At 42.0% G+C, this 68656-nt stretch overlaps 2 protein-coding genes and 1 long non-coding RNA gene across 3 annotated transcripts in view; 2 read left to right on the forward strand and 1 right to left on the reverse strand.

Annotated features, from left to right (window-relative positions):
* The window catches only part of SNRNP70 (small nuclear ribonucleoprotein U1 subunit 70), a 17043-nt gene extending 14814 nt beyond the window's left edge, over positions 1-2229 (reverse strand). Inside the window, exon 1 of the mRNA XM_089531544.1 lies at positions 2109-2229. The gene's annotated coding sequence lies outside the window, so the exon portion shown is untranslated. The remainder of the gene's footprint in view (positions 1-2108) is intronic.
* A 1647-nt stretch (positions 2230-3876) lies between these two features.
* Positions 3877-7026, forward strand: LOC149308977 (uncharacterized). The gene is made up of 3 exons (XR_016281867.1): positions 3877-3933; positions 5834-5918; positions 6945-7026. It is a non-coding gene; the product is annotated as an uncharacterized LOC149308977 (long non-coding RNA).
* Positions 7027-17402: 10376 nt separating this feature from the next.
* Positions 17403-47391, forward strand: LOC149308978 (potassium voltage-gated channel subfamily A member 7-like). Its single transcript, XM_089531545.1, has 2 exons — positions 17403-18484; positions 40151-47391. Exons 1-2 carry the CDS (start codon positions 17909-17911, stop codon positions 41015-41017), a joined length of 1443 nt encoding a protein of 480 aa, XP_089387671.1. The 5' UTR covers positions 17403-17908; the 3' UTR covers positions 41018-47391.
* Positions 47392-68656: the final 21265 nt, after the last annotated feature.

Consider the following 68656-nt stretch of genomic DNA (forward strand, 5'->3'; position numbering starts at 1 on the left):
CCACACAGTTCTTGTTGTGTGTCAAGTCATTTCTGACTTATGACAACCCTGCAACCCTAAGGCAAACCGAGTCAGTGTGGTGTAGTGGTTTGGGCTTTGGACTACAACTCTGAAGACCAGGGCTCAATTTCCGTTCAGCCATGAAACCCACTGGGTGACCTTGGGCAAGTCACACTCTCTGACTCTGGGAAAGGGTGAAAGGGCTCTGGGGAAAATGAATGTCAGTTTCTCACGCCAGATAGCTCCAGAAGCAGTGTTTTAAATACCCACTGAGTGACCTTGGGCAAGTCACACTCTCTCAGCCTCAGAGAAAGGTGATGTCAAATTTCCTCTGAACAAATTCTGCTAAGAAAACCCATGGTAAACCTTTTAAGTAAGAAATGACTCGAAGGGACACAACACAAGGCAATCACTGGTGGCACAGCGGTTACATACCTGTACTGCTGCCACTCACTCACAAACCAGAAGGATGCGAGTTCAATACCAGTGAAAGGGCTCAAGCTTGTATCCTTCGGAGGAGGTCGCTAAAAAGAGTACCCAGATTGTTGGGGGCAATTAGCTTACAGTTGTAAACTGCTTAGAGACTGCTTAGGTGGTATGAAGTGGTATACAATGGGACCCTGTTATCTGCTGGGGTTTGGTTCCAGGATCCCCTGTGGATAACAAAATCCGTGGATGCTCGAGTCCCATTAAATACAATGGCAGAGCAAAACAGGGCTCTGCTGCAAAACACCCCAGCAGAGAGAATGGGAGGACCACAGTGATTATTTGGGGCCATGGGGAAGAAGCAGCTGCTGGTTCTACTGCTACTTGGACCTCTGCCTTCCAAGTGCCTTCTAAGAAGCAGAGCCCTCCCTCCAGTTCCTCTGGTGCCATCCGGCCATGGAGGGAAAGATGTAGGCCTAGCTCTATTGGGCCTGGCCTAGATTAAGAAGCTGAGCCTTCCCTCCAGTCCATCTTGGTCCAGGCCTCAGAGGGAGAGAAGAATGCTGGACCTGATCCCCTTCCCCACCGCCATTCCCTTCTCCTTCTGTGTCGTGTCTTTTAGATTGTAAGCCTGAGGGCCGGGAATCGTCTTAATAATAACTGTAAGCTGCTCTGAGAGCCTTTAGGGCTGAAGGGTGGGGTATAAATACCGTAAATAAGCAAAATAATAAAATAAATAAAACGGTGTCCCTTACATAAAATGGAAAATCAAGGTTTGCTATCAGGAATTCATACTTTGTTTGGAATATTTTCAGGCTGTGGATGCTTGAATCTGTGGATAAATAAAAACCGTGTATAAGGAGGGCTGACTGTATAAATGAAGCTGCTATTGCTACCAAGGGGTTTTCTTGGTTGGTTTCTTCAGAGGGTTTGCCACTGCCATCCTCTGAGGCTGAGAGAGTGTGACTGACCCAAGGGGGGTTTTGTGGCTGAGCGGGAATCGAACTCTCCAGAGTGGCAGCCCAATGCTGAAACCACTATGAAGCCACGCTGACTCTGCTCTCTCTTTCCATTCGGTTTCAGGTCCTCTTTCGCCTGATGGAGGTTCGTGATACGGTCACGCCTGCCTTGTGAGGTTGCTGTAAGGAAATCAGGCACGTTCATTAACACACCATTAACACACCGCTAGTATCCCAGCAGCCTCTGGGGTTGCTCACCCTCCGCTGCAGCCTCAAGGCTCACTTCCCTCCTCTTTCCTATGGACAACTTCCCCTCCCCCCCTTTGTTGTTGTTGTTGTTGTTGTTGTTGTGTGCCTTCAAGCCATTTCCCACTGAGGGAGACCCTAAGGTCATGGGGTTTTCTTGGCAAGCTTTGTTCAGAGGAGGTTTGCCTTTGCCTTCCTCTGAGGCTGAGAGAGTGTGACCTGCCTAAGGTCACTCAGAGGGGGGTATTGTGCCAGAGTTTGAACCCAGAGCCGTAGCCCAGCACTCAAACCACTAAACCGCCTCAGGCCCCATATAAGCCCCCCACAGACCCCCTCCGCTGTTCCCAAGCCCCTCCTCCCCCCAGACACGCGCCTCCGGAAAGGAGAGACAAAACCCGCGTCTTCTCTTCCCCTTCGGATACACACAACACAACGCCCTCCGTCCCTCGGCGTTCCCCTCAAGCAACCGCCTCTCACCCTCCGCTCCCTCTCGCTTTGGGAGCAAGGGTTCCTCGGCCTCGCTGCTCTCCTCCTTCTCCTTCTCCCTTCGTTAGGCGCCTTCCTACCCCGCCGCCGCCTGGGCCTAGTCAGCGATCCTTCTGCGCATGCTCTGAAGGAGCTGCCTACCCCCCCCCGGATCCCTCCGCGACGGGACTCTTTTGGGTCTCTGTTGAATGATCCCTCCGCGGGAGCTTTTTTCCTTTAAGACACCCCCCTCCTCAGATGGAGGGATAAATATAAGCGATGGGGGACTATGGAGCTTGTCATGAATCATAAAGGCAGCATCCACAGGGCAGAAATAATCCTGTTTGGCCCCGCTTTAACAGTCAATGCTATGGCATTCTGGGAACTGCAGTTTGTTGCAACACAGCAGTTCCCACCACCCCATAGCATTCATCCATGGTTGTTGTGGGCCCGAAACCAACTGCTGTTCCCAGAATTCCATAGCACTGACCCATGGTTGTGGATCCGAAACGAACTGTATTTCCCAGAATTCCACAACATTGATCTGTGGCTATTGTAGATCCAAAACAAACTGCACTTCCCAGAATTCCACAGCATTGACCCCTGGCTATTGTAGATCCAAAACAAACTGCACTTCCCAGAATTCCACAGCATTGACCCCTGGCTATTGTAGATCCAAAACAAACTGCACTTCCCAGAATTCCACAGTATTGACCCCTGGCTAGTGTAGATCCAAAGCAAACTGTATTTCCCAGAATTCCACAGCATTGACCCCTGGCTATTGTAGATCCAAAACAAACTGCACTTCCCAGAATTCCACAGTATTGACCCCTGGCTAGTGTAGATCCAAAACAAACTGCACTTCCCAGAATTCCACAGTATTGACCCCTGGCTAGTGTAGATCCAAAGCAAACTGCACTTCCCAGAATTCCACAGCATTGACCCCTGGCTATTGTAGATCCAAAACAAACTGCACTTCCCAGAATTCCACAGTATTGACCCCTGGCTATTGTAGATCCAAAACAAACTGCACTTCCCAGAATTCCACAGTATTGACCCCTGGCTAGTGTAGATCCAAAGCAAACTGTACTTCCCAGAATTCCACAGCAATAATAATAATAATAATAATAAATTTATACCCCACCTCTCCAATGAGATCAAGGTGGCTTGCAACAATATTACAAACGTTAAAATACAATGATTTCCTTAGGCTGAGAAAGTGTGACTTGCCCAGGGTCACTCAGTGGGTTTCATGGCTCAGCTGGTAACCGAACTCTGGTCTCCAGAGTCATAGTCGAACACTCAAACCACTACGCCACTATGCCTAGTGTGCATCGACACTGTAGAAATAAGGCAGTTTGACCCCACTTTAACTGCCATGGCTCTACAGAATCCTGGGATTTGTAGTTTGTTCATTGGACTATGACTCTGGAGACCAGGGTTCAAATTCCAGCTTGGCCATGAAAAAAACACTGGGTAGCAAGTCACACTCTCTCAGTGTCAGAGGATGGTAGTGGCAAACCACCTTTGAAGAAACTTGCCAAGAAAACCCTGTGATAGGGTCACCATAAGTGAGAAACAACTTGAAGACTAACAATACACACACACACACACACACACACACAACAGATGCACCCAGGGAAGAGTGTTAGCAAGTACATTACTATACTGCTTACTCATGTACTAAGCGGTTTACACAGTGTAAGCTAATTGCCCCCAACAAGCTAGGTATTCATTTTAGTGACCTACGAAAGGATGCCAGGCTGAGTCAACCTGGAGCCCCTGGATGGTACTGGACTCTCAACCTTGTGGTTTGTGAGTGAGCGGCTGCACCAAGGTTCATGTGTGTTATAAATAGTTGATGTGAGAGGTTTTGTTGTTGAATGACTCTTTTACAAGACGATCAAAGTGTCTTGCACTGTTTGAAAGCCCTATACCCTTTTTCCTGATGCAGCAGATCTAGATGCATGGAGAAGCCTTTAAAAATAAAAACCCTAGCACATTCAAAGGTGCAGCTACCCTGCAGAAATAACATACTTTGACACCAATTTAAATGCTGTAGCTCCATCCTATGGAATCCTAGGAGTTGTAGTTTTACAAGGTCTTTAACCTTCTCTTCCAAGGAGTGCTGGTTCCTTACAAAACTACAAATCCCAGGATTCTATAGGATGGAGCCAAGGCAGTCAAAATGGTATCAGACTGTATTATTTCTACAGTGTAGATGCACTATTCTCCTTCCACCTGCATCCTGAAGTGGCAAAGCCCAGAGTAGGATTTTACCACTTGATTTTAGTAGCCTGTACACATTGGTCTCATGATGGCTGGCCTGTCATGTCATGGCACTTCTTGGCAGCTTTCACCAAAAGGAAAACCAAAGTGGTTTCAGCTGAAACAGTAGATTTTCCATGCATGTTTACTATGGCGAGGGCAAGGAATATCTATGCTTTTTCTGTCATATTTATTCTGAGAAAAAAGATGGTTTCTGTGATAAGGACTGGAGAGCAAATTGCTTGCCATTCTCAACCCCACTAAAGAGACAAGGAGTGGAGATGGTTAAAACTTTAGGCTGCAGTCTCATAATGCCATAACATCATAGACCAACCATCATGAAGCCAATGTGTATAAAGCACCAGATGATAACGTGAAGTAAAACCCTAAAGAACATCATTGGATTAGCTTTGAAGTGAAATCTGCATTTTACTGATGAGAGCTTACTGACCACATTAATAATAATAATACTGTTATTAAGCTTTCAGGTAGTCCATTTTCCACCTTACCCCTAAATATGCTTATTTAAAATCATAAATGCTATAAGGACAGTGTGCTTGGTATTCCAAACAATCAGAAGCTGGTTGCAAGCAATTGTTTAATGAGCATGTGAGGTTGGCATCTCCATGCCAGAGATGATCAGGAGCAGTTGTGATATTCTACTGCTGTCCACTGTGCCAAGTAAGGTCCAAAACACATTGCAGAAATAATCCAGTTTGAGGTGGCTTTAACTGCCATGGCTCAATTCTGGGAACTGTAGTTTTGTGAGACATTTAGCCTTCTCTCTCAGAGAGCTCTGGTGCTGCAACAAATTACAGTTTCAAGATTCCCTAACACTAAACCAAGGCAGTTAAAGCAGTCTTGAACCAGATTATTTCTGCAATGTGCTTTGGACCTAACCTTGTTCCATTTGCATTATATATAGAAAATGTAGCTCACAGACTTAATAACCAACATAATCATAATCCTTACAACATAGCAATCATCGCGTAAGATACTAGATTTGTAGGTATACCAAATGGGGACACACATGTACACAGAAATCCAATTTAGGAAAAAGGACAATGGACACCTTGTCAATAACTGCAATAGCTGGGCAACAATAAGCCTAGAAAAGTTTATTGGCTGAAGCTCCCATGATCCCTCATCACTGGCTTTATTGGTTGGGCTGCTGGAACTTGCAATCTAACAGGATCTGGAGTTTCAGATTTGCCTACCCTTGACCCAAAGAAGAGGATCAAACGATAAACCATTAGCTTGTCTATTAGAAATAGCTTTTAGTACCACAGAACAGCCTAGAGATATTCCTTAACTGAAGTGCCAGACAGTAGGTGGCACTATCAGACAGTAAATCCTTTAGAAATAGCTGTCCAAAGATGATTTGTTTGGGTAGGGTGAAGAGGGGAAAATAATAATAGTAATACTGTATATATAAGGCTTATGATAAACCTGTTCTCCTTGCTTTTTAGATGGAGAGGAACAAGCAGTCAAAGAAACAAATTGGAATTAAACAATGGTCTACATCAACCCCACGCGCCTTCCCCATACCTACAAGTAAGCATTGGGACAGCAATGTGCCAACTCTGAGTACATTACCAGTAGCAAAAAAGTGGTGCATTAAGGATTGACAGTACATAACAACCACAGTTTTGACTCCGTTCAGAATGCAAGGATGCTATGTATGTGATGCCATTCAAAAGAATCTGAAGGTGAACACTAGCGGTGGCAGTGTGCTCACACAACCTCAACAGTGTTGCGATCGTGTGTATGATTGTATTGAAAAGTCTCTTTTGCAGTGTTGGAGGTGATGATAAGAAAGATACAAATGATATGAAAGAATTGAAAGCAGAAGCATACTATCCATGAATATTACCACTGTTGCAGTGGAGAGGGAATATGGAAGAATGCATCCCTCTATTTTTCTTTCCAGAAGAAGAGGAGTGATGGCATCTCTTATGGCAATAGTATAAATAATTAACTCCTTTTGCACTGGCAAGTAAATGAAATGCTAATGAGGCTTTAATGTTTTTATTATTTGTGACTGACTAGTTTAGAGCAAGTCAGAGAACAAGGAAAATAATCAATCAGAGGCTGGATACTTCTTTACTTTTTTGACAGGTTCCTGTATCATGCTAGGAATTTAAATCGTAATACGGCTTTGCAAGATAATTTGGCTGCTTTGTGCAATAGATCTCTAAGCTATCATGAAAGGCCAGCCAATTGATATTCAATGTTCTGCTTTACTGGTGGAGATGGGAATAGGTGCTTGTGGATTTTCATGGACTAGATAGAAGCTAGCTTTCTTGAGCTCAACTCCAGCCTTTTGATTAGAAATGCACACAAGTGTGCAGGGCCATAAATCCACATTTTAAAATCTTTTTTACCTTCTGAGATAATGGGAAATGAGAATAAAATGTAACTCTACTCCTGTTATTCAGCAGTGCAAAGGCACTGGGATGAAAAACTTCTTCAAATGGATTTTTTTTCATTAAACGAATAAATTAAATTATTCCAGTTTGAACGTATTAACCAATGCATATTTGATTGTGCTATTTTGCATTATCATTCAACATTTTGCAGATGAAAACCAGAACACACGTGGACAAGCAATATCAGAGTGATCAAGATGGAAAACTTATTAATGAGAAAGAACACACAAGGTAGGAGAGGCTGCAGCAGTTTGCTTTTGCCTGAATCTACAAGTAAGGGCAAGATAATACCCCCCTTCTCCTTTCCTGAGTTAAGTGCAAACTACTTTTGCATTCTGAACTCAATTTGTAGCAAAAGACGGCTGCCCGTATCGCCGGGCAAGCCGATTTGCCGACGCGGCGGCAAAGAACTACAGGCCCCAGAGTGCTCTGGGGCCTGCCCCGGCTCCCTATTGGTGCGCGGGGCGGAAGGGGCAGTCCTTCCTCCCCGCGACGCTCTGGGAGCCGGGCTCTGTGGTTGGAGCTCCCGGTCCTCCAGGGCAACCCATTGGCCGGGTTGCCTTGGAGGAGGAGCTCCATAGCCACACGTTGGAGGGGCGGGGCTTAGGCCTATTTCAGGCCGCGTTGTCGGCCCTGTCCCTCAGTTGGCGCTTGGCTCTGCACGGTGCAGAGCCAAGATAGGAAGGGAGGAAGACCGGGAATCTTCCTCCCAGGCCTGGCCTCCCTTCCTTTGGAGCCAGCCAGGGCCGGGGTAAGTGGGGCGGTGTGGTGGGGGGCAGTTGTCTTCCCCCCATCCCCGTTCCACTGGGGCTTTTTTGCCCCGGTCCGCGGCTCCACAGCCAACGGACCCGCGGGGGTCCATGCGGCCCTGTTTAGGGCCTTGCCAGAGGGCGCGGCAGCCATTTTGCCTCCTTTTTAGGAGGCCTTTGGGGTGCGCCCGCCATCCTGTTTCCCTGAGCGGGAAAATTTGGTGCGCCCGCCATTTTGTTTTGGCGGGAAGACGCCATTTTGTTTTGGCGGGAAGCCTCCAGTATGCAAGTCACATCTATTAGCCTCATGTGAGGTTTTATTGTGGGCTCCTTTTCATGAACCTGGTATATTTGTCCATTAGTTTGCTTTTTATCATGCCTCCCAAGAAGTCCAACAAGAGTGGGGGCCAGAGCTCTGGAGCTGCACAGCAGCTCAGACTTTCGGTTGCTCCCAGTGAGATTCCAGGTCCTAGAGACATCTCTCCCAGTTCTGGCAGTGAGATAGACGAAGGGCTTTCGCTTGCTGCTGGTCAGTCTGATAGTACCTTGCCATTGCCGGCTGGGGCCTTTGGGCTGACTGAGGACTCTTTGGCTGATCTGTTCGGATCCATTGCAAAACTCATCCAGAAAGCTACTACATCTGGTCAACCCGGTCCTTCAGCATCTGCTGCACCCGAGCCTCGAGCGTCCGATCGACAACTCCCCAGATCGTCGGTTCCAGTTTCGACATCTTCTGGTGGTCAAGGCTCCAGTTCTGCAGCTCCTGCATCTCGTCATCGAAATCGGTGGGGGTTAAGTTCCTCCAGCTCGTCGGGCTCGAGTTCGTCGTCGACTTCATCGGCTGAGCGTCGAAAGGAGAAGAAAAGAAAACGCAAGGCCAAGAGGAGACGTCGCAGAGCGCGCCGCGAGGGAGTTCTTCAGCCTGCCGCAGGAGGTCGAGATCTTCGTGGGGTGCCTGTTGGGAGGGATGGTTTTTGGGTGGAACATGCCTTGGTTCCAGGTCTGCCTACGTGGGCCATCAAGAAAAGGGCTTGGCGCCCGGGCCTTCAAGGTGTGTGGATGGATCTGCTTGCGGCGGATTTTCCTGTTTGTTCGCCAGGTGAGCGTCCACCTGGTGCTCATCTATCCAAGAAGGTGCGCAAAAACATCTTAAGGGGTTGCTACGTTGATGTTTTTACCCTGCTGCAGCCTAAAGGAAGTGATGCGGTTGCTGTCACTTCAGCTAAGAAGAGCAAGCGTGAGCCACAGGTGGTTCCGGTTGAGCCCACTTTTTCCAATTGGTTGGAAGGTTTTGCCATCTTTAAGGCTGTGGTTTCTATGGCCTTCCCTGAACGTGCTTGGCATTTGGACAGCCATTGTTTAAATGTTTTGCGGGCAAGGGACTTCTCGGGAGATGCAGCTGCCATCGCTTACGATGCGGCCTTTCGGCAACATGCATCCCAGAATTCCAGGGAGCGTTGGGATTTGCTCCATCACGAAATTTGGTTGTTGGAGGTTGGCACACCTGCTGCCCTCAAGGAACAACAGAAGGGACTTGTCAAGAAGGACTCTAAATTCTTACCATGTTGGGACTTTAATTCTGGTCATTGTGCTCGTATCCAATGTAATTTTGAACATAGTTGCACTGGCTGTAGAGGGGCTCATCCTAGATCTTCCTGTTTTCGTCCGGCTCAAACAAATCAGACTTTTCGTGGAGGGCGCACTGCTCCTGCCACCATTGGCAAGCGTGCTGGTGACGGGGGCCTAGTTGCTGGTTCCTTGGGGCCGTAATTAACCAATTTTCCCTGCTTTTATAAAACTATATTGGCTTTGGTCTGATTCCTGGTGCTCCTTCACCTGGGGCTTGTAGCATTCCCCAACCTTTAGCTGCCTCAGCTGGGCTTCAGTTTCCCTTCCAGATTCAGGCTCTAGTCCCAGATTTTGTTAATTTCTAGCCCAGCTGTGTGTCTGGCCAATTTTGTTTTTTCCTCCTCTTCACTTCTTCCTTTGGTTTTCTATTTGGCTTGAAGGGTGTTATGGGTCAGTTTCATAAAAAATTTTGTCCATTTGGAGCTGTTTCATTCTTTCTAGCAGCCTATTTGGGCTGAGTTCCTCAGTAACAGGTTCGTCCCCCCCCCCCCCCTTGTTCAATTGGTTATGGTAGTTTGAGCCATGCAAAAATTTGATTCAAGGAATTAGGAATATGGTCTATTATGTGTTATGTTTTTATCGGTAATTTCTTTCACAGCTCTCAGTTTGTCCAGAAGGGGTGTTTCTATGTTGCCTTTTATAGCCTTTTGGGGGTTTGTTGTTATGGCTATGTGCTGAGTTCCTTTCCACCTTGATACCTGCCATTCATCATGCTTTATATTTTCTTTGTTATTTCATAATTCTGCATTGCTGCTGTGTCTGGCTCGAGAATCACAGGTGTGGTTTGTGCTTTTGTTGGTTTTACACTATATATTTGCTCCTAATATTTTTGGTCAATTAGATGATGTTCTTTCATTTACAGGCCAAGGTTCTAGTGACCATGGTGCTCCTGTCTAAGAAAAATAAGGGGCTATGGGATGGTTGGAGCTTAGGCTTCGGCCAAGGTTGCCAGGTGTTCTATATGTTTTATTTGACATCCATTGTCTATCCCCCCCTTTTTTCCTGTTGTTATTGCATCAGTTATGAATCTGTTCTACATCCGGTGGTCTTCTTTGAGGGCTCTTGTGGGGGAGAGCTGGTGGTTGGGTCCAAGAGCGATGTGCCGGGGGGCTGTGGTGCCTATGGCATTTGCTCATGTAACATGGTGTTACTTTACCTTTATGGTCCAAGTGCAACCTTCGGTCTGGGTCTGGCAGTATGGTTCATTTGCTTTGTGGTTCAATTATTTCTAGGCTGCTCAGGCTTTTCCAATTTGTTAGGTTTGGCCTGGGGTTGTTCATTTGTGTTCATGTCTATTTACTGCAATAATATGCTATTTGATTACACTGTTTGTTTTGTCCGTTGTTGTTCTGGGCTCTCACCTGGGGACAGCCAGGCCCCCCCCCCCATTTGTTGCTGTTGTCGATTTGCTGCTGCCTGCAGGATTGCCTTCACAGCACGTTGCCTCTCGTTGGGAAGAATTGGCCTATGCTGGTTGTTCTTCTGCACTTGGACCTATGCAATGAATGTTAGCATCGCTCTTGGCAGGGTTGGCGGTAGGCCTGCTCGCAGGCCTTTTGTGGCGGCAGCATAGGCCAGGATCTGCACGGTGTGATACCAGGGATAGGGAGCTCTGGTTTGGGAGTCACAAGGTACCCGGGGGCGAATAGGGCAGGCTTATGGCCATTGCGGGGGCCATACGTGGGAGCGCCTCCCGGTGACTAGGGGCTTAGTGAATATGTGAACGCATGACATGGTTTGCGGTCAAGGTTGTGTTCCTTAGCCCCTAGGTCATCCCATGCGCCTGGTGGGTGCCAGGTTTTGAATCAGACAACATCGGGTTGTTCGATTCCGCAGATCCTGACCTCATGCTTTGTGCCAACCCTTACCAATTGCTTGCTAATAAAGTTGTGGCCTTTCTTCCAATATGTTGTTGTGTGGTTATTTGCTGGAGCCTCTGAGGCAAAAGACGGCTGCCCGTATCGCCGGGCAAGCCGATTTGCCGACGCGGCGGCAAAGAACTACAGGCCCCAGAGTGCTCTGGGGCCTGCCCCGGCTCCCTATTGGTGCGCGGGGCGGAAGGGGCAGTCCTTCCTCCCCGCGACGCTCTGGGAGCCGGGCTCTGTGGTTGGAGCTCCCGGTCCTCCAGGGCAACCCATTGGCCGGGTTGCCTTGGAGGAGGAGCTCCGTAGCCACACGTTGGAGGGGCGGGGCTTAGGCCTATTTCAGGCCGCGTTGTCGGCCCTGTCCCTCAGTTGGCGCTTGGCTCTGCACGGTGCAGAGCCAAGATAGGAAGGGAGGAAGACCGGGAATCTTCCCCACCCACCCACCGCTTTCTCGTGGGTTTTCCTTTTTCTGTCACAACTTTGGGCGGCAGCATAGGCCAGGATCTGCACGGTGTGATACCAGGGATAGGGAGCTCTGGTTTGGGAGTCACAAGGTACCCGGGGGCGAATAGGGCAGGCTTATGGCCATTGCGGGGGCCATACGTGGGAGCGCCTCCCGGTGACTAGGGGCTTAGTGAATATGTGAACGCATGACATGGTTTGCGGTCAAGGTTGTGTTCCTTAGCCCCTAGGTCATCCCATGCGCCTGGTGGGTGCCAGGTTTTGAATCAGACAACATCGGGTTGTTCGATTCCGCAGATCCTGACCTCATGCTTTGTGCCAACCCTTACCAATTGCTTGCTAATAAAGTTGTGGCCTTTCTTCCAATATGATGTTGTGTGGTTATTTGCTGGAGCCTCTGAGGCAATTAAAATAAGCAGAAGACAAAGGTGGGAACTGGGAAGAAGAAAACAAAACTGGGACATTTTAAAAGCAGCTGAAAACATGGAACTACAAAGGATTAATTGGAACTGCTCCTGCTAAATCAAGATGATGAAGTGTATGATGCAATGACATGTCCATTATTATGGCTATCACTTTAAGTCCTTCTCTTCACAACAATTCTGATTACAGGTTTGATCTCAGGTAACCTTTTCTTCTATCTCCTATAATATATCACAGTTTTCCCCAAGATAACAAATAGAAAGAGAGCTGGAATAACTGTCATAATAAGTACATATCGAATTAGGCCCCTGCTATGTTTTCATTAGTTGGAACAGGACAGTCTTCCTTGGATGCTTATCAAGATCATCTGTCAGATGAATTGGCCATGCTAGCTAGGTACAAAGGGTGGTTCTAGTCAAGCACATCTGGAGGGCATTGGTTTGGGAAAACTAACAGAAGATCAGTAACAGTAGATACATTTTCCTTAAAGATAATTTGCATGGCTCTGTCTGTCTTCTCTTGCCATGCACTGTAACACAAGGCATTGGTACTTCTATTTCGGACATATTCCCAGTACTTGCTGTGGCCTGAAAGAGCTGGGCAAATAGCCATGTGAACAGGTTATGCCCCCAAGAACTTACTCCAAATACTCCATTCTACTTTGTGTTCATATGTCATTTTATTCAGCTTTTCTGTTTGTTTGTTTTTTAAAACTGGTCATCGCTAAATCACTTTACATCAAAACAAGGAGTTATGAATGGTTAGTAATCTGCCACAAAAAAGGGATGGTCTGCTCTGGTGTCATGACTTTAGTGTAGCCCTCAAGGGCCCTACTCAATAGAATGAACTGAATGAAGGTCCCTCAGCTTTAGAAAACCAATTTATGGGAGTAAAATATGTTGCCATCTAAAGAACAATGGGATGACCATAGAATTCGCATGTAAAATTAGTTTAACTACACCACTGGCCTAGGTTTGTTGGTCAAGTCTGGGCCTAGTCCTTGGAAACAAGTAGTTGCAAATAACTAAGTTGTAGTTAATTATTTTCTGCAGTAATGAAGATATAACTACATTATATTACACTTGCAACTTAACAAATGATAGTGTCACTCCATTTGAAGTATAATCAACTTTTTAGTTCATTTTACAGTTAAGGGTCTATGGCTTCCCTACATGGTGAAGGAAGGATAACTATCACATGGTTGTAGTGCTGGCTTTTACAATGCTTCATGCTTCTTCCTTGCTCTTTGTTGTGGTCAAATGGTGATGCTGAGGTGGGTGGTAAGTGAGTGCATCTTGTACCACAGGCCAACAGCTCATAACATCCCATTTTTTTTTAAAGTAACTAATGTAGTTACTCGCTAAGAAAATATGAAAACTTGCTTTCTAAAAAACTTTATAGATACCAATAACTATCTGTTTTGTGGAGCAGTCTTGGAGCTGCAGCTGTAACTTACTATACTTTTTAAAATAACTTCCCCATTTCTGGATAGCTGTACCATTTAGCAGAATTGGGCTATTGCCTCTGGTAGCAGATGTTGGGACTAGCAGTAGTGTCATTTATAGTTGCCTGTTTAGGATCAGGTTTCTGGGCCAGAACCTTAGATCCAGGGATGGACAAGCACATGGATACAGACACTGGGGCGGGTTACAAACTGCCATAAAGTACGCACTCTGCGCATACTAGGGTTAGGAAGGGCCGTATTAGGGTTAGGAAGGTTCTTACCTTCCTCACGGCCCTTCCTCCCAGTACGCGCGGAGTGCATCGTAAATGGCGGCGCCCATCCACATGGGCGCCGCCATTTTGACGTCTTGGACACTGTGCGTCCAGACGTGTCGCGGCGGAAGTGACGCCGTGAGGGCGCGCTCCGCCCCTTGCGGCGCCACTTCCGCGTTTCGAAAAGGAGCGCCATTTTGGCGCTCCTTTTTCGCTGCGCGGGGAAGCCTCATGGTCTGACCGCTGGGGCTTCCCTACGCAGCGAATGGTGGCGGAGTGAAAACGGCCCCTTGAGGGCCGTTTGTTATTATTATTATTATTATTATTATTATTAAGCTTTATTTATAAAGTGCTGTAAATTTACACAGTAACCCATCAGAGAGAACATATTACCCTGTTTGGACATTAAGACAAAAAGAAAATCAGAGGCTGGATGGTCATCTGTTGGGGATGCTTTGATTGTGATTTCTTGCATGGCAGGGGGTTGGACGGGATGGCCCTTGCGGTCTCTTCCAACTCTACGATTCTATGATTCTATTCTATGACTTAACTACAGGTGCTGTTTCCAGATCACAAGGAAATGAGGGGATTGTTGCTTCTGATTTACTTAGAGAGTTGGCATAAGGAATATTTAAACTGGCCTGTCATTGAATACTAAAGTTAGGATTGTCCATGCCATCATATTTCCCATTTCTATCTAAGGTTGTGAAAATTGAACAGAGAAGAAAGCTGATATGAAGAAAATCAACTCATTTGAAATGTGGTGCTGGAGAAGAGTTCTACGGATACGATGGACTGCTAAAAAGACAAATAAATGGGTTCTTGAGAAATGAAGGCTGAAATCTCTCTAGAAGCTAAGATGACTAAAGTGAGCCTGTCATACTTCAGACATTTCATAACTCACTAGGAAAGAGACAATAATGCTTAGTAAGGTATAAGGCAGTAGGAAGAGAGAAAAACCAAATTCCAGGTGGATATGCTCAATTAAGGAAGCTAGAGCCTTGAGTCTACAAAACCTGAGCAGGACTGTTTATGCTTAGATGACTGTTTATGCTCAGTTCATCTTCTGCAAAGGAAGATCAAGACCTGCATGTGTGTATGCAAGTGCATGTAAAATTAAACTGTAGATACGAACTAGATTTTTACAATTAAATGTAGGTTAATTCAATAGATGCACAGAAGTTTTGGAGTGGATTAATAAATGAGACATGGGCCTGTTACAGACTGCCAAAATAAAGCTGCTTCGGGTCTCTTTGGAGATATGCTATTTAAATGATGCATCGGTCCTAAGAGTCCGGAGGTCGCACCAAAGCCACACTCCATTCCTAAGCACTAGAGTGCAGCTTTGGTGCAGCTTCCAGATTCTTAGGACCCATGCCTCATTTAAATAGCATATCTCCAAAGAGACCCGAAGCAGCTTTATTTTGGCAGTCTGTAACAGGCCATGATGTCCCATGGGAGAAAGTCTGAAAAGCACTAAAATGGGAGCTCCTTTAAAGTTCCCTGCAGTTCAAGACATGTCCTTCTTGCAACAGGAAAGGCAGACTGAGGTGCTAAAGAAAACATTTGTAAAGTTAGTAACAGATAGTGTGAAGAGCAGAGGCTTGGGGCCTATTCAGACGTTGTTGTTTTTAGCACAACTATCCGAATAATCTCATGAACACATTCTGGTTTTGTTGTTCACACTATTTTTTTTAAATTGGAATCTATATGCATCTCTGTGAATTCTGTTGCTCACATGGAGTTGATGAGGCAGATGTATTCGAAGCACAATCAAGACATGCAGAGTTTTATCATGGGTCTATCTGCATCGGTTATTCACACAGCCAACAATGCAAATGTTTTAGAAAACTTGGGGGGGGGGATGAGATCAATTATCCCAGGTTAAATGGTTTTGGAGGGCAGCCCCCCAACTTAATTAGGTGCATTCAAAATTCATGTGAACAGCAAAGATTCAACTCACATTCTACCAGGATTATTTTTACCATCTGAATAACCCCTTGGAGTGTGCATCAGCACCATTACCACCCCATGTTGTTACTAAAAACGAGGAAGGGAGAGGGAGATAAAAATGTGGCAATACCTTTAAAACTAAAGGGTTTTTATTTTAGCATGAGCTTTCATGGATATAAACATGCTTTCTCAGATGCAGTACCAAGTGATATTAATATCTCAGGTTAAAAGTATATATATATATATATATATATACACAGAGAGAGTTGTGGGAATTGGATAGAATGTAATAGGATTCAGACTACATGATAAAGAAAACATTTTAAAGTTGATAACTTGGCTAGTATCAAGAGCAAAGGCTTGGAGGGTGCATCAGCATCATTACTAAAAGCAGTTAAAGGACAGTACAGTATGCATCATATGTGACTAAAATGAACAGATCCCTGCTTGTAGGCTCACAGACATAAAAAGGAAACTAAAGAAACAAAGAAATAAAAATTCCCCATGAGCCAAGAGGAGAAGAGTGCCTTAGAAAGAGAGAGAGCCAACTTTGTAACTGCTGAATGGGAAGCAAAAAGCAACACAAAACAAAGTTCACCTTAGAATTGCCACAAGCTGTAAATGATTTGAAGGCACACAACAACCAACAGCAAGTTCCTTTGTTTACCAGTATCCTTTGTTTGCCAGTTGTCCAGTTTAAGTCCAGTTTAGAGATAACGAATCATAACATGTGAGAGCCTTAATTGGTGAGCAGGTGGGCAGGGCACCTTGTCGCAATCTTCCTTATTAATGATGAGGCATACAGTATTTCTATTTATATTACAGTACCTATTTCCAGATCAACAACAATTAGAATATGAGCATGCGGACTAGCATGGTGTCCATTTGGTGCAATTTGGTACATTTCCTTTGTTTTTGAGCAACATTTTTGGGCAACCCACATAAGGGGCCAAGAGGGGACAAAATCATGGGGCAAGGAACAATGGAAGAGAATTAATGCTGAGTAAGTTGCCTACCACTTGGTGAAAAAAAGAACAATGAAAAACAGACACAGCACTGAAGCTAATAGAGGAGAATATATGGAGATTAAAATATTTAACATTAATGACAGCTTTAAAATGTACTTTTTACTTTTTCAATCATATTTCCAAGAATCCCTTAGCCACTACAATTGCCGTGTTGTCTGGAATATTCTGGGAGATGTAGTCCAAAAAATGAACTTTTCCCAAGCTCTGCTTAATACAGGGGAACCATGTGTCTGCCTTTTCCGTGCCCACCTTTGAGTGTTAATATTGACAGCTAAGAAAGGGATAATAAGGTGTTAGAGAAGGCTGGGGCCCTAAATATGGTCTAACGTAGCATCACCTCTAATCCAGGGCTCAGCATGGCCCTTGAGATCTTACTCCCAGCCTGCACCACTCATGAGCAACCCACCCACCTACAGAGATGACCTGACTCAAGCACCACTTTCTTTCTAGAGAGCAAAAGAGTTCTTGCTGTCAGTCCTTTGTACCATCCTGAAGGTGCCCTGTGTTGCCCACCCCCACCCACTCCCTGCCCCAGGCAATCTGCCTGCCCCTATGTCACCACCATTCCAACTATTTTTAGCTCTCCCTTCCTCTGATCAGAGTACTGCTGGGATTGCTTTTAGGCATGGGGATGGGGGTGGTGCTGGGATGTTGGCAAGGGGGCCAGGAGTCTGTACCGTCCTGGGGCAACCTGATACCTCTAGGTCTGGGGAAACTGTTTACAGCAGAAATCTTGGACGCTGGCACTGGAAGGCAGGGGTGTTCTCAGAAAGGGGACATAGAGAAGGGCAATTGGTGTTGGTAAGGGGTGGGGGCTAGTTTGTGGGGTCTACTCTCTTTGGAAACATCAAAGCAAACTTGTATTCAGTAAAGCAAGGGGGACAGAATAAGGGTGATGGCACTTGGGTGTCAAAAGCGAAGACCGCTTTAGCAAAACACATTATTGCTAAGAATGAAAAGAGATGGTGTGAAGTAGAGAAAGGATAAGGAGCAGAGGAGGAGGAGAGAGGCAGGCTAGGTCAGCTATGATTGAAGTAGGGAGTGAATTAGTGAAAGGAAAGAAAGTGGAGCTAGTAGGGTAGCAGGGCAGGAAAAGAGAGAAGATATCAAATGAGATACAGAAGCAGCCTAAGCGAACTGATATTGGAAAGTGTCTACAGCACAGAATAGCTTCCAGGAGGATTCAAGGACAAACTTTCTCTTCAGGGAGACAAGGCCTCAACGTTCTGGTGAAGTCCGAATCATGGACCCATACCTTGTCCTAGGATCCCTTTAGCTGCCAGTCCTGCCATGGAGAAGCTACTGCCTTTGCCAGCAGGGGATGACGAGCCCGTTGTGCCTTGTGAGGGGCGTCCTCATAAAGACTGCTGTGAAAGGGTTGTGATCAATGTTTCAGGCCTACGTTTTGAGACTCAAGTGAAGACCTTGCGCCAGTTCCCTAACACACTTTTGGGTGACCCGCGGCGACGGCAGCACTACTATGACCCCCTGCGCAATGAGTACTTCTTTGACCGCAACCGGCCCTGCTTTGACTCGATCTTGTATTATTACCAGTCTGGAGGGCGGCTCCGGCGGCCAGCCAATATTCCCATTGATGTTTTCCTGGAGGAACTCAAGTTTTATCAACTGGGGGATGATGCTCTCACCAAGTTCCGTGATGATGAAGGCTTCATTAAGGAAGAAGAGCAGCCCATGCCAGACAGGGCATTCCTCAAGCAAGTATGGCTGCTTTTTGAACATCCAGAAACTTCCCAGGCCGCCCGTATCATTGCCATCATCTCTGTGATGGTCATCCTTATCTCCATTGTGATCTTCTGCCTGGAGACCCTGCCTGAATTTCGGGATGACAGAGACATATCATTGCCAGTAAGTCATGAGACCCATATTGATCCTTTTTCCCTTTGCCTTCTCTCCATTAGCTTAGCACTGCTACCATAAAACAGTTTGGGTAGTTCAAAATGTATTCTGTTTGTTCTGCCTCAAAATGATCATATCAGATTAAAACTCACTCAAAAGCTTCAAAATGTACCAGCATTGTAATACTGATCCAAACACATCGCTGCCTTCACCACAGAAATGCAAGTTTTATTATCAGCATTTCACTGCTGAGGCATGGCATTCATCATCTGCTACAGTCACCAACAAAAGCAGAGTTTCTCCTCTGAAATTCACTATTGGGGGTTGGGGGTGTCAAAGGATGCCAGATTTTGAATTTGATGTATGCTGACTGTCAAGGGTACATTTCAAATTTAATTTTATAAAATGCTTATTTTGTTTCCCTATCATCTCGTTGTCTCCACCTGGAAAGTTGAGGCCCAGGTTATCTTATTGCTAAAGAATGGGCAGGTCCCTAGCTGAATATTGTCATTAAGACTCCACATTGGCATCAATATCTTATAATATTAATTTTCAATACAGGTTGAATTGCAGATGTCCTTTTGAAAGCTCTCTTGCTCAGACTGCTTTGCACATAAGCTCTAGTGGATATTAGGGACAATACAGAAAATACAGGTCATTTCACTGTTTTGAGTGCTGGAATAAACAATTGCCTGTTCAAATTCACTACTGATGAGTCAAATTAGTACAAGTTTTGGAAACAACCTGAGCATTCTTGTTCTCATCCTTTTCAAACCCTAGGACAGGCTTCCTAAACAACAACAACAACACTCTCCTAGATCCACATATGTTGGATTGCAGTGTCCATCATCTCAACCATTATGCTAGTTGGGAATTGTAGTCCAGTACATAGAAGAGTTGTAGTCAAACACATCTGGAGGACATCAGGTCAGGCAGAGCTGCCTTAGGAAATCTATTCCATGTTAGGATGGTTGAATCATTGTTAAATGAAACTTTCAGAAAGTAAATACTGTATGGCCTGTGAGGCTACAGTACTGTGGAATATGGAAATATGCCCCATCAGCAAATGCTATCCCACAATCCTGTATGCTGTGCTTTCATATCCTTAGCATTTGTCTAATTAACAAATTGTAAGCCGCTCTGATAGCCTTGGCTGAAGAGTGGGATATAAATATTATTATTATTATTATTATTATTATTATTATTATTTAGAAATCTATAGCACTGAGCCATGGAAGTTAAAGTAATGTCAAACTGCATTATTTCTGCAGTGCAGATACTGTCCCAGTCTACACCCTCAAGCCGCACATTTCTTCAGTAGCCACAAACTGTGATGCCATTTCCATTGGCACATCATCTATGTGATATACCCAAATCTTGAGTCACTGGGGTCCCATTCAGTTCCCTGATATTGTGGCAGGGAGAAGATTAAGCATGATACTTCTTCATGCAACCTGCATCCTCCCCAAGCTGCTGTGGTTTATTAAAATTGGTTGTCTGGGTCTTTGGTTCTTTAGTGCTTCTAGACAAGCTTTTGTTATTTAATCACTTTGCTTTGTTCATGGAATTTTACAATCATCTCCAGTTTGCAGGCCTAGCTATATTTTCCAACATTTTAAAAAATTCATTTATTTATTTATTGGCAAGGGAGTAGTAAAAAAGCAACAGAAGAGAAGGACTAGCTTATTCCTTTAGCTTTATTAATTAAATTTCTACCTCACCTTTCTTCCTCCCCAAAAGGCACAAGGCAGCTAACAGTAAAATCTTAGGGCGTTATGCATATCACACTGCCTACCAAATGAATTTCATAGAATTCAAATCAAAAACATATACAAAGGTAGCAGTTAGAGCCTGCCCCCTCCATTTGGAAAGATCCTTTGTTACATATCTTCAAAGTGTGGAAAAGTCACTTTTGGGGGCCACAACTTCCCTAGTTCCCCAATCACCATGGCCACTTCTGCATGCCATAATTAAAAAAAGATAATACGTCTAGACTTTATGTAGGAAGGCAGTGGCCCTTGTTGACCCTGACATATTCCTATTACCCTCCATGTTACCTTCCCAGAGGGAGAGTTCTTCTAAATGCCATAGGGAGCCTCCACAAGTAGAACAGAGATCCCACCACCATCACAAGCATGGCTGGTAAGGACACAAGAGAACACCTTTTCTGTGGCTGCCCCTAGACTGTGGCACTCCCTTCCCAGGGAAACGGGAATGGCCCTTTCCTTGTTGTCCTTCCGCCAGCAAGCTAAGACCTTCCTGTTCAAACAGGCATTTAAAACAGAACATTTGTAAAGAATGGGCTGGGGTGTTGCATTGTTTTAAAGAGTTTTAAACATTTTTACCTTCTTAAACTGTATTTTATTCTTTTAACATGTAATTTGTTTTACTATTGTAATAATTTGATTCTATTTTAATGTACCATGCTTTTAATTGTACTTTTTTTAATATTGTAAGCTACCATGAGACCCAGTTTTGGGGGAAGGGAGGGATATATATAAATAAATAAAACAATAACAACAACAACAACAATAATAGGCACCACCACACTACAGATATTTCCTCTCCTGCATGTGGAGAAGAATGAGGCTGAGTGGCAGGAATGTGTTACAGTGGCATCATTGGGTTGTTATCGCCTGGTGTGGTAATTTATGGTGTCACCCCTCCATTGACCTCCTCTCATACCACACCATGCAGAATCCTTAGGAATGCTTTTTGTAGTAATGTTAGTCATAAATTTTAATTCCTGTATACAACCAAATGTAATGGTAATACAATCAGTCCTCCATATCCATTTAATCTATGGTTTCAAGCATCCACAGCCTGAAAATATTTCAAAAATATATAAATTACAAAAAAACAAACCTTGATTTTGCCATTTTATATAAGGGACACCATTTTGCCATTTTATGTAAGGGACACCACTGTATTCAATGGGACTTGAGCATCCATGGATTTTGGTATCTATGGGACATCCTGGAACCAAAACCCACCAGATACCAAGGGCCCACTGTAGTTGTGACATAAACAACTAGCAAAATAAAAACCGTACTTCTAAATTATAGTATCATGCACACAGCCTAAATGCTAAAAATGAAAATCTGGTAAGATGTGATATTTTTAAAGGAAATGTACAAACAATAAAAACATGAAAATTAAAAAAAAAATAATTTTAAAATTGATTTTAAAAAACTGGTGCCTCTCCTTTTTCCTCCCACTGAATCTTGCCTCACTCACCCCATTTGTTCAGCATTTTAAAGGGACATAATTGAATTCAACAGTCTGTTCCTGCCCAAATGAAGATGTTTGGGGAGCAGTGGTGTCAACCCCACTTTAGGGTGTCACCTGGAGTGGTTCATACCTCCTGAACCCTTGTAATGACACCCATGATGTGCTAAAGGATATAGGACCAATATGTATGGCCCTGCTTTGCCCATTGCAGGGCCAACCTAAGATATTTTGCAAGCAGAAATAAAAAAGCAAGAAGCAAAAAACAACACTCCCTCCTTTTCTCTGTATAAAACCCAAACAGATTTGAATCTTTCTTCAGCACTTAGCAATGGGACGTCATCCTCCATTGTATTGTACTAAATGCAGAAGGCAGGGGAGGAGGCTCCAAGATAGTATATAATGGTACGTACATAATTCTCTCATTGAGTTACATTTTGTGCTGCCTCCTAGCATTTGCCACCTGAGGCAACTGCCACATGCTGCCTAATCGTAGAGACAGCACTACCCCTCACATGACTTTTACCACCTGGAACCTTTAATCTGATCTAAATCTGAGTGTTTTCCTTGGGGACTTATATTAAACTTATATTTTAAATTAATTTTCAGGAGGAGGTAAATCTGGGGGCTGCACTCATGACTAATGTGAACTTGAGCTATATGGCACCATAGTGACAAAGGAAAGATGTTTCAATGCAGTGGCTGTTAAAATGAGATTTTAACTGGTGATTAAAGCCTTATTTCTGTCCTCCTCGTTTTCTTGTTGTCACGTTGCGCACAATCTGCTAAGGAACAGTGGATTCGTTTTTCAGTTGCTTCAAATGCTTCCAGTAAGTCCGGTCTTCATAACATTTATATGGGTTCCTTCACACAAACAGACAGAAGGCAGCTTGTTTCAGAACATAACATTCTATCCAGTGATGAAAAATGATACTGTGCTGTATTTATTGTGTTTGGGAGATGTCAGCATCTGCTGCCCTTACCTCTAAAAGCACTGAAATTGTCTCAGATGGGATATGCTTGGATTCAGCAGGGTCAGATTTGAGCACTGGAATGCAACTTTAGAGACCAGGGTTCAAATCCTGGTCCGGCCATGTAAACTCAGGTGACCTTAGGCAAGTCACTCTCTCTTAGCCTCAGAGGATGGCAATGACAAACTCTCTTTGAAGAAACTTGCCAAGATAACCCTGTTGACAGGTTTACCTTAGAGCTCCCATCACTTGGAAGTGATTTGAAGGCACACAACAACAACAACAACAACAACAACAACAACAACAACTCAGTTATGCTGGTGGACATTACCTCAGATCTGAACTAAGGTTGAACTGTCAGTTCAGCCAGTCTCCTGTATATGGAATAGGGAAACGCAGTGTTATGTCTTTTACCTCAAAGAGCGAAATGTCTCTGGCTGGCCCTGGGAGAAAGAAATGAATTCATATCTCATTCGTTGCAGGAAAAATAGTGCCATACATTTCTATTACAAAAATGACAACAGTGAGATGTTGATTGGTTGGAGGGGATCAAGGGTTGAGAGAAGTATGTGTGTCCAGTGATAAGAACGAACTATTGAAAATAAATTACCACTAAGTTGGATACTTTCTAACAAAATGCGAGGGAGGAGTTAAAAAATTAGTTGATTGGTTTAAGCTGGAATTTGACATTAGTTGATTTACAGAATTAAGATATTAATTATATTATCAATTAATGAAATGTGAAACTGCCCAAGAGAGTCAAAAGAAATGTACATTTCCCAGTTGGTTCTTTACTCAAAGTCTAGTTTTAGATTTTTGAAACCTTTTAAGCACAAATTTTATTGCATGCCTCTGTGCCCAGGCCAGAAGCATCCCATACCTGATTGTGGCATCCCATACCCAATCCAGACTTCTCTGGCACTTTTTGAAAGAATGGGATTTTCTCATTCATTGCAGAGTATGGGAAAATCTGGATCGGGTATGGGATGCCATGATCGGATATGGGATGCCTCTGGCTGAGGCACGGAGGCAAGAGTTAAAATCCATGCTTAAACGTTTTCATCCCACATCTAGGTCGGGAAGGAAGCATGAGAAAGGGCAGTGCGACAAGATTCAAGGCACTTGCTCAAATGTAGTTCCAGTGAGATTGCAGGCTTTTGGGGTTAGCAATCTCCATAAGTGTTCCCTCACCGTCTTCCACTTGATTTCTAAACTCAGTATTCCATACTTCATATTCATATCCATATTCCTGAAAGCAGACCATTCTTTGTATCTATAAATTCTGGAGGCCTTCCAAAAATTGTAGAAACACTTAAAATCCATGTAGAGTTAAAAAAAAAAAAAGGACAGGGGAATGAGGAATAAAATAATAGATGGCATTTTTCAGCTTCATTGTGGTAAGGTTTTTGGTGCAGACTTTTTACTTAAACGTAAATGATTTTTTAATGTAAAGGTTGTAGTTATTTTTTTCCTCTTCTAACCAAATCTAATTCAATTACATTTTTAAAATGTATTAACAATTAACTAAACTCATTGACCCATTTCTGTGTGAAAGGGGCGTATGTGCAGTGTTCTCAAACCTAGTATTCTCCCAGTGACCCCATCTTTGTTAGCTGGAGGGCTCCAAGAAAGTTTGGTGCCAGGAGCTCCTTTGCCAGCTGTATCCTATTTAACTTTTTCATGCATGCATTCTTCCTGAGAACTAACTGCTCAAACCTTCACAAATCCTAGTCCCCTCCAAGAAAGCCCAGCCACTCCTAATTGGCTTCCTAGCAAGATTTCTCTGGCGCCTGCTTTCCTGCTTGGTGACTGGCACTAACCTGGCGTTTAGCTGGGCCAGGGCATGAGCAGGTGGGCAGGATTAACACCTTCAGTGCTGTGTTTGCCATGGAGGGATCCTGAAAGCAGCAGGGACAGGGGCAAAGTGAAGAGGGGAGAATTGATGTAATGTCTCCGGCTTTCAGAGCCAGAAGAACCTGGCTTAAGAGGCCAAGAAGGGAATCCCTGTGAGGCACATTGCCATGGAGAACCCCCACTGCCCCTCCCCATCAAGTGCTACCCAAGGCTTCTGTGTCACGTGGAGCCCCCACCCTGCTGTCCCTATTTCAGTACAGGAATGCAGTCAAGCACCTTATGGACATCCATGGAAGCAGGTCATCTTTCCTGACTCTACACTCCGATTACATTTTGCAAAGCTAAGCTCTTTCCTTGGATTTTGGATAAACAAGCCCAGTTTTGCATAACAGGTTTTGGAACCCGGTTATGATATTTTTGAGGTCAGATTGGTGTTTTACATTCCTTCCTTATGCTCCCACTTACAACAAATCACTGAAGATGGCAGAAAAAGTCATGGATCCTAGAGTTACCAGGTCTCAAGGTGCTGGCTGAAGTCTTTCCGAGACACCAGGTGGTGAGACACATCTCAGTTGGACAAAAATCTAATTTTGTAGGTATGAAGTGCCTCTAATGCCTGGTTATCTATCTCCAACCATTCTTAATGTGTTGCATCTGTGTGTACATTATGCACCAAAAAGTTAGAACCAGAGAGAAAGCCAGAGGGTGCATGTTCCTGTGACCAATATAGTTTGAGCAAAACAGGGAGAGAAGGTCCAGAATTGTGACTCATGAGTTGTCTTGTTGCACAAGGCCTGGGGAGGGGGGATCTCTCCATGACCTGGTGTTGCACCTTTCATAAGCCCCAGCAGTATGTAGGGACTAGGAAAACTCTACATGTGTCATTTGTGCTGTAGAGAAGGCTGTGTGGGAATGTAAACACTAGTGGTATTAATGGCCACCCCATGCCACCTAGTTGCTTGTTTTTTTAAAAAAAAAAACTCATTCCTTCACTGGCTCTGAGTTGTCATATGAAGTGGTTAACCAGGTTTTACTAGATTCTCAGCCCATTTATCTAAAATCCTCTTGTATCTATTTTCACACTCAACTGGTCCACTAGTTCTAGCCAGTTCCCTAACCCTTGCCTGCCTTTTCAATGCAGAAGATCCCAGGCCCAGTCCTCAACAGTTAGGGTTGGAACAATTCCTTTATGAAAAACTGATGGCTTCTATCAATCTGTGTTGGCACTACTGGGCTAGATGGATCAAGAATTTGATTTAGTGTAGGGCAGCTTCCATGGACTCCGCAGAAGTTAGTCCCAGTGAATTCAGTAGGTGTGCTTGTTTGTGTTCATATGGGAATTCAGTCCCAAACATACTAAGGACCTTATAACAAGGGGGCAAAGTGTCCAAATCCTGTGGATAAATGGAGTTTAAATCCTGGAAATATCCTGCAAAAGTGGGATTGTTTTCAGACCCATCGGGCTAATTGAGCATTAACACGACATTAACCCATGCAAAAAGTGGGCAAAATTGCATCTCTTTTTACTTTCAGGATTGTCCCAAAAGTAAAAAGTGGTGCGATTTTGCGACTTTCTGCACAGGTTAATGTTGCGCTAATGCTCAATTAGCCCAACATCATCTGAAAGCAACCCCACTTTTGCAGAATATTCCTGGATTTAAATCCCATTTATCCTTGGGATTTGGGCACTTCCCTCCCATGTGATAAAGTCCTAAATTCCATTGAATTAAGTGGGCGTGACCTCTGAACTGATCTCCATAGGACTGTACTTTTTAAAAAAAATCTTCCTCCCTTGCTGTTTTAGTCAAGCGTATCGTTGGCTCTTATAATCTTTTCTTAGCTTACATCTTCCTCTATTCCTAGGCCCTGTGGGAAGTTTTCTTTACTTCATTTCACTGTGTTGTTGCCGTTTCTGTTTTTTGCTTTTAAGTTATTTCCAATTTATGGCAATGCTAAAGTGAACCTAGCATGGGATTTTCTTGGTAAGATTTGTTCAGAGGGGCTTTGCCTTTGCCTTCTCTGAGGCTGAGAGTGTGTGACTAGCCCAAAATCACCCAGTGGGTTTCCATGGCCAAGTGGAGATTTGAAACCTGGTTTCTAGAGTCCTAGTCCAACCCCCAAACAATTATGCCATGCTTCCCTGTGTCCTCTCCTCTATTTATCAGTTTCCTCCCTAATTCCACAGATCCCTGCTTTCTTTAGGGCAACAGTAGGCCACCAGGTGCTACCCAAATGTTCTGGACCACAACTGTTACAACATCTTACCATGGGCTCCCCTGCTTGGGTTGATGGGAGCTGGAGTCCAAAACATCTGGAGAATTCGATGATGAGAACTATTGCTTTCAAGCTCCATCTCCATCCCTCCTTTTTTCTGTTTCCTTTTCCTAAATAAATTGCTGTATGTTTTTCCCTGCTGAAATGTCTGAACCAGGACTATGGATCTCTCTGTCAATTGTCATATCTAATGGAAATGACAGCTATCTTGGATGTGGCATGTTCTTGTTCTGTCCCAGGGATGGGGAAGTGTGAGTTGTGGACTGCTTTGTATCCCTGAAGTCCTTTGAATGCCCCTAAAACTCTCATGATTTTTGGACAGCTGTTGTCTGAAAGCTGCACCACAAAATATGTGAAAATGCCCCCAAACCATCTCCCAGTACACCAGCCAAAATTATGGCTAGAACTGATGCAATCCTATTTTTGGTTGGGGGTCAGCGGGCCAAAATTAGCCTCCCATGCAATTTCCCACCCCTGTTTTATGGGGTACAATGGAGCATATATTTTCACTTCCTCCCTCTTCTGCTTTCTTTTTCTCTCTTTAATTGGATATTTCTTATGTTGGTTGCTATAACTGTATAAACACTGCTATAGTCTGCTTTTATTCATGGTTGTGTATAAATACACTAAAGGCACCAGATCTTGGAAGCTAAACAGGGTCAGCCTTGGTTAGTACTTGTCTGGAAGACCATCGATGAATACCAGGTTCTGTGGGCTATATTTCAGAGGACAAAACCACCTTGTCTAAGAAAACCCTATGAAATTCTTCCAGTCTCCATAAGTCGACAGGCAACTTGAAGGCATAAATATGTGTACCCCACTCAAAGAACCCTAATAATGAAAGAATGCTTTTAAAAATCCCAAAACCAAATCTTGTAAACAACTGTGGCAAAGCAATGCTTGAGGACACTTCTGAGCAAACATAGCTCTCTAGATGGTGTTGAACTGCAACTCCCAGTGTTCCACAACAGCTTTGCTGTTTAGGGTCTCTAGAAGTTGCAGTTCAACCATATCTGGAGGGCAACATGTTGACCATTCCTTCTTCAGAGATTTCAGGATTTCATGCACACACTAAACAAGCATGTTACTGCTAACTTTTTTCAGCTACATTAGAAATGGGGAAAAAGCTGTAGCACAGCTGCATTGTAAACGATCCCAAATGCCTTTCTACAAGCTGAATTGTGATGCAAGTTGAGTTGACACATTTTACAGATACTATAAAGCTGTTTGTGCACTGTGCAGCTATGCATGTCTATGCTGAAATAAGTCATTTATTTATTTATTTATTTATTTATTTATTTATTTATTTATTTAACATCCCACTTTTCTCCTAGTTCAGGATCCAAGGGGGTATACAACATTTTAAAAGCACAATACAGTTTTAAAAAAACCATTAATAAAAAAGTTAAAACACAGTTGTACTAAAATTCCCTTTAAAAACCACAAGTTAAAAAGAGTTAAAAACAGCATTAAAGGATGCATAAAAACGTAATAAAACCAAAACACTCCACTCCACACAAAAAGCTTTATATGCCACAACATACTAAGATCCAAAAGATTCCTGACATAAAAAGATCTTTAATTTTAAACAGAAAGACAGAAAGGAAGGGGCCAACTGGATCTCCCAGGGAAGGGAGTTCCATAATTTCAGAGCAGCCACCAAGAAGGCTTTCTCTTGTGTCTTCACCAGATGACCCTGAGAAGGTGGTGGGACCAAGAGAAAGCCTTTTCCTGTAGATCTTTGAGCACAAGGCAGATAGTTTTTCAAGTAGTCTGGATTCAAGCCACGTAGTCATATTGTGTTCAAAGAAACTCATGTCTTATGTATTTATTACATTTACAGTGGACCCTTGTTATATGCTGTGGTTTGGTTACAAGATCCCCCGTGTATAACAAAATCCATGTATGCTCAAGTCCCATTAAATATAATGACATAGCAAAATGGTGTTCCTTATAAAAATGTAAAATCAAGGTTTGATATTTGAAATGTATACTTTTTTTTGAACATTTTCAAACCGTGTATAAAAAATCCGTGTATAAGAAGGGCTGACTGCATTTCATGCCTTTCCTCTGTTTAGTTCAAAGTGGCATATATGGCTCTCTTATTTCCCATTTTGTAATTGCAGAAAATCAGTCACATAGACAAGGCACCTGAAACACCGCATTCATTTTCATGGCTAAGGGGGAGCTGAACCTGGTTCTTTCAAATCCCAGTTCAGGAGTCTCACTGAAACATTATACTGGCCTTTTCACAACTTGCATGTGTGGTTCAAGTTTGGTCCCATGCCTTGGTGGTTGATGGTTTTCATGTCAGTGGGGCTTGTTAGCCATCCTGACTGCATCTGCACTGCAGAAGTAATGCAAGTTGACACTGTTTTAGCTGCCATGGTTCAATGCTATGGAATTCTGGGATTTGTAGTTCTATTAAGTCTTCTGTCAGAGAGGTCTGGTGCCATAACAACCTACCAGTCAATAGGATGGAACCATGGCTGTTAAAGTGATATCAAACCGGATTATTTGTGCAATGCAGATGCAGCATGCCTTATACTTCTGAGTCTTTCAAGAAGCTATCCAAGGTGCTGAACCCCGTCTACAAAAAGAGTTCAGCGTCTTGGATGACCAAAGTTTGGATTAAAACCTCAAATGACATGAAAGTGCCCTCTGGCGAATGTTAACTAGGGAACCAAAGTTGCAAGACAGAGTGACTCAATAGACCCCCACTTCTATTATTGGAAAGTAACTCTGAATTCCTTCCATGAAGAGAAGAGGAAAAAATGGGCTGAATGAAGTCAATTTTGTACGTGACACTAAAAGTACACTTGAGCCTTTCGTGCTTTTCATTTCCATGTGGGCACGTTTTAATATGAGACAGAAGTTCAAAAACAGACATGTGTTCATGCACTTTATAGTTGATGTAAGTATGAACTGAATCCAAGGAGAACTTGGAAAACTTACTCCTTTTAAAAATAAAATAAAATTACTGTATAAAAGTACCAGTATCTGTCAGATAGCATCACTGAGGTTTCAGCTGAAAAAGTAACTTCCCCAGCCTTTGTACTCACCATACATACAATAAATGCAAGAACCACTTTAAGGATCGCATGCGTGAAATATCTGAGCGACGCCACAACTACACACTGCTCTTCGACATTTTAAAAAACATATACGTTTCAAAGGAGTGGACAGACATAGTATTGAAAGATGCCCTTCATGTGTATCTGTGCACATCTGGTATTCGAACCATGCTGCCATTCATACAGAAAGGGGCCAGAGCCTCTTTGATAGAACATATGCTTTGCATATATAAGGTCCTAGGATCAATTCTGGTGTCTGTAGCTTAAAGAAGTTTGGCTGGCAGACAATAGGGAAGGAAAAGACCATAAAATGGGGCTGTTTCAGGACATGTCTAACTGTATGCGATCTTAAAGGTGAACTTCTCAAAGTCTGCTAATTTTGTGTTTTGTGATGCTGCTGCCTATTGAACCCACATGTAAGGAAACAGGTTGCCTAAAAGTGATGGAGCTCTAGGGAGAAAATCCATGGCAGTTCCAGGATCTATGAAACTCCATCTTAAACTTCAAGGTGGTGTTTCATGGATCCTGGAATTAAAGTCTTCCCTGATAAATTTAATAAAAATGTTCTATGATCCCTTTGGGGCCATAATAGAATTCATTCTACTGTGGGGGTACAAGTGTGGAACAGCCTATATATATGTCGCAGCTGCTTTTCCCCACATTGTCCAGTTGACCCTGCATTATACAGGTCATTTACAAGATATTCCTTTCGGTGTCTTAAGTTCTGTCCTGCCCTGTCCTCTCAGAAACTGAGAAGATGACATCTCCATGTGGTCTGTCATCTTATTTTGGTCACGACCGTCTAGAAGGCCATCAACACCAAAGCCTAAGTACTTGGAACTTGGTTCTATATTCAGCAAAGCTGTTTTATGCAATGGCCTGATTTCAGCCTGCAGGGTTAAAATGAGCCATGATTATTGCTCTACCAAATTTTTTCCCCTCAGCTGTCTCAAGAGAAGTTTCCATACTCTGGGCCGGCTCTCCTTTTAGGTAGAATGAAGTGGCTGATTCCAATGGCTGATTTTGACTGTCATGAAGCAGTCACATTTAAAATAGTACTGTAGTTGTATTTTTTATTGCCAGGAAAATGGTTGTAGAAGGTTCTATGGGGATTTCCTCTCTCAGGTACCAAAATAGCCTTAGATATTATTAATATTGACTTGTGTGCAGAGCATGGAAAAGTTACTTTCCTTGACTGCTTCCTTCGTAACTCCCAGACAGTGCTGGCTGCATTGGGTCAAAAATTCTGGTAGACTACCGCCCCAAACCATTTTCAAGTTCTGGAAATAGTTGTGGAGATGACAGCAGAATTGAGGGTACCATTTAAATAGCAGCAAATACAAATAAAGTTAATGTTTTATGTTTTCATATATTTTTAAAACTATGGGAGGAATACAGTTTTTTTACCATTTGCATTCTTCACCCAAAGGGTGTGTGCAAATGTTTGAAATAAACTACTGATGGCAACATTTACTAAGCAGAGCAGCTCAGGATGTAGGGAAATTTGGACTAGCTGCTAGTGGACTCTAGTCCTCCAAATCTTGTGCCTCTTTGTACAGCGCTGTGTATAATTACAGCGCTATAGAAATAAAGTTTAATAATAATAATAATAATAATAATAATAATCTTTGTTGTATTCTCTGTGTGTAACGTGGAAGTTCTGTCTGTTTTTACACGTATGTTTACACTTTCTCAAGAGCTTTTCCTCAAATGGTATGTACAGAAATCACTGCCATAAGATGTAGCAATAACTTCTAATTTGGAAAGGGAATTAAACATACTCATGAAAGACAAGGCTATCAAGAGGCCAGGTTGGTCCTTCAGTAACTGAGACAGTGCGGTTAGAAAATCTGAGTGTGTGGCTTCCCAGACACACTGGGTTGGCCAACATGAAAAGATAACTTTGGACTAGATATGGTCTAGCAAGGTTGTGATTAATGGATCTGATACAATTTAGTCCTCTATGGAAACTCTGTAAAGTGGTCCCTCCACATTCACTGCATTTAGGGGTGGAGGACCTCCATGAAGGTGGAAAAACCACAAATAAAAAGAACATTATTCTTTTTACCTAAGAGAACACATCTCTAGGACTCTCCAGGTCCTCCAATGCAACTCTGTGGTCAACATCTGTCAGAAGTTGATCATATAATCATGCTGGAGGACTTACAAATGCCTAGACAAGTGTTTTCTCTAGGAACTTCTAGGTTCTCTGATACAACTCTATAGTCAACTTTTAGCAGAATTGTGCTGGCAGACTTATCCTATAGAGAACATATTAATAAAAACCACAAGTAATCAAATCCGCAAAAGTCAAAGCCACAAATGTGGACGACTGACTGTACATGAAGGAGAGTTATAACATTACTGGAATATATCAGCTATTGGTAGTGGACATATAGAAATTGCAACCTTCTCCAGAGTGGTATGGCCAATCCATTAAGCAGAAATATGTATTTTTGCATTTTGGTTTGGAACATAGGAAGTTGCCTTGTTTAGAGTCAGAGTCTGGTCCATCTAGTTCAGTAATACCAGTAATACTTGGTACCACCCAAATGTCTTGAATATTGCCTTCCATTATCCCTCTCCAGTGTTAGTTAACTAGAATCCAAAACATCTGGATGGTATCAAGTTATAGATGGCTAATCTGTACTGACCAGCAATTGGTCTCCAGGGGTTTCAAACCCAAGACTTTGCCAGTTCTACCTGGAGATGCCAGGAACTGAATTCAGGATCTTTGGTAGACAAAGCAGGTGCTCTGTCACTAAGTCATGGCCCTGAGCTACACTTAATATAGCTATGTGTGCCTCATGATTAATGAGGAGTGAAGGACAACTAAGGTTTCCCTGACTTTAGTCTGTCTCTAGGATCAGCATGTCTGCACAACCTCATAATGCTACTAGGATTTGATCCTCCACATGAGGACTTAGAAGGATTATTTATTTTATTTAAGCTTTATGCTTATACCTTCAAGAGGTTCAGGGTCAATACTTATAAAACTGAACAACAAATCCATACAGCATATTATAACTCAAGTTAGAACCTATTGAAACACATCTGTGTACATACACACAGCTCTACAAATGTTCTGAAGCACGCTTTCAGGCTTACTTTTGAAATGTAGCTTCAGTCCTGTTTCACCCGACCATAGAGTTAGAACAATGTGAGCAAAATGCTAGTATGACAGTATTGATTTTCTGTGGAACCATGGAAGGTGACAGAAACTGGGACAACTCCAAGCTAGCACTAAGCCTGCCTGTCTCTATAGCCAGGGTCAGCTTTACCATTAGGCAGAGTAAGACATCTACTTCAAATGGAAACTACTGGGGAAGTATTACAACCAACTCAGCAGGCCCCAAACTTTTCTATTGCCTTCAGGTGTGACAGTGTCACCACTAGGTTTGGCATCACCCAATGTAGTGAATCGTGGTGTCACACACCATTGATCTCCTGCCATACCACACCATTCAGAATCTTTAGTAATGTTTTTTGTACTAATATTATTCATCAACCGCAATTCCCATATTTCCCTGAATGTGATGATGATGATGATGATTATTATTATTATTATTAACCTTTATTTATGAAGCGCTGTAAATTTACACAGCGCTGTACATGCCATCTTTTAGTTAGACGGTTCCCTGCCCTCGGGCTTACAATCTAAAAAGACATGACACAGAAGGAGAAGGGAGTGGTGATGACAATATTTATTGATTACAATTATTATTATTATTATTATTGATGACAATAATTGTGACATAAACAACTAGCAAAATTAAAATTATACATTTAAATTACAATATAATATGCACTGCCTAAATGTAGTTACGTGTACATAGTTTCATGTGGTTTAAGTGAACATTTGGTAAAATGTGGTAGGTTTTTAAAGAAAAATGTAAAATATTTTTAACATTTTAAATTTTAAAAAAATTAACTTAAAAAAACCCTTGAAGTCTCTCCTTTCCCCTCCCACTGAGACTTGCCCCACTCACTTCTTCTCTTCTGTTGAGCTCCATGGTGTTAAAGGGATGCAGGTGAATGCCACAGCCTGTTTCTGCCAAAAGGAAGGTGTTTAGGTAGCAGTGGTGTCACACACCCCTTAGAGTCTCACCTGGTGCAACTCCCCGCATCCCCCTAGTGATGCACATGATGTGCAGTGGAGGACACTGCCCCATCACCAATGTTGAAGGAAAATACAGCTGCCAATCTAGTTTGCTTCTATATATGCTCTATGCATCAGGCAGTAAAAAATGTCTTTGATCAGTTCTGTTCACACTATCAGCTGTAATCCAACACAGTGCCAGGGCAAAGAGGTATAAGAATTCTATATGGATGCAGGGAACCAGATAGCAGGTGCAATTTCTCAGGATCAAACTGCATTCTGTGCTAGAGCATGTATCTTTAAGAGTGTGCTAAGCACTGGGCAGGCCCTCATCGGCTATAAGAAATTTCAGTCAGTATCTGAGATACCGTGCAATAAAATGTTGCAGTGTGACGTGCTTGGGTTAAGTGTGCCAGCCAGCCACACTCTTTCAATATATTACATTTCTCTGTATTTGCTTTCCAATGATCAAGGAGTCCTCATTTACTTGTTTGTGAAAGTGGATTTCCCCAGTTAGGGTCTAGTTTTGTTCTAAAGATTTTTTCTCTCTCACTCCTGCCAACCTTAAGATTCTGCCAAGCCTGGTCATACTTTTGGATAACACTATGTTGGCTATGTAAGTATCCATACTTCAGCCTGACTTTGGCCCCATACAGACAGGCCAAAATAAAGCTGCTTCTGGTCACTTTGAGGTATGCTGTTTAAATGATGCATGAGTCCTAAGAGTATGGAAGCCACGCCAAAGCCACGGCGTGGCTTTGGTGAGGCTTCCGGCCTCTTAGGACACATGCATCATTTAAACAGCATACCTCAGAGTGACCGGAAGCAGCTTTATTTAGGCCTGTCTGTATGGGGCCTTTGTTATTAGTGTTTACACCAGCATTACAGAAAATGGTAGGATGGAGTAAATTTGGCTCTGGTCAATAGCTGGATGAGAGACTGTTTGACAGCTCAATGGATTTTGCTCTGAGCTCCTAGGAGCAGGAGTGGGGTACTGAGAGGAAGCCAGAGACTGCAGATAAGACACAGCATTTGTTTGGAAACAGTTTCCAAAATGCTCTCCACCCAACATCAGTGTTGTAATGATGCCAGGGCTGTCAGAGATGATGCTCCAGGACTTTTTCATTTGCAGGGACAATGGCATCATCTGCCACCCCCATTCTTTGACTTCCTAGTTCCTTCTGAGTTTAGCTGCAATCTCTACTGTAATTGGAAGAAAAATAGTTTCCCCAGCAATTGTATTTACAAACGCTTGTTTCTAGTAGATACCAAACTGCTAGGAAAAAAAAATTAAATTCACACAGCACCTGCAGTTTTTGACTCCCTATGGGGATGGTCTGATAGGGATGTGCCTGGGAAGAGTCTGCATTTCCATCATCATCATCATCATCATCATCATCTTTTGATGTCTTGCCTTTTTCCCTGTTATGCAAAGCTTACAAATTATTAAAATCAATACAAATTAAAAACACACAAAACACCAGTAAAAATTACATATACAAGTTATTTTTTAAAAATCAGTGTATAGAGTCAAAGCCATTTAAAATTGGAATAAGAGACATAACATAAAACATCAACAAAATGGCACAGCACTAAAAGGCCATTAAGAGTTAGTTCCTAAAAGCCTGATAAAATAGGAAAATTTTCACTTGCTGCCAGAAGGTGAGCAAGGAGAGATGGCCATCCTAGCCTCCCTAGGGAAGGAGTTCCAATGGGAGCAGTCAATGAGAAGGCCCTCTACCTTTTAACACTGCGTCCATTATACTGTATTTAGGCATCTTTCAAGTAACTTTCCAAGTTCTGTTTTCTTGCAGTTCACTCTTAACTATATCTTCTCAATATTAATGCAAATTGTCCCACCTTCTTTTATGTGTTACTGAAATGACATTTCGTCTGGCCTCAGTTCTAGAAAAATGGGAAGAAAGGAGGGCATGGAGACTGGAGAACAAAAAATGGGGAGCACAACTACAATGATCTTTAGCATTCTTTACTGGTCCCTTGCAGTGGGAAACCTGTAATCCTTCAGATGTTGTTGGTCTTCATCTCCCATCAGTTCCAGCTAGCATGGCCAATGATCACAGGGACTGGACTAAGTGGCCCTTGTGGGTCACCTAGTCCAGCCCTATGATTCTATGATCTATGATGGGAGATACAGTCTGGACATATCTAAAATGCCTTGGGTTATTCACCTTGGATCTAAGCAACCTCTAAGCAACTGGTAACTTAACAATTATTTCTTTCTGACCTTACTATGAAGTACAGAATCTGAGTGTAAATTCTGTTTGAGCAAGGATGTTTGGAGGGCTGTGTGTGTGTGCCCCAAAGCATCCTTCTACCACTCCACAGGCATAGATATCTTCAGCCTGACACTGTAAAGTTTCTTTCAAGTTTAGTCCAAACCCTCCTCTTTGTCTCTTTTCCCCATTGGAAACAAACAAGCAAACAAACAAAAATCCTCATTACAATCTTGGATCCTTCACTTATTCAACACGTGGATATCAGCCAGAGTGATCCATTCCAGGGATTCTTCTCAGTCTGAGCAGATCTCAGACAGAAATCCATCTCTAACCCACCATGCACCTCAGTTGCTTGCAAAGCAAATGAGCCCTGCTTACATGAAGAACAGGAGTCAAAATTAGCGAGCTGGGAAATTAGAGCTGACCAGAGGACAGAGCTGGGAGGGACATTTGACCTTGACATTCGGCTTTTCTCCAGGCCTAGAAACAGCTTTGATTTGATGCCTCCTAAGAATATCTAGGCTAACCTATTACCTCTCCCTCTCCCACTGCTGCCCACAGCCCAACTTCCACCAGCTACTCTCTTGAAATAAATCTGCAATGTATAGATCTTGAGACTGTCCTCTCTCCTACCCCCAAAGCCACAAATGACATCATATCTACCCCAAATATCCCTCCCCCTTAAGTTACATGAAACTGGTAACTTAACAAAGTATAAAATCACTTATGTTACGGTGGTGTAGTGGTTTGAGAGTCCGACTATGACTCTGGAGACCAGGGTTTGATTCCCAGCTTGTCCACAAAACCCACTGGGTGACCTTGGGCAAGTCACATACTCTCAGTCTCAGGGGAGAGCAATGGCAAACCTCCTCTGAACGAATCTTGCCAAGAAAACCCATGATATGTTGACCTTAGGGTCACCATAAGGCAAAGGCACACAACAACAACAACAACCACAATGGTGCCTTGTGCTTGTGCCTCATGCTCTGCTGTGGGTGCTGGGATAAAGACAGATGGAAGGAGAATGTGCATTGAACCACAGACCACTAGCATGTAGCAATCAAATATTGTTGTATTTAAGTAACTAAAAAGTAGTTGTGAGTGCTACCTTCCGTCTGAGTTCTGACAGTTTGATCCCACTGAAAAAGTAATTTCTGCCTTCTCAGTCATGGATTTGATGCTCCTATTTTTTATTCCCAGTGATAGCTCCAAAGCCAGCTAAATAGTAAGCCTAAATTGTTTAGCAGCAGGGATGAATGAAACTCATGGGGTCGCTGTAAATTGACCGGTGACTTGAAGGTGAAAGAGAGATGGACAAGAGCCATCTCTGTGGTGTAGTAGTCTGAGTGCTGAAGCTGGACTCCAGAGACTAGGGTTCAAATCCCTGCTCAGCCACAGAAGCCCACTACATTGAGCAAGTCATGCTCTCTGGACATCAGAGGAAGGCAGTGGAAAAACCCCTCTGAACAAATCTTGCCAAGAAAACCCCATAATAGGTTCATCTTAAGTGCTCCATAAGTTGGAAATGACTGGAAGGCACAAAACAACAGCAAGGGATAGATGAGAATGTGTTTAAAAAACAATTTCCCAAAAATCAATAATTGCTTTGTAAATTCAGTGGAAGGAACTTAACATTTTAAAAAGGGTGAATGTGGGAGAATGCAGAACTGACAGATTTGTTCATTTAGGCAGAAGGGTTGAAATGCTTATATATGAAAACTTTGGCTTACAAACACTACATACTTGACTGTTTGTTCTGCTAATGGTTACTTCTCTTTCTCTCCTTATCTTTACCAGTTACAAGGCAGGAAGGTCCAACACAATGATCTCTGTACTAGGAATAGCTCTACCTACTGAATTTGGTGATGCAAATGGTTAACAATTTTGTTTAGTTCATTTTTTTTCCAATAAGAATTTACCAGAACTCAAAAAACTGTTGCTAAATTTTATGGAAAGCACTTTACATTTAAAAAATCAAATGTGTTCAAAAGCAAACCTGACTGATTTCTCCACTCCTACTTGGCACAGCTGCTTTTGTCACTTGCCAACATGAGAGGGAGAAATCATTTGAAATCACTGATTGCAAAGTACATTTTAATTTTATTTACCAGTCATTATTTTTATACTATTTTTCGATTGCAAAGCCATTCATAGCTTAAAAAACTACAATCTATATAAAGCAAGATGTTGTCTGTTCAGTTGAATTTAGCTAAATTGGCTGTAGCATCCAGCATTACTCATATCTCTTTCTTAGGACTGTTTAGTTTAAGTCAAGTATGATCATATTTTGGAGTACTCAAACATTCCTCATGTTGTATATCAGCCTTAGTTGACCTTCAGAGAGTATATCTGTTCTGATCCGCTGCCAAACACACTATCTGCTATGGATGAATAATTGGGGTGCCCTCCAAGGTTAATCTAAAATGAATGTTATGTACAACATGTGTGTATTATGTGCCTTCAAATCATTTCTGACTTATGATGACCCTAAGGTGGGGTTTTCTTTGCAAGATTTGTTCATTGCCATTGCCTTCCCCTGAGGCTGAGAGCATGTACGTTGCCTAAGGTGCAAATCTACAGTGCAATATAAATAAAGCATAATAATAATAACAATAATAATAATAATGTCACCTAGTGGGTTTCATGGCTGAGCAGGAACTGAAGCCTGATCTCCATACAACACATAACTTATACATTAAATCAGACCATCACAAAGATACCCTTCAAATAATTGTGAAGATCCATAAAGGTGGTTTGAGCGCTGGACCAGAGTTTGATTCCCAGCTTGGCTATGTAAGCTAGCTGAATTACCTCAGGCAAGTCACACTCTCTCAGCTTCAGAGGATGGCAATGGTAAATTCCCTATGAACAAATCTGGCCAAGAAAATCCCTAGATAGGTCCACCTTAGCGTCACCATAAGTTGGAAACGACTTGAAGGCACACAACAATAACATGCCCCAATTAATGAAGTAGATGTTTCCTGAATATAGCATCTTGAACAGAAACTTTGGTACCAGAGGTAGAAATAACATGGAAAGAACAGGGATAGGTTTCTACACCACAAAAAGGAAGAGCACTGCAACAGGTTTCAGCAGACCTTTGATTCGAAACTTACAGTATACATATGTGAAATGAAACAACCAACTCAGGAAAGCCTGCATAAGTAAGCTTCTTCCAGGGTGCATCTGCAGTTGATTTTGTTTTTTGCAACAACCTTGTTTGTTTCTTATGATTTCTATTTTGATAATGAAACATATAAATCTATGCTTTATTGACATGCCACGGTGAATTTGATCACTGAATAGTCAGAAGGTGCATTGCAAAAGAAGTTCAGCCATCTCTGTGTGATGCAACTATTGTGCAACTATGGTGTCATTTTTATATAACTACAAGAACTACAGGGGAAGTATGGAAGAAATGGGGGATTGTCAGTTTGGTAGCTATATTGATCTGGAGAAGAACATGGAGCTTAGAGAGGTTGATTCCTAAGAGCTGGGAAGAATAGAAGCCTGAACAACATTATTTTTAGGGCCTACACTGCTCCACACTATTCCTTCCTCCAGTCCCAGGCTATCACCTTTTTGCGTTTTCACAATGATTAGGCAAGTGGAAGAACAGCAGATGTAGTGCAATTATAGGAGATCAAGTCCAAAGCATTTGGAAGGACAAAGGTTGCTTACACCTGCTGTAACAGTAGAGACACCTAGCTAATCAGCATGTTTTGATCCTACCCGCAGTTGCCCATTTCAAATAGAGGCCCACCCATGAGTGCTACAGCTGTGAAGTGGACTGTTGATTAGAAACAGGGTTTAATTAACTTCTTCTACATAGCTGCTTCTAATGGATTGCTCTAGTACTCTTTTATTAACACAGCCATTCCTCTCTCTCTTTCTCTCTCCCTTCCCAACCTGCTCCTTCCCTTCTTCACTTTTTGCAGTCTGTTCATCACCGTTTGAACAACAGCGGCCCTTATACTGTACCAACAAAGTCTCATGGGGATCCCTTCTTCATCGTAGAGACTATCTGCATCTGCTGGTTCTCCTTTGAGCTCCTTGTGCGGTTCATAGCCTGTCCAAGCAAGCCAGCCTTTTTCAAGAACATAATGAACATGATTGATTTTGTGGCAATAATCCCTTACTTTGTAGCCCTTGGCACTGAGTTTGCACAGCAGCGTGGTGTAAGCCAACCTGCCATGTCTTTGGCAATCCTCAGGGTCATCCGTCTGGTGAGGGTCTTCCGAATCTTCAAGCTTTCCAGGCACTCCAAGGGCTTGCAGATCTTGGGCCAGACACTCAAGGCCAGCATGAGGGAGCTCGGTTTGCTCATCTTCTTCCTCTTCATTGGAGTCATCCTCTTCTCAAGCGCTGTCTACTTTGCTGAAGCTGACCATGATGACACAAACTTCACCAGCATCCCTGCAGCCTTCTGGTGGGCTGTGGTCACCATGACAACTGTGGGTTATGGTGACATGTACCCAGAGACCATGGGTGGCAAAATTGTCGGTTCTCTGTGTGCCATTGCTGGAGTACTCACCATCTCCTTGCCAGTGCCTGTTATTGTCTCCAACTTCAGCTACTTCTATCACCGTGAGACAGAGTGTGAAGAACAAGGCCAATACATCCATATCACAACTTGTCCATACACCCCACCACCATCCCCGGCTGCCATCCGGGAAAGGGCTCACCTCAAGGAGAAACATGAACACAAGGACACACTTTCCGTGCCTAATTCGGAATTGCTTGATGGCATGGTGCCCATGGGCAACTCAGAAGTGCCCAACAAACGCCTTGTGACCCAAGTGTGACTACCAGATCCATTCATCCAAACAACCATCCCTTCACACCTTGACCCGACCTTTCCTGCACCTCAGCATCTTTAATTGGAAGGCACTGCTGCAGCATAATAAGTCAATTAGCTATAAAGACTGCTCTCTAGTTGAGCTTAAAAAGCCAGAGACAATAATAGGTTCAAGAGAGAACTTTTAACACCAATTTTGGAAAGAGGACTGGAGAGAGACAGCCACATCCCTAAATTTGGGATGGGGGCAAGTCATGGTAGGTTGTCACTAAAGCAGACACATAGCAAGAGAGAGAGAGAGAGAGGAGGAGTCATGTGGACTACATTGCAAGGGGACAGTTCCACAAACATGCATGTGCATACCCGCGCACCCTATTGCTCTATTCCTTCTTTGGTTGATTTAGGGTTCAGCCAATCCAGAAAAAGGACCTCCTTTCTGCTTCTTTTATTCCCTGCTCTGGTCAGTGACCCATCTTCCTCCGATGACTCAAAAGATCCCTCGGCATGAAGATGCCTTCATGAAGTCACAGCAATGTGTTCTTAGGTTACATCTCCTGGAGTGCACTATGGAACATACCCAGAGCAATCAGGCCCCAAATAGAAAGAGTGGGGATAAATAAGGGAACGTAACCAGCCAACCACTTTGGAATCAGGGTATCACAGAGAACACTGTCACCATACTCAGGGGGCACTGTAAATACATCTCCAAAATGAGGCAAGCTGCTGCAAAAGAACTATCCACCTCTTTGTCTCCCAGGTCATGCTTGCTGCAGGTCATGCAAACAAGCAACAGGACTCCATTTTGTTAGGAATTTCACAGGACATGTGTTAATTCTGCAGGCTGCAATGAAGCTTATGTAACATACTTTTTAAGTTTTGCTTTTTGACAGACTATTTCTCAGACTTAATACAAAAGTCCTCCCCAAGCAATAAATATGAATAATGTTACCATCTCCTCTCTCCCAGGAGGCCCCCCTCACAAACTCAGGTCAACCTTTCAGTCCCTATCTACCATTAGGCACGGTGAGGCAGCCTAGATCATGTTACTGATCTGAGGATACAATTTAGGGCTGGCCCTACCATTAAGTAGGGTGAGGCAGCCTGGATCATGTTACAGATCGGAGAATGCAATTCATGAATGTCCCTACCATTAGGCAGGGTAGGACAGCCTGGATCATATTACAGACCTGAGGATACAATTCAGGGCTGGCCTTACCATAGATGAAGTGAGGCAACTGCCTCAGATTACTGGTTTGGGGTATCATGACAGGGCAAGCAAATTGTTATTTAATTTATTTTTTTATATTTACTGCCTCAGATGCCACAATAACTTGAAAGGCCTCAGGTACTATGCACCGTAATGAGTGGTGGAGCACTATTAGTTGCTCCATCTCAGGCATCAACACATTTTGGGTCTACCATGGATCCAGCAGTGGCTAATCCATTATTTATTTCATTTTTATTGTTTACCACCATGCTGAGGAAGAGAGATAAAGTACCATCTGGGTTTTTAGTAGCACTAAAAAGTCTTGAGCTATTTTGGCACAACCTAGCAGGATCTCCCTGTAACACAACCCAAGTCAACACAGTTCTCCACAGTCCAGTACAACTCTTCTTCATTGTAACCGCTTTCTGTTTTGATGTAACTATTTCAAAACACCCCGAAACAGCACGGCTCCCTGTCTACACAGTCCAAGGAGCTACAGAAGTACTTCATTCCAAGCTGATTTCATCCTTGTGCCAATCCAGAGCCTAGAAACATCCTTCATCACCAAGAAGACAGAATCTCTGCTCTAAAAAAAGACACATTGCATTTGAAGCCATCCCCTGGAACAGAGCAGAGATATTTGTGCAGGAGAGGAAAGTTAAGTCTTAACTCTGCAAATATCCATCGATCCAGAAAAAAAGATGGGAAACCAGGGAAGAGAAAAATCTCCCGAATCCCTTCTCTCCCAGCTACATTACTTGTCTTAATATGAATTTTTCTTTTATTGGTCTTAAGTGCTGGGTAGAGTGAGGGAGATGTTTACATCCCATCAGCATTTTTCCCAAGCTAATTTTTAAGCACTCTGTAGTCTAGAGACCGTGAAGAAAAAATACCATGCAAATTAAGAATAAATCCATAGTTGCTTCAGTTTCATTCACCTGCAAAGCACAGAGTGTACAGAAGTGAATAAGAACTACTGAATGCGCAACATAGCCATGGATGTCTTTACAAAAATGAACAGAACCTGAAAGAGTTAAAATTAACACTAACTGCTATTGTAGATACAGGCATATTGATGCTATTGTTCCTGCTCATTTTTATCAGAATGAATTTTAATTACAAATTGATTGTGTAGATTTCATATGGGTGTTCATTACATTGCAAACCATAAAGCTGTAGGTGTTGCTTGTAGCTGGGTTTGCAGGATACAGTATAAGGTGAAGGACAAGCAGCCAGATGCAAAAGTGGACATGTTTTCTGGACCATTGATAATTTTGTAAGAGGGACTTTCAAGAGATTAATTGATTAATATAGTCTTTACAGGTATGGGAAATGGGTGTCTCTCCTAGTGTTGATAGGTTACAGCTCCCATCATGCTTCACCATTGGCTACACTAGTTAGAATTGATAGGAATTGCAGTACAACATTCTTTGGAGTGGTTCACATTGTCCACTTCTGCTTTACTCTATGAATGTGTCAATCCTCCTTTAAAACAAGGGTCTCCATCACCACATCTTGTCGTAGCAAACTCCCACAAATAAACTATATACTGCATGAAGAAATGCTTCTTCCTATTTATCCCAAATCTTCTCCCAGTCAAATTCATTGGATAACTGCAAAATCAAGTATTACACGAAAGGGAGAGGATAGGTCCTGTTCATCTACTTTCTCTACATTAGGGATGAGGAATATGTGATGCTCCATGTGTTATTTAATTCTCTCTATATCTGTAGCATTTTAATTATACTCTACAGCCAAAAATTGGTTCATGGAGTGATTTACATAAACTATCTTGTTGAACTATAGTTCCCATCTTCCATTGCTACTGGTAATGTTGTCAGAAGCTAATGGGAGTTGGTGTCCATCTGAAGGTCCGAAGGGCTCCTGCCTCTAAGTGTAGCTCTTAGCCCAGAGAAATTGAATGCAGCAGAAAAACAATTACTATAATGACTAGAATTACCATCTGCTATTTGATAACTCTTTGCCTTTAACAAAAAAGGAACGCCATAGTTGCCTGATTTGCATAAATGCATTCATACAGCTTATATAAAGAAAAAAGGTACAAAGGTGGCAACTACCTATATTACCATCCATGGCCTTGTATGCTAGGTGTAATTTAAGCATTTTGAATAGCATGTAATTTCTCTGCATAATTTTAGTAATTGTAACATAATCTGTATGCAAAAAAACCTGCACTGTAGTTAATAACTAGACTCACACTGGCTAAGTTTGCAGATGGTATTCCCCCATATAATTACTACTCAGTGATTGCAGATGCATAGTTTAGAAGTAAAAGAAAGTTACAACATAGTGCACATTCAGAGAACTTGGATTTATATAAGAGCTACTGCAAAGCTTAATGCATTGAGCAGTGCCCATCTCTATCCTCCAGACGCATGATGTTTATATTTGGCATCATCATGTGGAACGGCTCTGTTTTCCTGAACTGTACCATTCAAATTGCAAGTAGGCAACTGCAATACTAAAATCTTGCACATATTTTTTCTTGCATATAACGTATTTCTTTATTTATCACATTGATGTCCTGTCTTTTCTCCAATGAACTCAGAGTGGAGTACATGACAGTTATCCATGCTTTTTCCCCTCATAACAACCCTGTGAGGCAAGTCAAGCAGAAAGAGAGAGAGAGAAAATGAATGAGACATTCACATGAAGTCACCTATCACATTTCATAGCTCAATGGGGACTTGAACTTGGATCTGTTAAGTCCTGATCTATCACTCTAACCATTACACCACAAGCTGGCATGTATGGAAGAAGTCTAATAGATTTGAATTGTCCAACCCTAATGTGCCTGAACAGAACTACAGTGATGATACACTTTATAAATGTGTATGTATATATCCCTTCAAGGTTCCTGTTAACTTATAGAGACCCTACGAATTTCATAGCAGTTTCTTAGGCAAGAAATACTCAGAGGTTATGTTGCTAGTTCCTTCCTCTGAAATATAGCCCATAGCACCTGGCATTCATTGGCAGACTCCCATCCAAGTACTAACCAGGGCTGACCCTGTTTAGCTTCCAAGATCAGATGGAATCTGTTGCCTTTAGGTACTGTATTTAGACCTGCTTTAGAAATAGAGTACCATAAATGCAACCACATTAAAAACTACCAAGAGTAAGGTTACTTTTTGGATTTGTAGTTCTGAGATTCTGGGACATATGGTCCACAAGAGTAATTTTTCCAGGCTGTGAAGCTGCCTAAGAGGTGGATGCTCTAAACAACTGTAACTGATCTGTCTTACTAAGTAAGTGCTGCTGTAAATATTTAATATAGTAAACAACATGCCAGCAAAGCTGAATAATAGGTAGAAATTCAACAGGCAATTTTCTTTTTTGGTTTGCTAACATAGGCCTAAAACAAAGACCATGTACCTATTCATTATGCATAAGGTCTGTCACAAAAATGATACTAGCAGTCTTCCATGAACCATTGGAAGTGATTTTATAACTTTATGTATGACATTTTAGCCACAGCAGTATATGCTACATGGCTCATTAGCCTTGTAACATTGTACACATGGATACATACTGTAATCAAGGGTAGCCAACTGCCAGGAGGCCACACTGGACCTCTCTAGATCTGTGCCCTGTATGCACCACTTAATTTGTCCCCATATGCCTTATTGACATGTTAAAAATGACCACTTTTGCTACCACCATTGCTAATTTAGCTTCAGTGAAAACCTTGGCAGGGGCCACAAAAAGAGCTGGAAGGACCATTAACTCCACTCACCCACTTCTGAGTGTTTAACATGGGGGTATAATCTGTAATTGATTTACTCTCCAGTGGTATCACTGAGACTGCAATGTTATGTGCACTTTGTGGGATGAAATCCTAAGGAACCCATGGAATTTATTTCCAACTAACTGTAGATAAGCCAGGGTATAAGAATGCTCCAGTGTAAATGCTTGCAGTCTTCTTGTGCTTATGCATGTAGCAATTAAAACACTTGGGAATGATAACTACAGTGGTTATCCAAGGACAAGAAGTGAAAAGTGAGTTAGTTAAAAGCTATAGTGCAACTGCTCCATTTTATGGCACACTGCCTAGTAATGTTTCTAGATAGGACCGTTCATACTTTCCTTTTTACAAGAAGCTTTCTGATCTTCCTCATGCACGGAATCTGCCCTACCACATCTTGGAAACTCAGAAGACATCAACTGGATTGTTCCCACCTCATTTGTCTGCCTCTCTGATGTCTACAATGTCTACAATGTTCTCCAGATGATGATCCTGCTCCATTTTGGGGACGGGAATGCTTTCTGCCTCCACCAAGAGCCATCCATTACAAGGAAACCCACCAAGCAAATGAATCTCAGGTCTTGACACTAGATGTATTATGCCATAATTGCTCATTGAAAAACTCTGTCACCTTGGGAGCTAGCTTGGAGCTCAACTTTTCAAAATGTTTTACAAGGAGATTTATCTACCAACACAGGCAAAGGACTTTTGCCAGCAAAAGCAAGATGATGAGGTCCCTTGTTGTCTTGAAACAGTTGGACCACAGGGTCTTATTCATTCTGATTTATTTTTTTTTTTGAGATACTCTTGGCTTGCTCCCTGAGTATGTTTTGCAGAGAAAAAACTCTCATGAGTGTGGCAACTATTTCCTCACCCACCCCCTGAAGTGTCTACCAGTTGCTATATCAGAAGATGACTAAATCGGCTTGTGATTTTTCACATGCTAGGCACTTTGTTGCTTCCTCTCTGTGGACAGTTCCACTCTCTACTAGAGATGGGACTGTCTTATACAGTATTGGCCCTTCCAGAACAAAACCAAACAGTCTCACCATCTTTGCCACTTAGAGGTGATGGTGGGGATTTCTTTCATTATTGTATGATTAATATTAAGAGATTGCCTCTGAATTCCATCTTCTGAAACTGGAGTCCCGGGCCTTATCGTGAACTGAACAAAATGTGGGAATAATACAAAAGCATTTTGTGATACTGGATCTGTTTTACAATGTCTGATGAGACTTTGGTAACCTTGGTAAATCCAGTGGCTATAGACTGCCAAATTTTGGGTTTTCAACTGTGCATAAAATGGATTGTTTACAGAACACTGCCTGTGCTTCTCTTCAAAGTGGGTGTTCTCTTTTTTCTCTCACCTTATATAAGAGCTTTCTGGCTGCAATCCGGTATACTGTTGTCAGAAGAAAGTTCTCTCATCTTGATTTTATCTGTAATAAAGTACAAGAGACTTCTTATTTATTCAGAATAACTCAGAAGATTAATGCTAAATTTATTCCACCCCCCTCATTGTTTTTTCCATACTGGGAATTCTGTTACGGAGGTTGAAAAATAACAGTTTTGGACGATTAACCCCCAGAATCCTTCAGTCAAAGCTAGATAAGAAATGCTAGTAATCACAAAACATTATGTTTCCAAACTCTACTTTGTTCATTGTGTGTCAACAAAAATCTGAGCGGGTGGGGTTGTAGATTAAGTAACAAGGCAGTTGAGTAGTTCAGGAGCAACCTGCAATGACCCTTGTATCTCCTCCTCCTGCCATCTCCCTTCCCTTTTTGCAGGGTGTAAGCTGTGTTGCATCCCAGTTTAGGAGGCCCAGTCATCCCCTCTGCCCTGCTGAGGTGGCAAGGTTTAAATATAGGCTGTCAGAATAGCCTGGATTCCAGAAAGGCTTGACCAACCATTAAAAAAAAATTGGCTGGACAACCAAGACTTTAGAAGAGAGGGATGCTTAAAAAAACCCAGAGTTTGGGATGGCATGAGAAGACAGATCTCTAAGAATGAGGGCACCTCTTTGTGGAAATAAATGGCCTGGATATTGAATACTGGAATACTGAATATTGGAAGGGCCAGACCTACCATTACACAGTGATGTCTTTATCACACTAGTGAGATCCTGCGGGCAAACGGGAATTAAACACAATTTAAATTAAATTTAAATTTAAACAAAAATTGCAAATTCGGGGAATTTATCATATTGAATTGCTTCCGAAATGAAATAACGTGAAGTTAAACTGCAGTTAAAACGGAGAAAACCGGCAGCTTTTTACTTTTGGGATGTTCCAAAAGTAAAAAGTTGCTGGTTTTCTCCGCTTTAACTGTGGTTTAACTTTGTGTTATTTCATGTTAACTGCGACATTGTGTGATAAACTGCAAGCATTTCTGGGTTATCTTTGCATTAAATTGCGTTTAAATCCTATTTGCCTGTGGGATCTTGCTAGTGTGATAAACTCCTGAGAATGCCATCTCTGACAGCAGAGACTGACTCTCATGAAAGTCATGTCAAATTGTTAGTCATTTAATTTATCATCATCTTATCTTTACTGCCAGAAAGTTGGAGAGGTATTTGTGAGTTTGAAGTAATGATGTCTTAGGCTGCTTTAACTGTCACAGTTCCATCCTATGGAATCCTAAGATTTGTAGTTCATTGTGGCACCAGAACTCTTTGAAAGAAGGTTAAATATCTCACAGAGCTACAAATCTTAAAATTCCATAGCAGTTGCCAAAGCAATTCCAGAGCAGGGCAGTTAAAGCAAACTTCATTAATTCTGCACTGTAGATTCATCTTTAGCTGCCAAAGTAGCTTGAGTTGCCTCAGCACCCTAACTTTGGCAGTGAAATGGATGTCATTTGCTGCTGAGACTGGCAGCAAAATATCTGGGGCCAGCTCTGGCTATTGGCAAGAAGTTGTCTTGCATTAAATCCTGGACCCAAGAAGGATACTAACAGACGAGACATTTCTTGTGCAACTGCCCTGCCTTGTACGCAGAATGTTTCCAGAGGTTCAAGTATTGTCAATTTCCATTTGAAATTCTCCTGTTCCTACTTATCCATTAAGGACAGTTAGACAAAAATAGCAGTACGAAGTTTTTTGAATCGCAGTGTCAACAGCAATCAATTCCAATTTTATAACTGAGGAACACTGTGGCTAAGAGATATGTGATTAACACAAAGCCAATCATAGGAAACACTGGGAGCAGGACAATTCTCAGTTTTACTTGAGATTAAGGAAAATCAGAAACTTTTATAGATATATTGCAAATCTCACGGAGCTGCACCAGTACATCCCAATACACACTACTCTTGGGCCCAGATTGAAGGTCATTGAATACTGCTTAGTTACTCCAGTAAAATCCACTTTTCAGCTGCCCACATATCCTCACAATCACTTTTTCAAATCATAGTTATGTGTTGAGTGGGAATACTAATTTATGTAGCGGTGGTTTTAAGTGCTGAACTAAGTAAGGCGTGTTAAATAGCATCTTATAAGAAATACTATATAGGAAATGTGTTACTGTGCAGCATTAATCTTCACCTGAGAGATCACATCCTTACCTAAGGTGAACCACAAGGTAATCTAAAATGGCCACTACTGGATGCATCTCAGCAGTTGAGTATGAAACCCAAGAAGGACAGACGAAGCAAAGAGTCACAGAGTGAATGGGAAAGAAGAATGTGTGTGTTTTTTTTGGGGGGGGGGTTATAATAAAATAAAACCAGGTACGTTGCTAAAGGTTGTGGTTAAATGTGAGGAAGGTTACATGATGTGATGAGGATTGAAACTAATGGCTGGAGCACCCTTGATGTCCCTTTCTGTCTGAAACTTTTTTCAATACTATACCTTGAATGCTAGCTTGAGGTAGGAAAAACAGGGCAGGTTACATGACACACAACTCTCTCCTTGGAGATACCTCCCAGAATCTGAGGTGACAGCTCCACTTTAGTAGGTAGGGCTCACCAGCCCCTATCACTGTTAGACATTATATTAGACTAACTAGAAATACCTGCCAATGTTTTAGAGATGGCACCTGGGAAACAGACAGCCAAGCAACATCAGAGTGTGGTCAAGATGGCAAAGATTATTAATGAGGAAGAACTGACAAGCTAGAGGAAGCTGAAGCAGTTTGCTTTTGCCTGAGCTTACTGGGAATGGCAAGATTTTGCTCCCTCCTACTCCCCAGCTAAATTAATTGAATACAAACTACTTTTGCACTTCAAAATTAGTTTGCAGTAACTGCACTATGCTTAGGACAAGGAGGGAAAGTCAGATGCGCAGAGACACACATTTTTGAAGCTGAAAAAGTTGGACAATTATTTGGGATTCTCCCTACCAAACTGGGCCAGTTGGAGGGCATGCTAGAGATAATGTTGGCCCTGACGCATGAATTAATAAGACATGGTGGTTAGACTTAGAAAAGCAGCAGTAGGTAGTGGTGGCAGTTTACGGCTATCACACGCCTCACCCCATGCCTCCTGCTAACTTTGGGTTTTGGGAATCACACGTGGCTTACTGTCAGCTGAGGCCAAGCTTGTGTCTCCAATGTAAACAGGCTGCGTCTCCAGGTAGCTAAGAATAGCCTGTCCTGGAACTTGAGAGACCAGCTTGGGCCAGGGAGGACATACAGAGTTTACCTACTCCTTGGCTTTGAAATGGGAAAAGCCCACAGTGGGGAAAAATGCAAGATTGAATGTAGATGGCTAATGCCTGACAGCCCAGGGCTGTATACCCTACAGCAGGACCTGTACTTTCAGTATTTGTGCAGGGGATGTGAAGGCAGTTGGGTATAGCAGGACATTTGTGTCCCTCTACTTATACAAGAACAAGAGATTGTTGTTGCTGTTGTGTGCCTTCACATTGTTTCTGACAAATGGTAACCCTATCATGGGGTGTTTGTTTGGTTTTTTGGGCAAGATTTGTTCAGAGGAGGTTTTCCTTTGCCTTCCCCTGAAGCTGAGAGCATGTGACTTGCCCAAAGTCATCCAATGAATTTTCATAGCCAAGCAGGGATTCGAATCCTGGTCTCCAGACTCATAATCCAATGCTCACAGCATTACATTACACTAGCTCCTTTAATTCAGTTTATCTCTCAGGCCCATGAAATAGTGTTGGAAGGGAGAAAATTTGGGGAAATTAAAAGAAATTGTGTAGGCCTTACTGTATACACTAGGGGGCAATGGCCGCAAACACAATGAAAACCCAAACCATATCTTTATTTTTAGCACACTGAGGGAAATAAATATTCTTGCACCTTATGCCAGGGTACCCTTTGCAGAAAGTGAGGAAAATGTCACAATGTTCCCATCTCCCATCTGGCCACAGCCCATTCCTTTTGCATCATGAAAATCTGGAAACCTCAGTTAGAGTCAGCACCCAGCATCCTAAGGCAGTTAACAAGATCCCAATATCCACAAATCTAGAGCTGGCACTTGTTTTATTTATTTATACTTCGATGAATCCCGCATCATTTGTGTTCCCCCCACTTTCCCCCCTTCATGACCAGGTATTTGTCTTTTCTCTTGTAATCCCTCTTCGGGGTTTGTGTGCCTTTAACAGTACAGAATCCCGGAATTCAAAACTGAGATAGTGACACTTTTGTTTTCTGATGGTTCAGTGTACAAAAACTGTGTTTCCCACAAAAAAAATATTTTAAAAACCATATAAACCTGCTTTCAGGCTATGTATATAAGGTATATGTGAAACAAATGAATGTTGTGTTTAGACTTGGGTTCCATCGCCAAGATATCTCATTATGTATATATATGGAAATACTATTCTTGTTGTGTGCCTTCAAGTCATTTCTGACTCTAAGGCAGTGCTTCTCAATTATTTTCTGTCATGCCCCCCCTAGGAAGAAGAAAACATTTTGCACCCCCCCGCGCGACTGTAAATAGTATCATTTGTCTATAAAATTGTTATAAGTACACCTCTGCATAACACTGTATCCTGAGCCTCGCGCCCCCCTTTACGGAGCCTCGCGCCCCCCCTGGGGGGCCCGCCCCACTATTTGAGAAGTACTGCTCTAAGGTGAACCTATCATTGAGTTTTCTTGGCAAGATTTGTTCAGAAGAGGTTTGCCATTGCCTTCCCCTGAGGCTGAGAGCATGTGACTTGGCAAAGGTCATCCAGTGGGTTTCATGGCCAAGCAGGGAATCGATCCCTGGTCTCCAGAGTCATAGTACAACACTCAAACAATGCTTGTCCAAAATCAGATAAAGGTGATCCAACATGCAGCAGGAATTTCCCTGTCATCCCCTGTGTGCTGGGAGGTTTGCATCTGTTTAACCTCTGACTTGCATGCTGCTGTCAAAGATCGAACAAGAAAGGAAGAAAAGAAAGGGAACAATGGCTCTCCTGAGTTTTCTTTTTCATTAGTCCACTGCTGTTCACATGCCATCCTTCTTTAGTATCCCAGGACCACACTTCTGTCTCAAAGAGTCTACTATTCTGGTTTCTCAGAGAGATTGGAGACTTGGATGGTGGCATTCACAATTTACCATATTCCTTCCCATGAGGAATGGCTTTGGGAACAGCTTTGCCCTCCATACACACCTGGTTTTTAAACTTGGTACCAGTAATCCTTTTCTCTTGGACATATTCATGACCATGGAGAACCTCTGCCAACTTCCCAAATCTCCCTGGGGCTCAAAGAGGAGAGGATGAGGCCAACTGCAAGATCTTTATCATCAGTTCTTTTTCTGATGTTAATCCAAGCATTGAAATTCGACCTCAGAAGTACCTCTACCAGGTGGGTGAGTAAAGGTGTGTTGACATAGGGATTGTGCCATTGTGACAGTGGAGGGTTGTTATTTCCCTACACTTAGAGAATGCCTGTAGCTTTAGGTGTTCAACAGAAGGGAACATTCTGCCAGGTGTAGTTTCTTCTATCATCACCTGTCTATTTTGATAGTAGCCAACTACAAGATCACAAACAGGAAAGTGAGATTCAAGTTCATTAAAATTCTTCATCAGGCTGAAGGGTTCTAATAAATTCAAAAGTTTACTTCATCAAAACTCTTTGTTTGTTGGGTCTGCCTTCAAGTCATTTCTGACTTATGGAAATCAGTTTTCTTGGCAAGATTTGTTGAGAGGGGGTTGCCTATGCCTTCCTCTGAGGCTGAATGTGTGATTTGCTCAAGATCATCCAGTGAGTTTTTAGGACAAGCAGGGATTCGAACCCTGGCCTCCAGAGCTGTGGTTCAGTGCTCAAAACACTACACCATGCTGGCATTCTTCAACTGGGGTGGTGAATAAAATGGGGGTGGTGAATGTCAGTGGCATCACTAGGGTTGGTGTCACCTGGTGTGGTAACGCATGGTTTCAACCCCCCTATTGCCCTCCTCCCATACAACCCCATACAGAATCCTTAGGAATGTTTTTTGTACTGATGTCATTCATAAATTGTAATTCCATAGCAATAGTTGTGACATAAACAACTAGCAAAATTAAATTATACCTTTAAATTACAATATTGTATACATGGCCTAATATATTTACATGTACATAGTTTCATGTGGTTAAAGTGAAAATTTGGTACGATGTGATGTTTTTAAAGAAAATTTGTAAAGAATAATTTTTAAAACACTGTTAACAATTTATTTTTTGAGGGAAAAATATTTTTAAAAATTTAGAAGAACCTGCTGCCTCTCCTTTCTCCTCCCACTGAGCCTCCCTCCACTCACGCCATCTCTTTGGTGTCTTATAGGGACATAGACAAATGCCACAGCCCATTTCTACCAAAATGCAGATGTTTGAGGATCAGGGGTGTCACCCACTTTAGGGTGTCACCTGGTGCGGTACAGACCCCACACATCCTCCTGGTTGGACTGCAAGACTCATTATCTCTTTCCATTGGATATGCCTGCTAGGAACAAACTGCAGTCCAACATCATCTGGAGGACCATACATTCATCCCCATAGTGCCAGCAAGGTGTAGTGTTTTGAGCACTGAACCACAACTCTGGAGACCAGGGATCAAATCCGTGCTTGACCTAGAAACCCACACATCACCCACACCTGCAATATAGGTATCGTCCTTACTTTAGGATTCTGCCCTGTTCATGGTCCAACATGGAGACCTATAATCTTTTTTTTCCTTATTATTAAGGCTGATGCAGGATGTTGTACTGTTGGAGGACTGTCACACACACACACCCTCCCATGAGTCCAGCTGCATCTTTCAGAGCTTGGAAATACTAACATCTGGGTTATGGGGTTTTGGTGTAGTGGTTTGTGTGTTGGACTACAACTCTGGAGACCAGGGTTTGATTCCTGGCTCGGCCATGAAGTCCAACTGGGTGACCTTGGGCAAGTCGCACTGTCTCAGCTTCAGGGGAAGGCAATGGCAAACCTCCTTTAAACAAATCTGGACAAGAAAACTCTGATAGGTTCACATTAGGGTCACCATCAGTCAGAAAGGACTTGAAGGCACATAACACACACACACAAATGCAAAAAGTAGTTTTCAACTTCCAGTGAGCATCTGGATCAATACCTCTGATCTCACTTGTCCATACTTTGCTCTGAGGGCTCATCAACATGAAACATTGTGGTTGAGGTTGACATGGAGATTTCCTGGCCTGTTGTCAGAAAGCCACAACCAGCTGGGAAAATGTGGCCATTTGTAAAAGCACTTCAGAAAGAGAGGGAGGGGATATTGTCATCCTTTGTTATGGTAAATAGGTGTTCCAGTTTGTAGAGGATGGACTTCTCTATTTTATAGGGGACATCTAATTTAAATATAAAGAGCCGTCAGAAGGGAGAGCTAGCAAGGGCCTTGACGTTGTCTGTGAGTAGTGATCACCTGGGCAGCAGACACAGATCCCCTTGGTCTGCTGCCCAGGTCACAGTCTTTTCCATTATGTCTTATATTTCCATTTAAGTTATAGCTATTATTTCCAAATTGCTGTTGTTGAGTGCCTTCAAGTTGTTTCTGACTTATGGCAACCCTAAGGTGAACTTATCATGGGTTTTGTTTTGTTTTTTGCACTATTGGTTCAGAGGTGGTTTGCCATTGCCTTCCCCTGAGATTAAGTGCATGTGATTTGCCTAAGTCATGCAGTGGGGTTCCATGGCCGAACTGGGATTTGAACTCTGGTCTCCAGAGTTATAGTCCAACACACAAACCTCTACGCCACACTGGTGTATTTGTACCATACAAATCAGTACAAGTTGAGTTTCCCTTAACTGGAATTCCAAAATCTTAAATATTCCAAAATTGCTTACATGGGTGGCTAAGACAGTCACATCTTTGCTTTCTGATGGTTCACTGTATACAAACTTTATTTCATGCACAAAATAATTTAAAATATTATGTATAAAATTACCTTCAGGCTATGTTAATAAGGTGTTTACGAAACGTAAATTGATTTCATGTTTAGACTTGACACCCATCTCCAAGATATCGCATGATTTATATACAAATATTCCAATATCCAAAATCCAAAACACTTCTGGGTAAGAGAGACTCAACCTATATATACAAATGAAAAGCAAACCTGTGTCATTTTTTGTCCTTTATTTGGATGGTGCTTAAGTGACTGCCTCTCCCACCCTGAGATCTGACCCTGCTGGTTTCTTTCATATATAGTTTTTATTTGTTCATTGCTGCAGGAGCCCTTGTGGCCTGGGAGGGGATACAGAAATACATTAAGTAAATAATACAAATACCACCAATATCATCACCATTTGTTCATTTGTGCCTTCAAGTAATTTCTAACTTTTGGCTACCTAAGGTAAACCTATCACAGGGTTTTCATGGCAAGACTGGTTCCATGGAGATTGACCATTACCTTCCTTTGTGGCTGAGAGAGAGTTGTCCAAGGTGGGTTTCTATGGCCAAGTGGGGATTCAGACCCTGGTTTTCCAGAGTCCTAGTCCAACCGCTATATACAAATCAACACATGCAATTTATAAGCAAATCTGTATCATTTTTGATCATTTGCGGGGAGGGAGGACAATACTTAAGTGACCAACCTATCTCCACCTCTCCCATCCTGAGATCTGACCCTGATGATTACTTTTGTACATTAAGAATCTCATCAATGTTACCACCACTTCCACTATTATATTATTTTCCTGTTTAGCCCTGCTTCTACTGTCTACTGCTTCTTTTGTTAGTTTCTCCACTGAATTTTTGTTAGGTTTCCAGGAATGACTTGCAAGGGTCTTCTTCCACTCTGCACAATGCGATGCATTTTCAAAGTAACTCTGTGTGTATGTGCATGTGCATAGAGAGAGAGATGGAGAAAGAGAGAAATAAGAGAAGAAAACAGCTGTGGCCCTTTTGAAATGACAACTTATTTAGTTTTCAAACACAACTTACCAAATTCTTCCCTGCCTACCCTTTTCTAATCCCCTCTCCAGCTTCATATTTTACAGTTGTAAAAAAATGTTTAGTTGTACAGTAACATATGAAGTTGGGAAACAGCTGTTAGTAAAGGAACACTTTCAGTGTCTAGACTTCAGCAATTTTTAAAAATCACAACTTGGAAATGTTACAAGCAGTGGCCATGATTTCTGGGGGATTCTGGGAGTTGTAACTGAAAAAAAGATACATTCTCAAACGCTAATAAAAGTTCACTATGGGATGGAGAGAGCTAAAGATGGGTTATACAATACATACAGTGTTACATACAATGGGATGTTACATACAAATATTCCTTAGTCTAGCCTGCTTTACAGCCTTGTTCTGGGAATAAACTGAAGACCAACCCTGTCACCGTGAGCCGCTGGATCAAATGGGATTAATACAATACAAATAATAAAATAGTGCTTCTGATGCTAGTAGTCAAAAGAAATCATGTACTTTGGAAACGACAAGAATTAAACAAAAGGAAAAGGTTTGGTAATCCCAGATCATAAAAACAAGAAGGATATGATGATATTAAAGAACATATATTGGTATATAATGATATAAATATAAATGTTGTGATACAATAATGATATAATACAAATGTATTGGTGTATAACGATTGGTAGATGATTGGTGTATAATGACTCGGGGAAACGTCTCACCCTGCGTACTTCTTCAGCTACTGTATATTATCCTGTTTTGTCATTGTTTTCCACTGAGGTTATTATTGCACCTTTTTATTGATTATGGAGCTTAGATGCACAATAAAAATAATGACTAAAAAGAAAGAAAGAAACTGTACAGATATTTTACCTTTCTCTCTATAAAAAAATATTTTTATTAATTTGTTTCATACTAAAATACATATTACTGAGGTACATAATACTACACATCTGTTCATTATACATATTTACATCATGGTTCCTTTTATCTTTATCAATTCCGTAAATTACTCATCAATACATTGGTACTTTTTATTACCACTACATATTTTAATTATACTTCACATGTATGTTACTGGTAGATAAAAAAACCCATTATAGTCTTCTTTTCTGCCATAGTTTAACCTTATCCAGTTTATTATATTCCACATGTTGTTAACTGTTTCTAAGTGAATTGCATTTTTGATCTGAAAATTAGCCAAAGATAATAAGAATTGGAACAAGAAAATATTAAAAACTGTATGATTAAATGGGCACAAGATTTAGGACAAAATATTCAACTCATACAATGGGGCAAAATGGACAAAAAGGATAAAATACTCCAAGAACTATGCTGTGCAAGAAAACTTAATAAAGATGCAATTTAGATAGTATTTAACCTCAGATATACTGTAATCTCAAAAATGTCAAAAAAATCATAAAAACAGTTGTTGGAAATGCAAAGCTGAAGTTGGTATTATGTTTCACTGCTGGTGAAAATGCAAAAAATAAATTTTGGACAGAAATATATCAGATAGTACAAAAATTATGCCTTTCTCTTTTTAATGGATTGTTTTTTAGGAAAAAGATGAATGCGGTGGGAAAACATGGGAGAATGAAAATGTCATCTGGACATGTATACTGTACACTTCCATGAATGAGACAGGGTGGTTGCATGATCCAAGACTCATCTGTCCAGTTCTCACAGTCTTTCTGAAAGCTATGCCCCTTGACCTAGACGCTGTACTCTCTTATGCCACCTGTCATGGGATCTAGCAATTGGTGTCACTAGGAATGGCATCACCCGGTGCAGTAACTCATGCTGTCACCCACTCCCTCGATCTCCTCCCATGCAAAGCTTGCATGATGTATTTTGTGCATTTTTGTTGGCCAATAAAGGTATGACTCTGTTATGGATTTGGGATTTGGTAGTATTTTACTGCATGGCCAACTTGGCTGCCCCTGGATATGTTAAACTGACAGATTAGTTTATGAAGAAGATTTTCTTTTGGCGATCTTGGATTTTATATTTTATAGGAGCCTGACTTTAGTTTTACACATCCCACTGTGAGGGAGATGTCTCCTTGCCCTACCACTAAGCACACAACATCAGCAGCAGCCTATTTTTAATTCATTCTTCCCACCCATCCCCAGCAATACAAGCCTTGTTTCCCCACATCTGCTGCATCTGGCTTTTATTGCCCAGAATGTAATTTCCGCCCACTAAAAAGGGGGGGAAAAGAATCCTACCATTCCTACAGCTGTTTGAAACCCTTCTTGTTGGGCAGATGATTGACACCTCCAAGGAGAAAAAAGAGGCCCATGGGAGGGCTTCCATTCAAAGGAGATCTCCTCTCCAAATTTCACACAGCAGGATGGGGGAAATTCAGCAAAAGACCTCCAACTGAATGCAATGGCCACTGGGAAGAAACAAGGCAAAAGATTGGTCCCACAAGTTCCTCCATAACTACTTAGGGAAGCCTTTCCCCAGTCGGATGCTGTCCAGACCCCCTGTCGATTTATGGAGATCTCATAGGATTTTCTTCAGCAAGGAACACTCAGAAGTGGTTTTGCTAGTTCCTTCCTCTGAAATACAGCCTACAAAAGTGGGTATTCATTGGTGGTCTCCCATCCATGTACTAATAATTAGGGCTGAAGGGTGGGGTATAAATAATGTAAACAAACAAACAAATAACCAGGGATACAGCCCCCTTAATCCACATGCTGCTCTTCCTACTGCAGCAAGAAATGGAATTTTCCAGCCAAAACGGCCAGTTCTGAGGGCATCCTGGTGCTTCAAGAAAGGCAGAATCTATGGCTGAGGACCAGACTGGCCACATCTCTGGCAAGGAAAGGAATCTCAGAGAGCGAGAGAACACTGCCTGGAAAAGAGAAGTGTGTGTGCGCGTGCATCTGTACATACACATTTTTGCAATGTGCTGCTGGCTGTCACTGGTGCAGTTTCACATCAGCTGCTGTAGACTGATCTGGAGATGGAATTGCATTTTGCAGATAATAAAAGATCTGGAGCTTTTCAATTGTACTGAGCTTTTCTTGAGGCTGGCAACTGGAGAGTTTTGTGCAAGCCAGAAAATTGCACTAATTTTCTTATGAAATAAATTGCTCCAGTTGCTTCGGATTGTTTTAAATTTAAATATTTAAAACAATTTCAAAATATGGTAAGTTTACCAAAAAATCAATGAAAATAGGAGTGAGGAACAGGGTTTACAGAGACTGGCAATCTGGTCATCCTAGCCCCTACCATTTCCATTTTAATTTCCTCCTAGGAAGAACTAAAAGGAGGCAGCATGGTGTAGTGCAGGGGTAGGCAACCTGCGGCCCGCGGGCCGGATGCAGCCCGGCGAGGCCTTGGGACCAGTCCCAGCCCGGTCCTGCCGCCAATTGCCGCCGGGGCCTTTGGCCTCTCGCACACAGGGGCAAGGGAGGCAATTGTCTATAGACGCCTCAGAAACATGCATTTATATTAACATTTTTTTTAAATCAGCAAATTTTTTTGTGTGTCCTCCACTTATTTAAAAAAAGTGTCCACCATTTGAAAATGTTGTCCTACATTTGTCCCGGTTTATTTATTTATTTAAATTTTTTTAATAAAAATTAATTATTTAATTTTTTGGCTTCGGCCCCCCAGTTGTCTGAGGGACAGCAACCCGGCCCCTGGCTCAAAACGGTTGCCTACCCCTGGTGTAGTGGTTTGAGCACTGGACTAGGACTCTGGAAAACAGGGTTCAAATCCTGGCTCAGTCATATAAACCCACTGGGGTGACCTTGGGCAAGTCACATTCTCTCGGCCTCAGAGGATGACAGTGGCACACTCCCTCTGAAGAAACTTGCCAAGAAAACCCTGTGATAGTTTCGCCTTATGGTCACCATAAGTTAGAAATGATTTGAAGACATACAATAACAACAACAGAAAGAGCTGTTTTGTATTCCACATCTCCTGCTGAACCAAATTATTTTTCTATCTAGATCTAGCTCTCCAGACTTTTTTTGTTTAGATCCAGTTAGTTGGGATAAATGTAGGTGTGAACATGGACCTTAGAAGCAAGATCCCCTCTCACGAAAGCATCATCTGTTTTACATCTGGTGAAACCAAACAAGAAGGCTAGCTGGGCCATAATGCAAGGAGACATCTGGTTGAGGCAGCGGAGGGGAAGAAAAGCAGATTCCCTCCCCTGAGTAGCAAGACAACTGTTCACTCCTCAAAAAGTGTGGGTGAGGTCTCCCTCATGCATTGTTGCACAGGCTGATTGGGGACTGACTAGGAAAACACATATATAGTTAGTTGAGGAAGGCTGCTGCTTGTATTGCTTTGGAAGATTGTGGTACAAATCATGATGCTACATACTAAGCAGGCAGTCAGTCAGTCTATGGCCTCATTGGACGTTATCAGACAAGGGAAACTGGAAGTATAATCCAATGGTAATCCGAATACAATCATGGGATTTAACATTATTGTGTGATAGACTACCACACGCAATTTTGGGCAATGGGAAGTCAGTCAAACGCAATCATGGGGTTTCACGTTATTGCGTGAGAGGTGATCACACACAAATTCGGGCAATGGCAAGCTATTTTCGGGCAATGGGAAGTCAGTTCGAACACAGTTTGATTTCACATAAATCTGCTGAACTAGTGAATTCACGTGAATGCATTCTGGCCCCACTTTCTTTTCATTCAAAATTAAGAGAAATTCCTCCCGTGTGATAAACTCCATTCCCTTGACAGAATAAACCAGTTTCTGAGTCAAATCAATGAAGCGATTTAGCGCCGAATAGATGTTCACACTATTTGAGCAGCAATCAAAACTTACCCATTCCAGTTTAACCCACTTGGCGTTCACATCATCAATTAATCAATTCAACATGGAGTCGCATCACAGGGCCACAGAGAACCAATTCTGATCTGTAGTTCATTTAACCCGGTCCGCTTGCAAACTGGTTTATTAGATAGTGGGAAGGAGGCCTATAAATACTTTTTCATCTTCTTTCTCTCTTCTGCCTTCTAGAGCTCATGGCCTCCCGTTGCTTCATTTCCCCCCCAATATATAACCTTCTCTTAGAGCCAGCATGGTGTAGTAGTTTGAATGCTAGTATAGGAAACTGGGACACCTCGGTTTGAAACCAATGGCAAGTCATACTCTCTCAGCCTTAGAGGAAGGAAAACCTGTTCTGAACAAATCATGGTAAGAAACACCCATGAAATGATAGGGTTGTCTTAGAATCACCATAAATCAGAAATGATTTGAGAGCACACAACAACAACAGCCTTCTCTTTTCTCAAAGTCTGAGAACTAAACTGCACAGAGTGTCTGAATGCTGAAATTTTTTTTTGGTATAATCTGAAAGCATGGGAAGGGATTTGAATTAACAGAATCAAGATAATAGTTATGGAAGTGGATTTAACCCTCTCCTCTCCTGCTGTGGTCCCAGAAGAGAAGGGATCACTGTTTTGAAACAAGTATTTATTTATTTTTTAAGGTGAAGGTTAAAAATTCCCATTAATACCAGTGAGACCAAAGCAAAAATTATTTAAACAGAGCCATTTTCTTCAGGGCTGCAAAAGGAGAGAAAATATTTACAGTCACACTGTCTGGTTATTCCATTACTATTTTTAGTTAATAATAGCAATAATGATAATAACTTTTATTTCTTACCCACCTCTCCCCATGGATCAAGGCATGAAACAACATTAATATGTCACATTCAACATTAGGAGCAAATAACACAAATACATATTAAAACAGTCAATCCGTATTTAAAAATTCATAATCTAAAATTAACAATTTAAAAATCATCTCGATAGGCCTTCCAGAAGAGACTGGCCTTTAATGCTGTTTTACATTTGGACAGTGTATTCCACATGTTTAAAGTACATCTGTATTCAGTCCCAGTCCACAAAAGCTGAGGCGATGAGCCACACCCCATTAGGTATTGCTATTTACACTTTTAAAATCTTTTACTTCAGACACAATTCTTTTAGTCTGGCATATGGATTGTCACACAGAGTGGATAAATAATATTTTGTCAATACACAAGCTCCAGTCCTATACTGATTTTCTCTAAGTCCCATTAAACTCAGTGGAACGTGTGTCTGGGTAGTTATGATAGGATTGCTACACTAGTTTTCCATTTAGTAAACCCACTTGTGTCAGATACTAATTGCAGAGTAATGTGGCAAATTTCCTCAAAGGAGGACATTGCTTCTTTCCACAAAACATAATAGTTTAATAATGAGAAAATAGCATTCTTCACTTAGCATATCTTACATATTATACACAATTTGGTTGTATCAACTGTTTTCTATTGAACAGAGCCTTCCGATAAGGGAAGGAGTGGGAAAACTGTGGTCCACTATAAATGATTGAACTTGAGTTTCTATCAGCTCCCACAAGGATGGTGAGTGGTCAGGGTGATGAAAGTTGTACGCCAACAACATCTGGAAGGCCACAGGTTTCCTACCTTGGGACTAGCAACTGAGCTTTCCCAGTTTGATTGCTGTTATAACATGCTGCTACTAGATTAAAAACAATAAAAAAGCTGCAAGGCTCCCCTTCATTACTTTGCCCTCCCCTGCCTTCCCAGAAACTTTCCCTTGATTCCTTTTTGATTCTTTCTAAGCCATGCTTAAAAGGAAACCAGCACTGGAGTTCTCATCTAGCTCCATTTAAGGGGAAAAAAAACCCCAAAATTAAAAAGAAGTTGAGAACAGCAGTGTCAGTATCTCCATAGCAGTTTCTACTGGCACTATTAGAGGGGTGCGGGGTCGCAGAAGAGCCCAAATGTGGCCTCAGATATTGAATAACATTCCTCAGTAATATAAAAAGCTTTTACTTTTATGTAGAAAAGCCCTGACAATATAATATAATCCTAAAAGGGGAGGAACAGGAGTGCTGGGCAGACCAGGATCCCCACATTCCTCTTAAAAGGAGAGAAAGTATACATTTCATGATATTAAATAATTCTTTTAGATTCCTACAAAGTTCTGCTGCAGCAGCAACCATGGCTGAAGGTTCCCGGTTCACACAAGGCTAAATTCAGTTCCTAGCTCCCAATAAATAGTCCCTATATTAAATTCAAGGCTGCAAAATTAAAAACTGGGACTCAGGATATGATATGCTTTCAGAAGGCTTCCCACATTCACTGGAGACTTTAACCCTCTGAGCAGCTCTGTATTGACAATAGAAGGCAACCCACATTACAGTATTTTTCATGGTGGTCCAAAGCTTGCTTAATTAATTCATTTTATGCACTTCATTTTACATACCATTTTACATACTGCCCTTCCTCAATCTGGTGCCCTCTAGATATTTTCCTTGACAACTCTCACCATCCTTGGTGGCCGATATTACTGGCATGGTGGTTGTATGCCTTCAAGTCATTTCCAACTTACAGCAATCCTAAGGCAAGCTTATCACAAGGTTTTCTAAGCAAGATTTGTTCAGAGAGGGGCTGCCTTTGCCTCCCTCTGAGGCTGAGAGAGTGTGACTTGTCTAAGGTCAGCTGGTGGGTTTCCATGGTCAAGTGGGGATTCGAACCCTTGCCTCCTGAGTCATAGTCTAACACTCAAACCACTACACCACACTGGCAACTACTTCAGGTAAACAGATATTGAGTATCATGAGAGGACAGGAAAACGTTAATTCTTAAATTGATCAATGTTCTATTTTCACTGCCAGGGATGGAAAGAGGCTGCTTGTGGGGATTTTCAATATTCACATATCAAAATAATAATCTGGCTTTCAGTACAATGTGCCTTGAGTTGGGGGAGACAGACCAGTTGCTTCCTTGGGTTGCCCTAAGAAGGCTATCCCAACCCTAATTCGCTTAGACCTGTAAAATAATGTTTGGTAACAGTGGACACATATATTTCCCTGGCCTTGTGTCTTCTTTTGCCTTCCTCCCAGGGTACACATGTCTTTAAAAAGCTCAGGGAATGTAGATCAGGACTTGCACAAATAGAATTTTTCAGTGGGCTGGACCCCACAGATGTTTAAAGTTCAATTGCATTCCTCAGATACAATGTATACCTGAATATTTCAATTGCTAATAGGGTTTTCCATATCCATTTGTAGCGTGTCAGTTGTTCTCATCTGGATATATTTTACAACTGATTTACAAACGGTGAAGGTACACCAATAGACAAAAGAGCATCTCTCATGACTACCCTAAACCAGTCCAGCGACTGTTTTCAGGCTAAGGCTCTCTCTATGTTTTAAATGAGATTTATAAGATTTAAACCCAGAACTGTTTCTGAGGTTAATAAGTCTTGTGGCAACTCAAAAACTAACTAATTTATTGTGGCACAAGCTTTTGTAGGCCAAAGCCGACATCACCAGATGTCTTAAACTAACACACAGTTTCTCCACCAGAATGTCTCTTTAAGGTCATTTCCCAGGCGGCAACTGCACTGGTTTCAAACAAACCTCCAGGAAGCTGTGTTTCCACAGTCCATTAACCAAAAAGAAATATATACTGAAGAAATTTCATCACATGTGACTATGGTAATGGGATTTATGTCCTCAGGCATGCTTGTGATTGATAGCATGTGGGGAGGACAACTCAATTAGCAGAAGAAAGAAAGAACTAAGCAACCAAGTAGACTGGCCTTCTCCAACCAAGGCCCTATCCAGATGGTGAAAATAATCCAGGATGAATCCGGGTTGAATCTCTGTTGTTCATAGACATCCCAGATTCACCCGATTAAGTTGGAGGGGGGGACTACCAAAAAACCCACTTAACTTGGGATAATCAATACCAGGATTTTCCTAAGGGGCCATTCAGGCGTTGTGACAATGAGAATCATCTCACTCATGCATTCCGGGTTTGTTATTCACACGATTGAACTGCATCAATCCGCATCTCTGCAAATTTGGTTGCTCACATGTGCAAGCATTCGAATGAAGATGGAGTCAACAACGTGAATGCATTCGGAACTCTTTTTTTGGTAAGCAGCATTTTTTCCTGGGTCTGTTCAGGTCTATTCACATCATTTATTCACACTCCTGACGATGTAGATCTTTTCTAAAATCTCGGAGGGAGACCCAATTTGATTATCCTGGATTAAGTGGGGGTTTTTGGCAGCCCCCTCCCAAACCTAATTGGGTGCATTCGAAATGTGTGTGAACAATGGAAATTTAACTCAGATTCATCCTGGATTATTTTCACAGTGTGAATAACCCAGACATATTTTAAAAGATTCACATCATCTGCAGTGTGAATAACCAATACAAATAGACTTGGGATAATTCAGGATTAAACTCTGTATGTCTTAAGCATTTTGAAGACATTCACATCACTGACTCCATATTTATTCAAGTGCTGGCATGTGTGAGCAACCAAATTCCTAGAGATGCGGTTCCATAGTGTGAAGAACAAACCTGTAATGTGTGAGTGAGATTATTCACATTGTCCTGCTAAGAAAAAACAACATCTTGGTGACCCCCTAGTTCACTGCAGATGTGCTTGACTGAGACTCCCATCATTCCCTCCCGGCATGTATAGTGGTACCAATTTGGAGAAGACTGTCCAAGACTTAGAAAAGTTACTTTTGGGACTACAGCTCCCAGAATCCTCCAACCAGCATAGTAGCTGTGTAGGTTGGGAGGATTCTGAGAATTGTAGTCCCCAAAGGTACATTTTCTACCCAAAGCCACCTGCCTCCAGTTGGATTATTGAGTCATGGAGCCTGAAATGTCTCTGCTAATAACTTTTTTAAAATTTAAAGTACATTAATAAAATGTGGTTAAGCTGTTTAGTCTGGAACAGTGAAGATAAAAGTTTTAAAAGGAACTGAAAGTACATGAATGGATTTATAAAATCTGATATGGCTCTAGGACTATAAAGTCTGGACTGTTACCAATTTACATCTGAAGAAGATGCTATTGAAACTGGACAATTACCTGGATACAAATTGTGTCTCCCGTTCTGACTTTTATGGGTTTTGTTCTGCCTTTTACACATTTATTATTGCAATGTAGTTTTATAGTATTATCTTTATTCTACTTGTCCAACTTTTGTCCTGTTTTAATATCATGCATTTGTTATTTTTTTTTAAAAAAAGACAAAGATAGCAATGTATTGGAGTCATAATTACAAATTACAGTATTTATGTTTTATGTTTACCTCATTTTCTTGCTTAGTTGTGAATTGCAATCCAACACATTTGGAAAGCACCAGGTTGGGGAAGGCTGAACTAAACCAACAAGGGTATGGTAATGTTCTTTCTCATCTTCCACGCATTCCAGAGATGTGCCCTCTGCCTTTTGGGAAGCAGGAAAAGCCCTTGATTTGTCTTTTCCTACACATTTTCCAAAAACAGAGAGAGAGAGGGGTTGCCGGTGGCTTGACACAAATAAATGAGGCCGCCTCAGGAATCTGTTTCCTGCTTCACACATTGCTTTATGGTTCACGGTAGGTTAAATAGCATGGTGCTAGTGCAATTACAGTAATGATGATGACATTGTAATGCTTTTTATTTCATTTTTAGCCCCTTGTCTAATAAATAAGGGCATGTATCACTGATATAGTGAGTTTCAAATGCTCTTAATTAGCTTTGTCTCATTAATCCTTAAAACAGCCATGCAAGAAGGTCTATTCCTAGGACTAGACTATGGGGACCATGATTTCTATTCTGCCAAAGAGTTCTCTATTTGAAAGTGTCCCTTATTTCGTCAGATGACATTCCTCTATTGAAAGTGTGCTCTGTTTCAAGACTGTTCAGTCCAAGGGAGTAAAAAGTGGTCCATTCGCAGGAGTTTATCAGACAAGGGGAATTGGAAGTATAATCCGATGGCAATCTGAACGCAGTCATGGAATTTAAAGTTATTGTGTGATAACCCACTACACACAAATTCGGGCAATGGGAAGTCAGTCCAAATGCAATCATGTGGTTTCACGTTATTGCATGATAGACCGCCACATGCAAATTTGGGCAATGGCATGCTATTTTCAGGCAATGGGAAGCCAGTTCAAATGCAATGCATATTCACGTAATTGCGCGAAACTAGCAACTTTAAGTGAATGCGTTCTGGCCCCACTTTCTTTTCATTCGAATTTAAGAGAAATTCCTCCTGTTTGATAAACTCCACAGTAAGTACTCAAACAACAAACAGAGTACTTGGGTAAATAGGTCATCCTTTCATACTACACAGTTATAACACTATGATTTCACTTTAACTATCATTGTTCCAACCTATGGAATCCTGGGATTTGCAGTTTGGAGGAGGTACTTAGAATTCTGATCCAGAGAGCTCTAGTGCTTTAGCACATTACAAACCCCAGGATTCTACAGGACGCAACCATGACAGTTAAAGAGGAATCATAGCAATATGCATGTGCAGTGTGAATGGGCTTCTAGGTGCAGTCCTTTCCACTGTAGTATGACAATTAATATATGAAATTGTATGCAAAGTGCTCTTCTTTGGCAATACAGTATATTTCCATCTGTAACTGGGAATATCAGATGTATTTTCTATTGCTGCAGCATTTGAAACTGATTTATTTTTATTTATTGTTTTAGTTTTACTCTATTCTACCAAGAATGATTTATTTGCAGCAGGAAATCAGGGCCTAGGGTCCAAGGCTATTCTCTCTGTAGTATGTATAGCCCAATGCCACCTTTATAAATCCTCCTGCATCTTTCCTCCAACACCATCTGGATCCTGTGCCCTTCATTCCTCCCACCTCTCTGTTTCCCTCCTATCATATATCAGATGTTAAATAATTTGGCAGTGGCAGGTAAAGCCAGGTCAGGTCGAAATCCACACCTCCTTCAGGACAGACAGCTTGAAATGAGAGCAGGCCCATCATCTATCTCCAATTATCAAAGAAGAAGAGTCGACAAACAAACTAGTTTGAAACAGCAACTGGCAAGAGCTAGCACCACGTGGCAACAGGGCAGGATTACAGCCTTGACCAGGCGCAACCTCAGAGCTTGAAAAAGTTATTTTTCTGAACTACAAACTCCTTTTTCCCAAAGTGTGAGAAATCAGACAGCTCCTACACATGCATCACTTTTCTCTTCAGGCGCATCAGCATCAGTCACTTGCTTGCATTGTGTTTCCTTTCTTTGTTAGAAGCCCTTCTGTAACTATTTCCCATCTTCTGCAGGGAGCATTTTGCTTACGCTACAAAGCCCTGAGGATGAGTAAAACTTTCAGTTCAGTTGATTTTTGATAACAATTACCACAATACACACGTGTCCTCTTAGGCTGAAAAGAACAGTGATTTTGGGGAGAAAACCAAAAGTTGATGGATTCCCTTTTCCAGGCCTAGGATTTTGAATATTTGTTTTTTTTTTCTGCATTTTAGTTTGAATCCCAATGTATTCATCCATACTTGTGGTGCTCAGTTAGGGTGGCCACTGGCCACTT

Source organism: Sceloporus occidentalis, unplaced genomic scaffold (genome assembly GCF_023333645.1).
Source record: "Sceloporus occidentalis isolate IW3139 unplaced genomic scaffold, rSceOcc1.0.p SCAF_7, whole genome shotgun sequence".
NCBI lineage: Eukaryota > Metazoa > Chordata > Lepidosauria > Squamata > Phrynosomatidae > Sceloporus > Sceloporus occidentalis.

Coding starts and splice junctions, on each gene's coding strand:
- LOC149308978 (XM_089531545.1), top strand. CDS start 17,909: ATGGAGAAGCTACTGCCTTTGCCAGCAGGGGATGACGAGCCCGTTGTG. Junction 18,485..40,150: donor ACAGAGACATATCATTGCCA/GTAAGTCATGAG, acceptor CACTTTTTGCAG/TCTGTTCATCACCGTTTGAA.